This window comes from Boleophthalmus pectinirostris, unplaced genomic scaffold (genome assembly GCF_026225935.1).
Source record: "Boleophthalmus pectinirostris isolate CB_2022bp ecotype Guang Dong unplaced genomic scaffold, ASM2622593v1 HiC_scaffold_5, whole genome shotgun sequence".
Taxonomy (NCBI): Eukaryota; Metazoa; Chordata; class Actinopteri; order Gobiiformes; family Gobiidae; genus Boleophthalmus; species Boleophthalmus pectinirostris.
The window spans coordinates 11,013,680-11,085,768 of record NW_026571404.1 but is presented as its reverse complement, the minus strand read 5'-3'; the positions used below and the strand labels follow the sequence as shown (position 1 = coordinate 11,085,768).

At 39.3% G+C, this 72,089-nt stretch overlaps 2 protein-coding genes across 2 annotated transcripts; both read left to right on the top strand.

Moving 5' to 3' along the window:
- Window positions 1-11,127: 11,127 nt before the first annotated feature.
- Window positions 11,128-16,014, top strand: calm2a (calmodulin 2a (phosphorylase kinase, delta)). The gene is made up of 6 exons (XM_020935732.2): window positions 11,128-11,273; window positions 12,391-12,421; window positions 14,267-14,410; window positions 14,874-14,980; window positions 15,084-15,219; window positions 15,381-16,014. The coding sequence occupies exons 1-6, from the start codon at window positions 11,271-11,273 to the stop codon at window positions 15,407-15,409; spliced, it is 450 nt and encodes a 149-aa protein (XP_020791391.2). The 5' UTR covers window positions 11,128-11,270; the 3' UTR covers window positions 15,410-16,014.
- A 9,878-nt stretch (window positions 16,015-25,892) lies between these two features.
- Window positions 25,893-66,036, top strand: stpg4 (sperm-tail PG-rich repeat containing 4). Its single transcript, XM_020935830.2, has 7 exons — window positions 25,893-25,982; window positions 27,467-27,523; window positions 29,332-29,586; window positions 32,575-32,639; window positions 35,704-35,749; window positions 64,026-64,130; window positions 65,932-66,036. The coding sequence occupies exons 1-7, from the start codon at window positions 25,893-25,895 to the stop codon at window positions 66,034-66,036; spliced, it is 723 nt and encodes a 240-aa protein (XP_020791489.1).
- The last annotated feature ends 6,053 nt before the right edge of the window (window positions 66,037-72,089 follow it).

Sequence of the window (72,089 nt, the reverse complement as noted above, 5' to 3'; positions counted from 1 at the left end):
TTTCCCTTGATAAAATTCACCAAACATTCTCTTTATTCCGGCTTTAAATCCTTGATGTTGGGAAAACAGAATGTATGGCTCTTCAATGATTGGCCGGTGCCCGAACTTGCACTTCCAGAGTTTTTCCAAATCGTCTAGTGTATTCCAATTCCTGACCTTTTTGCTGGAGAGAAATGAAATTGAGTGTAGTCACTAGGTGGCGCCAGCCTGGCTACCTGTTACTGCTTGTTTCTTTTTCCACAGTGGCATTAAACTTATTTATCTCCATATAGAATGTTTCTGAAATTTAGTTTTAACTTTCTGTTTCTATGTAATCCAGGTAACAGGCCACCTCCAGAAAGTTAGACACTGTACCTTATCAGTAGTACAAGTTATAGTCTAATAATAGCAGTAATAGAGTGCGTAGTAGTAGTAACAGTTCTAGTTTTTAGCAGCATTATGTATGAAGTATTATGATGCGTGTTGGCAGTAAGAGGTCTCGTCCCCTGGAATAAAACAATGTGACATGTGCAGGTTGAGTCTGTGGGGGGATAGAAGCTAAGTGCACGCTTAACACTGTATCCATTTCATCACAACATGATTGAAAGAGGCAGAGAATAGCAGCCGCGCCAAATCCTCTTATCCGATTTGTGACCATTAATCATTTCTGCTTCATGATGTGATTTTAGACACGTCATTTCCCCTCAGCAGGTAGAGCAGTGTACACATGGGACGGCCTCAGACGTATGTACAAGCAGGATACTTGTACACTTAAGTACTATATGTATTTGAAGAACGTTACATGTGTACATTAAAAAGAAGAAAAATCGATTTACAGTAGTCGTAGTAGTAGCGATTGCATGGGCCCATGTTACACTATTTTCTGATCTGTTATAATGTTGTTTCCTCCTCAAAAAACATCCCTGGAGTTGAGTTTTGTTTCATTCACACACAAACCCTGAACACTTAGCCTGAGTTCTTCTGTCAAATATAAAATTACCCACCTTGTTCCAACTTGTGATATCATGTGGTAATACAGGAAGTACAGTTTGCAGTTCTACCTCTGATGAACTAATTTGCAGTTTATATGACACCGACTGGGACACCTGCTTGTCCTGATATTGTATTAATGTTATAAGCTCTGATGTGAGGCAAGGCGAGTTTATTTGTAGAGCACAATTTGTACAGAAAGTTATTCAAAGTGCTTAACAGAATAAGAAATACATTACAATCTGAATAAAAACAAATCAAAACATAAATAATCATTATAAAATTTTAAAGAGAGAGATATATTATTGTTAAGTCCCTCAGAATTAAGTTGCTTTTCTTTCATGGACCTGTTTAGCTTTAACCACACTCTTATTTTACCAATAATGTATAAATTAGTTCCACTACTGACTTTATATCCAGTATCTTTTAGTATCTTGGTATCTGGTCTATGTATGCTGTCAGATGATCCAGACTATGTTGCATGAAATTGGGTCTTGTGAGCTTTAAGCCATGTTATAATGTTGTTACCTCCTCAAAAACATCCCTGGAGTTGTGTTTTGTTTCATTCACACATGTTTGAGTAATCCTGCATTATTAGTCTTTCTCTCCAAAGCTTAAAAAGACTCTTTTTGGCCTTGTCACGAAGCGGTAGTTTTCAAGTTAACAGCTCCTTTTACCTTTAGTTCAGTAGACGGTAGACGAATTCCACGGCTGAAATGATCCAAATGATTCTAGTGAAGGTTTATGGAGTTTAAAAGCACGGTGGAGCACGTCCTGAATGACCACATAACATCACAGGAGCGTGCACATGTTCCCTCATTTCAAAGTTTTTTTTTTTCTTTCCAAAATTAGGTCCACATTTTTTTAAATCATCAATTTGCATCAGATTTTATCAGAATTTCTCCCAATTTGGTCGTCAATTACACCTGACCTATTAACCAGCAGCAGTAATGTAGAGGTCATAGTGCAAAGGTACCATGAATCATCCCTTTAAATGTGGTATAAAAATAAAAATAACTTGAATTAGAGTTTCATTTTGAGAAAAATCTTAAAAATGAGGAAGCATAGTGGATGTGGGAACAGAGGGCTGACCCCGACATCACAAGTTGGAGCAGAGTGAGAGAAGAATTCAGCTTAAATATGCAGCATTTGTGTGTTAAACATGTGAATGAAACAAAACACAACTCCAGTTATCTTTTTAATGAGAAAACATTATAACAGATTAAAAAATTGCTTAATATGGCCTCTTTAATATTTATTATTGCAGCCAAAAAGTCCCAGCATCCCATTACTTCATATCTAATACATTTGATTAAATCTACTGTAAATGTTTGCAGTGTCTGTACTTTCACTTCTCGCGCTCATGTACTTTACGGTCACCAGCATTTTTAGCCCTTTATTGCGACGCCATAAAACGTTTACAAGAGCAACTTTGTCCAGAGATGCACCTAGACTTTTGTTCTTTCTCTTACTCCTGTTGGAAACGCATTACTGGCAATAAAGCATTCTCCGGGGGGGGGCTGTCCGGAGCAGAAGCAGCAGAAATTGCCTGTGCAACGTCATAAAAAATAGATAGACACAGACTAGCCCTCCTCCCCTCTCCTGTCGGATTTGCATACAGGCTAATCTTACATCCACAAGGCAGACTAACAACTAGCAGCTGTGGGCCCCCTGGTACATTAGACAACACTCTGACATAATGTAATCTAAAGGGCTTTTTCTTTTCTCTTTGTACAAATAGAGGCATGACGCATGGACAATGGGTATTCTGTCCCATGAAAGGGGATCTGCTCCATTGGCACAAAACCAGCAGGTGCCTTACAAAGCTTCATTCATAAATAATGGCGTCCATGGCCTACAGTTACACAGGTAAACAGCGTCTCATATTTGGCAACCGATAAAGTCCTGCTAATGCTGACTCCGAGCACAAATTACAAACAATTTTAGGCTTCGAAGCTGATTTCTGTGACTGTTGAACTGCAATGGTCGTGTTGATACTAGAAAACATATTAGGGTTTGTTGAAAATATAGTAATAGCTAAAGCTGAGTGGATCTGTACTAAATTAGAGTATACTTTTACTTTAAAATCATTCTGGATTCTTACTCATGAATCCTGATGATTGATTAAGCAACTAATATTTGGGCATGGCAAAAGCTGTCAAAAATAATTTGTATCTCTATGTATCTGAACCGAAACTGCACCCACAAGCCTGCACCTGCAAGAGGAGTTCGTACAAGAACAAGAATTTATGCAAAAAAAAAGTACTAGGAAACAATGCGTTTGTAGATTAAACTTGTGAAACATTTTTTTCCCCCATATAAATACCAAACAATACCAAACTTTCTTTTCTATATTTAAACACTTCCACCTTGTGATGTCATGTGGTAATACAGGAAGAGTTTTAAAACTCCATACACCTTCACTATAGAATCATATGGATAATTTCAGTCCTGGAATTACCAATCTCTTCTGAACCAAAGGTAACAGGAAAACTACATGACATCACAAGGTGGAACAGAGTATTTTGAGCTTTGGATATGCAGACAGAATAATGCAAGATTACTTAAACAGGTGTGAATGAAATAAAATACAACTCCAGGTCTGTTTTTGAGGAGGTAACAACATTATAACATGACTTAAAGCTCACAAGAATCCATTTAGTGAAATACTGTTGCACATTACTGTTTCTGTTACTGAATTATTAGGGATGTAACAATAACCAAAATATCGTTATATCATATTGTCAAAAGTCTCGAAATAATATCGTGGGCTGTCACAATATACTGAATCACAAGTTTCTTTGCGTAAATGCATGGTTTTATAGTAGCAACAGTTTATAAACATCAGGAACTACATATCCCATGATTCATTTCACTGCAGAAAACATGAAGAAATATGTTTTTTACTTGATTTCTTGGGATTATGACTGTAATAATTCACACCAAAATCTTCTTAAGGTATTTTAAAAGCTAAAAAGTGTCCCATCTACAATTATAGTAGCCTCTTCAAAATATCGCAATAAATATCGTCCCGAGAGATGCATATCGTGATAATACTGTGAGATTTGGATATCCTTACATCCCTATGAATTATGCTATACTGTTTGGGTTTCACACTCTATATAAGTGCATTAGTAGTAGTCTAATGAGGTTCATTTGGTCTTCCGATAATTTATGTTATGTTACAGACCAAGAGTTTGTTTTCATACACTAGCGGTTTTCCTAAGAGTTATGTTACTGTGACATGTGCGATCAGCTGATTTATACAGGTTTTGGTGCTGTCTTCCTACCTACAGAGGAAAACCGTTGCTGGATTAAAGAGGCAATTGAAACGTAGCGGGTGATAAACTGGGACGAGGGGGCTTTTTTACTCTCACACACCTGGGATACTGTCCTGAGGAAGTCGGACTGTAGATGGCGCTGTCGTCAAGCCTCCACTGGTAGGAAGACAGCGCCAAAACCTGTATAAATCAGCTGACCGGACACGTTACAGCAACATCATGTGACCACTCTGAGGAAAACTGTAGTGAGCAGTCGAAACTGTCAGATGAAAACAAACTCTTTGTCTGAAAAAATAACCAAATAACATGCATTAGTAGAAGTTTCTATAAATACTCTTAGTAGTAGTAATAAAGCCCCATTAGAACCTACAGACAAACTTACTTTACATGCCCTTGAAATGTTAATAAAACAACTTTTTTTGCGATGTGACAGCACTTTTCATGTAACCTACCAACACTGGATCCCAATCTATCACCAAACACTACCTGCTCTCCTCTCCCAGCCAGAACCCAGCTTGAGGCAATCAGCAGGAGTGGTGTCCAGGACAATGGGGGGAGGTGGGTGAGCACTAGTGAAGATGAAAGAGTGACTTCAACCATTGCGTTTTTGTACCGAAGCACAGTAACCTTTGACCTTCGGTATAGAAATGAGAAAGAGCGGTTTGTTTCTGGGTTGGGTTTAGATGCCGATAAGAATTCATTATGTGCCGTAGTTACATATTCACAGGGGGAGATAAGATGGCCGCCAACACACAAGGAAACCGGGAGTTACCGTGTACACATTTACCCAGCAATGAATGTTGTTTGTGCATCATATTAGATTGAAATTGATATTATGTTTGAATTGGATGGAAACAATTGCGAGAGTATGTTCAAATACCCTCTTAATTGCAAAAAAATTCTAATATATTGATTTAACTTGGTTGATTTTGCTCAAGATGACATACTTTATCAATCGAATTCAACACATCAAGGCTTTATATGGTAAAAAATAAATTAGATTTATAGAATTAAGATGTTATGTGATTGGCAATTTATATCAACAGAATACTCTACAACTCTTCATCTACGAATCTCTATAGTATTCTCTTACAAGCAAAAATAAGTTTGAATTCTTTATTAGTTTTGATTTGGCTCGTTTTTTTGTTTTTGTTTTTAATTCCAGATGCTCTACTTTTACCAATCAATTCAACATATTGGCTTATTACGGTCAAATATGAGCTCGTCTGACAGAATTAAAAGATGTTAAGTCATTGCGAGTTTACTCCAGTGGTTTATATTTGGCAATTTACAAGCCAAATAAAGCCATCTTTATTGCTTGGGCTTGATTTGACTCCAGATACCTTAGCAATAAACATATCAATATATCCAGATTTTGTATGGTCAATTGTACAGAATTAAAATATGTTTAATACAAGCTAAAAAAATAAAAAAATAGCCAGGCTGGTGCCACCTAGTGCCTCCACTCAATTTCATTTCTCTCCAGCAACTAGGCCAGGAATCGGAATAAACTTGATGGTTTGCAAGAACCCCGGAAGTTGTAGACCACGCACCAACCAATCAGTGAAGAGCCGTGAAGCCATGACGTCAAACTCAAACGCCTGTCTGTGTCCCTTTTGTGGAACAGCACAACAGTGAACAAAGCGGTCGAGATGGATGTAGACGAAGACATACATTCTGTGTTGGCAACAATTCCCGAGATCGAGGATTTAAAGCCAGAAGAAAGAGAATGTTTGGTGAATTTTATCAAGGGGAAAGACATTATTGCCCTTCTTCCTACGGGATTTGACGCATTACACACGTCACGACCAAATAGCAGCGATTGGTTAAATTAGAAAAGTATCCGCCTACCGTCAAGCGAACAAATCCTAATGCTGCGAGGTCAGACAGTTTCCACGAAGTAAAACCGGCTGATGAATCAAGCTAGTACAAAACATAAGCAATACAACAATTTTACATGTCAAAACCAAGCGATAGAAGGTGCAAAACACAACAAACGGTCGGTGTATACACATTTATACTTTTATAAGGTTAATTTAGTGTTTAGGGTTAACAAAATTATTAAGAATGCTGTATCTTATTTTAAAATAGGCATGGTGGTTACAATGCAAAATCTGTTAGAATTACTTGAATTATTTTGTATTATTTTGTAATTCTCATGCAAAACTGGTGAGGTAAAATTCTTTCTAGCAGATGAATTTTAATGCATTTTAATTCAGAACACAGTGGTATCTGTATTAGATCAATATTGCGATATCTTGCCATCAGATCAAAACAATAAACACTCACATTTTTTGCAGGGTAAATCTAAAATAAACTAAAACACCAGAACAGTTCCTGACGGGTTTGGGTGTCATTATAATACATCGATTGGTAAACCCAGTCACTATAGCAGCGGAACAAAATGGAAATAGATATCTTGTAGTATGAATGACTTATAGATTTGTTTTAAAGGCCAACCCGAGAGGACACAATGAGAGGAATCTATGAAGCATTTGGCAGCACATTGACCAAATAAATAAAAATGAGCAGGCTTTTATGATTTACAATACAATTTATTCTAACGTTAGGCCAACAAAGACACACATAGAGACGACAATGACTCTTTACGATGTCAGCAGCAGGTAGATCAGTGCAGAAAGGCAATGCATATCTAATCTGACCTTAAGTTGTTTAACCCTGGGCTATTTCCTGGTTTTCTTATAGTGCCCTGGTCAGAAGATAACCACATGGGGGTGGGTGTGGGTTATTGATTAGTGACAGAAAAAGCGTCCAGAGCAATAAAATCAGAATGTAAATCCTATTGGTTTACTGAAGCGACCACAGAAAAGGCAGAAATCAGTAGTTTAAAGGGAGTTGTTCAATTATAAATCAATGGTGGAAGAAGTGCCTTTTATCTAAATGTGAATTAAATGTGCACTGTGGTGATGGAGAGTTCACTTCCTGCTCGTCTCCACGGTGATGTTATTGCTGTTCGTACAATATTCCGCAATGACGCTTGTTTATCTCGTATAATTTATTTTATTGCAGATGCTTTTATTGCTCCAAAATCCTCTTACGGTGAACGGGATCGCCTCCCCACAGATCAGACCTGTTTCTAGGTGGAGGTCACTGCTCATTTCTGCCTTACTGTGGAATATTCCAGCTAATAAGTAATGTTTTTTTGAAGGTTTCCAATGTATTCTTATTGGTTTACATCCAAGTGAATGTTAATAGTCATTGTATTTATTGATTACAGTAATTTTGCCTATATTTCATTAGCATTTGGAATACAGAGTTAGAGAAATAATATGTCCTTATTGACGATATTTAAGTTTATAATAGTAGCAACTAGGGATGTAACAATAACCAAAATATCATGATATCGTATCGTCAAAGTTCTCACAATAATATCGTGGACCATCACAATATATCGAATTGCAAGTTTCTTTGCTTAAATGAAGAGTTATGGTGCAGCAATAGCTTAAAAAAAAGAAGAGTGAACTACATAGACCATGATCCTTTGCTCCATTTTAGTGCAGACTACAAGAAGAAATAACAGTTCTAAGCACTTTTAAGTCTTAGTTCTTTGGATTAAGTCTTGTCAAGTCTTGTTAAGAGGAAAAAGTAACATATAACGTATCGCAATAAATATCGTACCATAAGATGTATGTTGTGAAAATATCATATAGAGAGATTTGGATATTGTTACATCCCTATTCATGAACCTCGCCACCATATCATGAGCTTTCTCTCAATATCACAATAAATATCGTACAGTGAGGTTCATACCGTGACAATATCGTATCGTGAGACTTGGATATCATTACGCCCCTAGTAATAACAATATATAAGTTTACTATGTCTGTACAGTATGTGTGTGTATGGGATTTTTAATCTACAATTGATTTTGAGTGGTTCTTCTTTTGTATATTGGTTCATTTTTTATTTTGAGTTTGTGCAAAGAGAGAAACAATAATCATACACATACTACATTACATTACAAACAACAACAACAACAACAACAACAGAAAAGCACATTTATCGAAAAGGAGTGGGAAGAAGAAAAAAAGTTATATAAACTCACCCCTGTTCATGTCATCGTTTCAAAAAATGATGTGGTTTTCTTATGTACATTGATCAAGAAACTTTACAAATAATTTAATATTTGCTGCATTACAACCAACAATACACAAAGCTGATAAGTGAAGTTAACAGAATAATCATCAATTACAATAACAAGACTATAAAGGCCTGTGACATAACAGTTGTGATAATGCAATGACTTATGACTGGACATCAAACTATCTTCATTTTTGTGAGCCTGTGTCTCCCTCTGGACGATTAACTTTCAGGTTTTATAGGCCGTTAAGTCATGTCACCCTCTTCCTGATACGCCTCTTATCCATATTAGAGCCAACCTGCTGCGACCTTTGACCCTGGAGATCTCCTTGGAGACCGCAGGATCATTCGGGGGCATGTCATCAAGCATGCAAACAGCTGATGGTGCATATTGGATGAACCAGGGCTATAGAAATAGTGCTACAAGAACAAAGCTGATGGTGAAATATTTATGACCCCACCACTAAACAGCCTGTCTTTGTTTATTGTTTAATGGCCACAATACAGAATATGTGCTTTGTCAGAACATTGTGCGAAAGTGTAGTTTATAATAGTTCAATTGAGATTGAATGTGATGTTGTGACCAGCATTCTGTGTTATTTTATAAATATCTCAAACGTAATTGCACAAATGTCATCTTTGGTCATTTAGACAAGATCATATTTCACGTAAAGGTGCACTGCAACCGAAATATTGTGATATTGTATCGTCAAAGTTCTCACAATAATATCGTGGACCATCACAATATATCGAATCACAAGTCTCTTTGCTTAAATTAAGAGTTATGGTGCAGCAATATCTTAAAAAAACAGAGGGAACTACACAGACTATGATCCTTTGCTCCATTTCAGTGCAGACTACAAGAAGAAATAACAGCACTTTTAAGTCTTGGTTCTTTGGATTAAGTCTTTTCGATATCGCAATAAATATCGTACCGTGAGGTTCATACCGTGACGATATCGTATTGTGAGACTGTGTAACTTTTCTGATGGAGGGTACGCCACTTGCTTGTCTCCATGGAGATGTAATTGCTTCCATTGTAACACGTATTTAATTACAGGTACATTTATTGCTTGAAAAAAACATGCATTCTTATGTTGCCTCTCCACAGATCAGATTAGTTTGTTGTGGATTTTGGAAGATTCGAGCCAAAGCAATAACATCTCCATTTGAGACAGCATGCAGCGGCCATAAAAGTTACATAGTGCAACTTTAACCAAAAACAATATTATGAGTCTAGTGACCTAATTTTGCCCCCATCTCTATCAAACATTATACTGTACTATGGAACCATCTGGTGTCTGAAAACAACCGAGCAGTGCAGAAAATTCTCAGCTGAATCATATTGATCGGAATATAGACATTTCCTTGTGTTTGCAAACAGCCGTGAGAGGAATACATTCACAATTCAGTGCGGCTTATCTCCTTCTTGTGACGGATTTATGCCTTTGTGCGTTCACCTTTGGCATTACATAATCTGGAGGGTGACAAAACGCAGGGTGAAAAACAGATTTGAATGAGAAGAATGTGGACCAGATTAGGTGGGTTAGAGAGAGAGAGGGAGGGAGAGAGAGAGAGAGGAGAAAAAAGCATAGTTTATTCTGAGGCTGCTCCGGGTATCACGTGGTACCGGCTGGCAGCATCCTCTTAGCAAACATACAAGCCCAGACCCATTTCTTAAATATACCGGTGATAAATGTTACTCCAGATCCCCTTTCTCATCAGAGTAAACGTTTAGATGAGTGAAAAAGACTTCTTCGGACTCAAATGAATTCATCTTGCCTCCTTTAACATAGTATTTCCGACTAGGAGGCCTTTCCCAGAAGGCCAGGCCGGAGACAGGTGGCCACTGGGAGATCAGTCAGGCATAAGCAATCAGGCTATGAGATATGAGTACTCTTAACAGCACTACAATAGGACTTGACAATCCATCTGTTAGCTATACCCTGGCAAAGACTCTGCATAGTGGATATATCGCATGCACATAGGGAGAAAGTATGCACACATGCAGCCATAAGTTGATCTATATATATCTGGATTAAGTATGATACGTCACATTGTGTAACACTTGGCCTGTGATGTGTATAAATGTTTGAAAGCGTCTTTTTTAACAACTACCATGACGTTGCATTTCCTGCTGCCCCAACTGTCACACTTTTACAGTTTGACCGCATACAACTTCGCACTATGTCAGACAGTCGTAACCTTGGAGCTGAAAAAGCATATCTATCAATATGCTAATGCGGGAAATGCAATAAAACAAGCAAGCTGCAGCAAATAGCAAAGGCTTCACTTCCTCAATGTGCACCAAATGGGCAAGTAAAGTTGATTTTTGCAAGCTAGTCTGGCATTAGGGTAATTACTAAGCAAAACTATCATGCAGGGTGTCCCAAACATGATGCCCATATGTATACAGTGTGCAACAAGCTTGTCTGTGGCACTGACTGGGATGTCTATGGACGAGATGCAGCGGCAGCGCAGACCATGGGAGTGACGCATTGCAGGTACGAACCGACCAATCACAGGCCGCGATTTCTTTCCGCTACGTCTTGTGCCGCACCACAGACTAGCAGAACGTATTCATGCGCTGCTGTTTAGTCCCTTGATAAATTCTCAAATGATTCAAATTACGATTATCTACGCGTGATCTCAATGCGGATATCGGTGTTGGGAACGTAACGAGGTTTTATGAAGCGGTTACGCGTTACTGTAAGGGCGTCCTGTGTGAAATGCGGTAAGGGAGGAAAAGGGAAGTTGGCGGAGTGATACGTGGGAGAGGCGGAGATTGGGTGAGCCGTTATATGCCAGTCCACAGCCTCCTCATCACTGATCCAGAGCCGCGCTTTGTCCCTCAGGCTCCGTACCTTTACTCCGCTCTTTCGGATTTCACCTTAAACCAGCTGATCCACCCGCATCAAAATGGTAAGAGAAACAGATTTACTCCTCGGACGATAGCCTTAACAGTCTCCAAACGTTTTAGGAAGTCGGCGCCGTGAGAAAAGGGGCAGTTTAATGTCGGGACAGTGTGACATCACCAGAGCCTTCTGCCGCTACGCCGTAAAATGGGGGCTGCTTGTTGCTAGGCAGCGCTGTTCTTCATAAATGTCGATTTATTTTTGTTATTACACTTTCCTAAAAGGCTTCGTACTGTCTTGCCATTGGCGTTTCAAGGGCCACATTGCTAATTATCAAATGAGCGAGCTTACATTATGCATGGACAGATCGCCTCTCTTCCTTTCGGGCGTTGAATGAACATTTCGGTCCGTTGTCAAAGCCTTAACCTTATAAACATTATCCAGTTTGTTATATTGGATTTAACGCTATACTTTTTAATCATATAAAGAATCTTATCGAAACCATTAATGCACGCTTATATTCGAATAATCTGTACATTTTCTGCTCATAGTTGTATTTTATTTCATTGAATTATTAATTTAAGGTTAATCTTTGCTATTTTTGATACTTATGCTGTAATATTAATATAAAGGTTGTCTGAATCCCTTGGTCAGGACGCAGGGCCGTGTGCGGCAGCATTTCCCAGATACGCCCCTGGGGCTTGTTTATCGTAATTCGTCGAGCTGCTTTTCGTTTATTCCGCCTGATGCGTTTTTGTCGTTGTTTTATGAGCCCTGAATATTAAATGGTGCGACCGAAAAGCCTAGAAGTCTGTCTCGGTCGCCCTGTCAAACGAACGGCCTCATGGCGCTAGCAGACCGCCTAGCCCTAGCTCCGTCTGCCTAGCAACCTTTACCGCCAATTTTAATTCATTCATTGTGTATGGGAGACCAGGCGTTGTCTTACCCGACATGATCTGCCAGTGAGTCATAACCCGCATTAAAGAAACGCGTTTATTTTTCCTTTAGGTGTTGACTGACATTTCCTTGAGCTAAAATGGTGCACATTTTATTATCTATTGTATTTGCATGGCTTTTAGTGTACATTGAATCGCCTGTGTCCCGCCTAGAAAAAGAGCCTGTAGTCCAGTACATGTATAAGCTTGTATTCTGCTTCTCTAATTGCTCCCTGTATTATTTTTCAGGCCGACCAGCTTACAGAGGAACAGATTGCCGGTAAGCCATGGCTGCATTGATCGCCTTTCTTCATATCCTACAAAGTGCCTTGTCATATGGAACCTAGCGTCTCTCTCCGTGGATTTACACTTTTACCTTTTAAGGCGTCCTACACTTCGGGTCATAAAACGGGAATGAATGAAACAGTCTGTGGCTGTGCTGGCCTGCCCGCTCCCTCTCCGCAGCCTAGAAGGACTCCTCATGGAAAATTTTGCATTTTAATGGTTGCTATGTCATAAATGATGTAATCTGGAAGTGTTTTGCTGTTGGCCGCTGTTGAGATAGTGTGTTCTTTGGCCTGGGTGTGTTCACTGCGGAAGGAATGCTTCACGCACAAATTGCAATAAGTAGAAGCCGAGACTGGGTTACGTAAATCTCCCAGTCTCTGAAAGGCCCTGCTGTCATATAGGCCCTCCACTATAGTGTGTGTGTATAGAGGAGCATTGTATGGTTAAGTGCCAAATGGCTTGGGTGATGCATTTCAATCTTACTAGTCAACACCAGGTTTCGTAACATTGGCTCCCCGCTTGTTTTTGCTCTAGTTTTGAAAATGCCAGTCTAGAGTGATTTCAGTGCAGCAGTACTCAGAGCTTTTTATTTTTTTTTTATTTTTATTGCACAAGGCTGACTCAGATGGCTAAGAAAACAGACTAGACAGACTACATAAACAGATTCTGGAGTGATTTCTTGAAAAGCAAGATGAGTGTCCAATAATCCATGGGTTTAAGAAACAATTATGAAGACATTTGAAACACTTTTGAATGAGTTAAAGCCCATAACATATTGTAGCATTTAATAGAACATGAGTAGCTGATGAATGGATGATTTCTAGAGCAAATGGGCAGACATTTAAAGAACTTTCACTTTTGGGTTGGCACTAAAAGCGTTTGCAGGGAGTTTAAGTTTAAATTAGAAACTTGGCGCATTTTGACATTAGATAATTATACATTTCTCTGTACTAAGATGAACCGCTACTTGTCCCACAATGAGGGTAAATCGTGTCATAAGTAAAACTTTTGCTTTTCTTCTGATTCGTCATTTTGTCGCGGTAACATTTGTGTGGCAGAGGTCGCTTTAACGGCCCCATCTCTCTAAAAAGGGGTGTCAGTCTGCGCTGTGCTTGACCCCACAAACTGGAGGGCAGGTTGGAGTTGTCATGACGTTGACAATCTGCTACATGCCACTGCTCGTTACCCCCCGGTCTCGTCTCCTGATGAGTACTGTGTCATAGTGCCCACCCCCTCCTCCCCTCTCCCTCCCTCCTTCCTTATTACGCCACCTCCTGTCTGCTTTGCTGTTTTGAGCAGAAATGCCACGAGTTGTAACTCTAAACACGCTGACATGTTGTTGGAGGCTCGGCGAGTTTGTATCCGAAACATGAGTGATGTTGAAATGCTGCTAGGACTTTGTGGTAAATGATTGACAGGTTTCAGAAAGAAGAGAGAAGTTATGAAAGATTGACAAGCATTTCATATGAGCCGTTTACGATTTTTGGCACTTAATCTTGTTTCTTAAAATTGGCAAAATGTAGATCTGAGGATTGTAATGAAAGTCTTATTGGTATGTCCAGCTACTTGAAGGTTAACTGGATTTTCTGCCACTCATGAATAAAAATGAGGACTTTTTTCAATCTTTTTGAATTGTGAAGTCCTCAAAATGGTGTCAGTGAAACTCATGAATATCCAAGAGGAAGAGGTGCATGCTGGATTTCCTAAAGTTAGTTTGGCATGTACCGTCTTGTTCTATTCTTGGAGGCACACGGAGCATATTTGAGATGCTTAAGTTGTTGTGGTAACAATAAAAGCTCTGTTCTTATGTTTGTATTTATTTTTTTCCCCATGGCAGAGTTCAAAGAGGCATTCTCGCTCTTTGACAAAGACGGAGATGGCACCATCACCACCAAAGAGCTGGGCACCGTGATGCGCTCGCTCGGACAGAACCCCACAGAGGCTGAGCTGCAGGACATGATCAACGAGGTGGACGCTGATGGTACGACATCAAACATTACGGTTTCTTACGATTGAGTTTTACATGGTACGTAATGTGAACTTTAATCCATCCACCACGATCAAAAAGCAGAAAGAAAAGTCTTTTGCTTCACTGCGAAAGAATAATGCTTCTTATTAATTACTTATTACTCTGAAATAAGTAATTGTAAAGTGGGAATCTGGGGAACTGAAAATGAAAGTCTTTTGGCATGGGTTATAGTAGTAAAACCTGTTCGCGGTGAAACCTAGATTGACTGGTTTTAAAGTTGCTAGTGAAGTCTCTTATTTCAAGTTCAAATGTATTGAAACTAATCAGATCTATTGAAAACCAAATGTAGGTCAGTCCGTATCCCAGATTTATATTCCGTCTTCAAGCAGTTTTAACACTTACTATTTTGCAGTGCTTGAATAAATGCTGCTACTTCAACGAAGAATCTTTTAAAATCTTTTCGTTTTCTCTGTAGGTAATGGAACGATAGACTTCCCAGAGTTTCTCACCATGATGGCGCGGAAGATGAAGGACACAGACAGCGAGGAGGAGATCAGAGAAGCATTCCGCGTTTTTGACAAGGTACAAAAAGCTAGACTCCGCTCTCCTTTTTATCCTTTTGTATGGTTTGAGTTTTCAAAGATTCCAGTTTTTCATCTTCTCCTCCGTTCCTCGCTCTCCTCAGGATGGAAATGGATACATCAGTGCTGCTGAGCTCCGCCACGTGATGACAAACCTGGGAGAGAAGTTGACCGATGAAGAGGTGGACGAAATGATCAGAGAAGCAGATATCGACGGTGATGGACAAGTCAACTATGAAGGTTTGTCACACTTGTTTTTATTAATGGAGGAAGGCATTATTCAGCTTGAACATTCACTGCTGATAGTAGCTTTGGTAGTTTGAAGAAAACCATAATCCTTTTTAACAAGTTTTGAAGTTTTGTTTCTAAAATCCCTCCTTTGTTTGTGTTTTACCCCACAGAGTTCGTACAAATGATGACGGCGAAGTGAAGGCCTTGTACAGATTTCGTATATAAATAATTTGCCTTTTTTCTTTGTGTAATTTATCTGTAAAATCTTAATAGCCCCTTCGTCCCTGCCCCCTCTGCTGTCCAAAGGAACTGCATGTAAACTGCATAGGCTCTTGTCCCCATGTCCCTTTTCTTTTGCTGTCATGGTGTTTTGGAGTGACGCGATGGTCGTACAACCCGAAGCCTGCGGAGGCCCCTGGGAGCCGGAGATTTTGGGATGTTCCTGTCTCGAGCTCGGGGCCCCTCCACGCACGGCGACATTGGAAACCTGTCAACACTGTTGGCATGGAAATGATGTAGAGGAGTTTGAAAACTCTGCATGGACTACGGACAAAGTATATATGGAAATCTCTCAGCATTGCACTACTGCAAAAAAATGACACGGGTGTATCTCCTAGGTACTCGTACAAACTCTTTTTGTATCTGCTGTTCTATATTACCAGAAACAACTAATCTTAAACATGCTTTTTAATGTTTTACTCACTACTTTTATTTTCTTTTTTAAATGGTCTCTGGCCATGCCTCAAATAATCCATTCCAAGTTGTATATTTTTGTTTTCCAATAAAATTTACAACCTACCCGGATTTGAAAATTGTCTTGTTTTCTCCTTGAGTTGTAATAATTCCCTTTTTGTATCGAGATGCTCCATTTTTGATAGGGCTGTTTTCTTCTGTTGCTTATAGCCTGCAGTAAAATGTTTACCGTTGATTTTTAAATTGACCCCTGTGACTTCCCCAATGCACTGAGGAGCATCAGCCAATGCCTCTTAATGTCCAACTCCAATCAGACCTGTCCATTAGTGGGACCAATGTGTGCTCTGGTCCACTCCTGGTGCTGGGCTGAACTCGGCTGACCTCGCTGTAAACGTGAAGTCTGCCGCTGCTTTAGCTCAGCACTGGCCCCAAATCTGACCACCTCTTAATCGTCTTATTATAAAAACATTTGGCATTTGCTCCCATCTTCACGAGGTGCAGGTGATCGAACGTACATCTGGTGTAAATAGAGCTTTTCCTGTTCATTTCTTTTTTAATTTCTGATCGAGTTTGTTACAGTAGCTTGCAGAGATACAAAGTTTGTTATTTTGATGAATGACAATAAAGCTCTATTGTGGATCTCAGCTGTGCACCGCCTCTTGTTTACGCTGTTTTTAAAGTAACAGAGGAAGATTTTGAGTTTAAATTCATAAACTTGATCTACTTGTGTCCCCAGAGATGAAGTAAACACTGAAATCAAGTCGAGCTTTTACAGATTTACAATTCTAATGCTGCTTTAGTTTGACAAAAACATCAGACTTGGCTATAATTTAGTGTTTTGGTTCTCAAGATGATTATATCCAAACCACCAAGCAGAATTGCCAGTTCCATTGCTGAAATCCAGTTGCTCTAAACCTAAAAAAAACACCTTTCTCTGATCTGAATGTTCTCTACCTAAACCTAAATCGTGAATCTGTGCTCAGTGAGTGAATTCTGGAGGTTCTAAGCTTTCACACAAGGCTTGTCCATGTACTGGGAATGAGAAAAACTTGGATGTGTGCTCCATGGAGTTTTCTTTTTTTTTTCTTTTCTCGCTAAAAATACTTCCTGTGCAGTCTGATGTCACCCGTGCTTGTCACCCAACACCATACTAACGTAACACATTCCGGGCGATTCAATAACATCTCCACGCTCTGGAAAAGTTACCATTAAACTAGAATGAGTACCAAACCACCGAGTCCAGAAGTACTGCAGTTTGTGAACCATTGCCCTACTAATGTATAAATAGAATCGAAAGGCAATATAGGCTACAGTACAGTAAGGGCTATTTAAAGTAGGGAAGTGAAATTACAGCAGCGTGTGGGTGTGAGCTGATTGAATTGCAGTTGTGGGAAGAACAGAGTGGCTCAGAAGGCCCAGTGGACGAACTGACTACGAATCCAGATTAATCACGACTGAATCAAAATCAGAAAGGCAAAATGAGCAGATCGCAAAGACTGCACTTAGACTAACAGACAGTGAAGATGAGCAAGCTTGTAGTGTTAAAACGGGCTGTGATAAAGTAAAAAGTGGCCAAAAAAGTCTGACGCACTCTGTTGGAATTATAATAAAAGTCCTTTAATGGTTACATGGGACAAACCAACGCATTTGGGCATATCACTAGAGAATTAGTTTAAATATCAATGGAGTTAGAGATAAAATACTGTAGTTAAAACTTCTACAGAAATGTTATTTTATTAGTTTGGCTGTCAAATGAACTGTACATAAGATTTTGATTTAAAATGACATAAACATGAACTAACTGAGGTAAACATGTTTAAATCAAATATATCTTTTACTGATCACAATTAAAATGCTAATGTATTTCTAATTACAAAAACATTGGACAAGTTTTTGTTTTAATATGGTGTGTTTTGATTTTCCAATCTGAATAAGGCAGGGTATCATTCAGAAGCTGCCGATACAATACATACCTTGATACAGTGAGCTTTTGATTCGATACGATATATTTAAGATCGATTTGATGTGATTCAGTAAAAAATAAAGGCTGAATCATGGCTGTGATACTAAAAGTCTTTGCTACACCACTTCTTGTGCAAAGTCAATATGAAACACAAACATTATAATCATCAAAACAGTGAAAATAAACAAGCTTCCTTCCTCTAAACAAGCAACAAACCTGTAGCTCTGTAACAAAAGGATTTAATAAAATATAGCAAAAAACACTCTTGGTGATATATCGGGCCAAGCAGCCAATGATATCGAAACTGTATCAGTACATTAAACGATACGGTATATTGATATTTTGATATTTTTGCACATCCCTAATTCTGAATGCTGGATAAGCCTCTAACGAGTCTATCATTTTTGTCTCATTTAAGTTTCAGAGCTGGAATCTAGTTGTTTACACCTAATATGACTCTTTAATCTGAATGGTCTCTAAATCCCAGCACGTACAGCCAATCATGAGTCAGTGCTAGTGCAGCCTCTGCAGTGTGCTGCTCATACGATCAGAATGAGAAAACCTTGTATGTGTCGTTTGTCTGCAGGTTAAGACTCTGGCCAGGTTCAGTTGTGACTGTAGTTTTAAAACTATAAGAGCACAGACTACACAATGTTTCTTAAATATATGAATGTGTTCTGAATAAAACGTAGGCCACATAGAACTTAAAGCAGGGTTCCCACGGTCATGGAAATCTTGGAAAAGTCATGGAAATTGAAAATGTCACTTTTAAGGCCTGAAAAAGTCATGGAATTTTGTAAATTCAATTAAAATTTGTCTGTTAAGTTATCATGAAGTTATTATGATTATTTCCAAACATATGTGCCTTTTGTTTGAAAGAGACGACAATAAATGACAACACTATTTTGAATGTTAAAAACTATAAAACCAAACCATAATGTGAGTAGAAAGGGTTAACATTTCATATTTAGCCCTAAAAGTAGGATAAATTCTACACATGCCATAAAGTCATGGGAAATTCACTTTAGGTCCTGAAAAAGTCATGGAAAAGTTGTCAGCGAAAGACTGGGAACCCTGTTAAAGATTCATTCTGTGACTAATCTAATGGAGGCTGCACAACCTGCTCTTTTAATTATAGCCTGGAATGTCAAGTATGGCCTTACACCCATCTCTCCTTTCTACAACTGCATTATCAAAATGGTTGTCACTATGGAAACAGATAATGTTATACTGTGGAACATTTCAGGCAAAGCAATAACATTTCCATAGAGCGGGTGGCGGAAGCTCCATCAGAAAAAACTACATAGTGTTTCTTCATTTTTTAACTAATTACAATGAGATTATGTGTTGAAAGAACACAAAGACACTTAGCTTTTCAGACAATAAGCACTAATTACTCATTCAAGATGCACAATATACATTTTATTTTTCATTAATCCACATTCATAGATGTATAATTATATATTCTTTGTCAAGTTTATGGCTACAGTTTAAGAAGTCCAGCTTTATATTAAAAATACAACACTGTGGTGATTATGCAAACATCGAGTGCACGTCTGCATAAAAAATGTAAATCGGAAGTAAATTATCCATTTGTGTGTGAGACTTGTTACTTAACTTGATTTTGTAATGCTCTAAATGTCTGCACATCCACAGGGGCTGCAGAATCTAATGCATGACTGGACGGCTAAGTTCACCCAGCAGACAAGTCACAACCTCAGAAAACCCCAGGGGAAAAAACAAAAAACAAACAAAACAAACAAACAAAAAATAATAATAAAAACTACAAAAATTCCAAATAATAGTCTTAAAGGAACTGTATGTAGCCTGGGCTCTTAACGCAAAAATACAAAACAAAAAAATACAATTACTACAACTGAACCTTGCCAATTTTTCTCATTCTCAGTACATGGACAAACCTTCAGAATTCACTCCATGAGCTACAGAGGCTGCACTAGCACTGACTCATGATTATCTGTAGGTGCTGCGGTTTAAGAAGTGCCCATTCAAACCCATTCCAACCAGATTCCAGCATTGAAACTCAAACGAGAGACAACAAAGAGAGACTTGTTTGAGGCTCATCCAGGATTCTGAGTGGATAATCATCCCGTGAACCAAAACACCACATTAAAACAAAAACTTGTTCATCATGTCCAATGATTTTCTAATTAGAAATAAATGAGCATTTTAACTGTCATCATTAAAAGCTGTATTTGATTTGAATGAGAGATTTATGTGAGGCTCTTTCTGTTGTCGGCTTAAATAATCATCTTGAAAACCAAAACATGAAATTATAACATAAATAAATGGATCATCACATCCAGTGTTTTTGCCACTAAAAATAAATCAGCATTACAGTTGTCATCAGTAAGAGCTGTATTTGATTTGAACATGTCACTTCATATCTAGGGACACGGTTAGGTCATGTATGGAACTTCAAATAATTAAATATGGTCCTTTTACATTAAAGGTCCTATATTACACAAAATTAAGCTCGCCAGAATGATGTTATCTCCTCAAAAATGTACACTACCGGTCAAAAGTTTTAGAACACCCTCATTTTTCTAGTTATTTATTGCAATTCAAGTCGTGCAAGTCCAATGGTACAAAGGTAAGAACTGAACAGCCAGAGGTTAAAAAAAAAAAAAGATATAAAACACAAGTCCAAGCTCTGCCAAAACTACCTCAGGAAAAAAAACCAAGATGATAAAACTTGAAAACATGGAGTGTCCAGCACAGTCTCCAGACTTAAACCCCATCGAGCTGGTTTGGGATGAACTGGACAGAAGAGTGAAAGCCAAACAAACTACAAGTGTCACATCCATCCAGCCATTTTCTTCCTCTTATCCGGGGCCGGGTCTAAGCAGGGACTCCCAGACTTCCTTCACCTCAGACACATTTATGGGAACTTCTGCAACAGACTTGGGAAGAACTTTCTGAAAAATATTAGATTTTTTTGATTTGATACAGGAAATAGAATCATAGCAAAGCATATCGGAGTGCCTCAGATCTCCTTTTTTCATCCAATATTTGATTTCTATTGTAAAACGAATGAGCCACGAGTGTGTTCAGCTCATAGACTGTACAAAAGAAGTGGACTAAGCGAGTGTGATGTCACCCATTGCGTTCAGCGACGCTCAAATGAGGCTCGCGATGTTAACGGTTACAAGAACGAATCTGGAGCCAGGCTCTATGTTGTGAATTGGATTTTTTTTTTTTTGATGGACAAAATAGGGAAAAAAAAATAAAAATCAGGATCATGTAGAGCAGGTTAATAGAAACATTTTAAGACCAAAATGACGAGGCTCATAGCAGCAATTACAGATAGAGGGTCCACACGATCCCAATTTAAGTCAATTGGAGCCAGAGTCAGAAGGAGCAAAAAGATCCTCCTGGCGAACTTCGTATTTGGCGGCTATATATATGGTCTATGGTTCAGCTGTTATATCTGCCAAAGCTGGACACTTTCATGAATCAAAAGTTTATTAAGTTTTGGTCAACAACAGTAAACAGTAAAAAAATGGAAAAGTGTGGCTGTCTAAAACGTTTGACCGGTTGTCTACCTGGAGTTGTATTTTTTTCATTTACACCTGTTTGAGTAACTCTTTATTATTACTTTGTCTACATCTCCAAAGCTCAAAATGCTCTGTTCCAACTTACGATGCCATGAAGATGTAGTTTTCAAGTTTTTAAGTAGATCCCTTTTACCTTTAGCTCAGTAGAAATCCACACTTCCAGGACTGAAATGATCCAAATGAAGATCAAATGAAGCAGTGGAGCAATTCCTGTATTACTACATGACATAACAAGCCTAAATCTGCAGGGTTTGTGTGTTAAACATGTGTGAAAGAAACAGAACACAACTCCAGGAAACAACATTATAACACAGATCAGAAGATAATCTAACATGGGTCCTTTAACATTCTTCCTTACAATGCCTGTGGATTGACTTCAGTTCAGTAGAGAGAAGTCATAGGAACACTACCCACAGCATTTTTTAGGTGTGAATCGATGACACAAGTGGCTCTCTTCTTGTCAAAACCAATTATCACAGAACTAAAAAGAACTCTCACGGCCGCTGGAAGTGTCATGGCAGCCTGCTTATAAAAAACCTGTTAATTACGCAGAATGTGAAGCTCAAGCTGCATTCTGTCTTTGGTTTAGTCTTTGTCCAAGCCTTGTCCACTTTGTTAAAACACCATTCACCCTTCAGCAGACAGCTCCTGCTCTTGTGCTTTTCAGTGCTCGCTCTCCTCATTCATAACACAAACATTTTACTGTAGTTTTGTTTTGTTTTGTTTTGTTTTTTAAATCAGAGATGACCAAATTTCTCAACACTGATCACAAATTATGATGATGTAGACCCATGACTAAACACAATTACAGTTTGTGTATTTCAATGTGTGTAAAGCAATCAGTTTTTTATATATAATTGTTGTGCTGCTACTCGCAAAACAATAATCTTTTCAAATGTTATTTTCTTTCTCTGTTGGTAATTAAATTATATAGGAAATGAAATGACCAAATGTTTAAACAGAAAACAAATGCAAAACAAATGGAGCTCAACAGACCTTTTTCACAGTGGCCAGAAGTGCCGTGATGTAGGGTTAATGTCACTTCCGGTTAATGATTTTCTATGACAAAATATCCATGAAAATGTCTCGCGTATTTTCCACCAGCTTCATAAATCTGCCCCATCACCAAATCTTCAACCAACAAGGTCGACAAAGGACAAATTCTGCCCATGAAGAATTTATCCACAACTATCAACATAAGAAAGATGAAAACTTAAGGGCGAATCATGAATAAAACATAAGTAATAAGTAATTCATTAATAAGCAACTTGTTAACTCAGACTGATTCTAGAATTAAAATGAAAAAGATATTATGATAGACAGAGAGATTTGTGCAGTTCGAATGCTACAGATGTTCACATATTACATTTTTAGCATTAGAACTGCACAAATCTCTCTGCCTATGTGAATATCAACATCATTAAATTGATTTTTAATTTTAATTGTAGAATCAGTCTGAGATCACAAGTTACTTATGTTTTATTCATGACCATAACATTAGTTCTGCTCAGGAGTAGTTCACTAATGTGTCGTCGTTGTTCCCCTTTACATTTTTGTCTTTTTTACCTTGACAGTAAATTCAATAAATTCTTCATGGACAGAATATGTCCTTTGTGGACCTTGTTGGATGAAGATTTGGTGATGGGGCAGATTTATGAAGCTGATGGAAAAGACATTTCCACAGAGATTTTGCCATAGAAAAGCATCAACCAGAAGTGAAGTTTACGCTACATCATGACACTTCTGGGCGTTGTGAAAAAAGTCTATGGCGACTGCCTGCTCTGGTTTCGGAAGTAAATTTTCCATTCTTTTTTCCAAAATATTGGGAGTTCAAAGGCATAGTGGAGGCCAACCAGCTATGTACTAACTAATATCCATAACGCCAATATTTTACATGTAAAAAAAACCCTAAATATTCTGCAAATTTCTTTGATAACTTTGTATTTCACAAACAGATTTTAAATAAAATGGTAGGTCTTGTGGTCATTTTATATCACATAGTTGATTACCCCTGAGCAAGCTTTCAGACATTTCATATAATAATTTTTTGGGAAGTCTATGGGAAAGATGAAACATAGACTAGAACCACTCAAAACTAGGTGCATATATTCTATACTGTCTCCTGATAAGAGCTACTTATTTCAAATATGCTTGCAGAGATCCTCTTTTTTGCAGTGTAAACAGTTGCGCGTCTCCAAGCAACTGGTCTGTGCGCTCGGCTCCCAGAGAGATTTTCAGCTGAAGTGACGTGCTCATCTCTGGAGACCTGGGCTAAAAGTGTTTGTGGATAACACAACACTGAGGGACTTCAGGGGACAGTAAGGAGCCTTCAGATAGAGACTCCAATCACATCGAGTGAAACAAGAGACAATGGAGATACTGTACATGATTTGAAATGAAAAATTACATACTGGCAATGTTTTTCAACCATTTAAACATTGGACTTTTATACAGTTTGTGATCAAGATTACTATTCCAATAAGGTAGTTTTGGCTTGGTCTCAATGGTTCATGTTTCTGCTAAAATAGGCTGAAGTATGTCCATCATGGCCATATTTGTTTTGGTTCATTTGGACGCTTCATCTTCGTGCTGCTCTGTGATTGGTCTGAAGCACTCGTTAACTGAGCAATTACAACAGCAGGAGCCCTGACAAATGGGTGCTTGGGAATTCTCAAGTATCATGAGAATTTATCTTGCTGGAAGGGTTAGAGCAATATATTATAGAAACTGTATTTTGTATTACTATTTTGAGTAAAGTTGACTGACAGAAGTTCAGATGAAGTGGAGATTTGAAGGTTTGTGGTTCGAATTCTGCATCTCACATACACATTTTTGACTGAGTGGTCAAATCCACTGGCCCACAGGTTTTGGGGGTGATTCCAGCTCCCACAGATGACGAATACTCTTGATGAATACTGTTGTTGTGTCCTTGAGCACACCAAGGACACAAGTAAAGAGCCAACATTTGAGTAAAGTATAGGTTCAGTTCAGGTTCTCAATATAGTGAATCCAATTTACATGGTAATTAGTCACACTTATATAACACTGTCTGCCTTCAAGGCGCTCAGGGTGCTTTATTGAAAAAGGAAACACTCACACACACACTAGTGTACACTGGGGGTGAGGCAGGTTAAGTGTCTTTCTCAAGAACACAACAACAATATTCATCAGCAGTATTTGCTTAGTGCCTAGTATCTCCGTTCAATTTCATTTCCCTCCAGCGACTAGGCAGGAATCGAAATACTTGATGGTTTGCAAGAATCCCGGAAGTTATAGACCATGCAACGGCCAATCAGCGAAGAGCTCTGAAGCCATGACTAGTCCATTTTTGTGATAAAGCACAACGGTAAACAAAGCGGTCGAGATGGATGTAGACGAAGTCATTCTGTGTTTGCAACAATTCCCGAGATCGAGGATTTAAAGTCGGAACAAAGAGAATGTTTGGTGAATTTTATCAAGAGCAAAGACGTTATTTCCCTTTTCCTACAGGATTTGGCATATTACGTCATGACCAAATAGCAGCGATTGGTTAAATAAAAATATTACCCTAGAGCGAATTAATCCTAATGTTGCGAGGTCAGACGGTTTCCACGAAGTGAAACAAGCTGGTAAATCAGGCTAAGATGAAGTACCCAAATGAACCAAAACAAACATGGCAATGCAGACGGACATAAGTCTATTTTAGCAGAAACATGGACTATTTTGTTTTGGAAAAATGTCCAGAAGGTAAGTGCTTTGTGAATGTATGGACAGGAAAGATATCCCTGATTTTCATTGAAGTGGCTTGATTTCTTGGCTTGCTCCGTTGTTGTAACCGTGGACTGTTTAAAGAATTGAACTAAGACAATGCGACATCACCCATCTCGTTCAGCTCTAGTCAAATGAAGCTCAGGGGGCTAGCAGTTGTAGAGGAGAATTTGGAGCCGAGTTCTATATTGGGAATAGGAATTTATGCATGGCGAAATGGCGAAATATCTGCAGCAGTTACAGAGAGAAGGTTGACAATGTTTCAACGTGAAGTCACTTGGAAACACTCAATAGAGGCGGAAGTGCCCCCATGTTCACTTCCTAAACGTGGCAGGAAGCGGGTTAGCTATGTCTATTTATATAAACAGTCTATGTGCCAGACTAACAAACAGATCTCAGCTCAGTCCACATATCAATCTGTGGCTGGTATTGCTCAGCCTTTAAAAACTGTAGTAGAATTTCAGTAGTTTTTCTTGGTTTCCCTGTGTATTTCTCATGTTACAGGTGCAACAAAGCTGGAGCCCTCCTCTGTTTCTTACTCAGTCAAGCCGGTCTATATTTAGCCCCACCACCACCACCACTGCTGCCGAGGCCTGGGCTTGTTGAAAAATTGATCGATAGCGAGTTGCTGCTATAGAAACAGCGGTTGGTTTAACAGTGGTTCAGGTGACACTGGATCCCGCAGCCCGGTGATAACAAGGCACATGGCCACCACAGCAAAGGGCCCATGGAAAAACAGCACAATGTCCAAACAAGAGAGCGTTATGTCCAGAGGCGCGAGTGCAGCAGATAAGGTAAGTAACAGTGTGGGGCTTCATCAGGACTCAGGGATGACACTTAATGGGAACTGAATCAACGCATTCCTGGCATTGTAAAGTTTCTTGGACAGCTGCAGTGGAGTCAGAGGGCAACAACAGGTCAAGACTAAGGCAAAAAAAAGTTTAAGTTATAAGAAAGACAGAGGCAATTTTGGATAACCAACCAAACGGGCAATTGAAATACACTGAAATTATATTTTTATTAAACCATTATTATTTAAAGGTGTATTTATCTGGATGAGGGCCATCACCTACTCGTTTCTTGAATGTCCCTCAGTATGGCTTTACAATAGACTGTATATATAATTGAACATAGTTAACCCACTAGCCCAGACATGTCAAACTCAGGCCCGGGGGTCAAATTTGGCTGCGATATAATTATAATTGGCCCGCGAGATCATATCAAATATGTATTAGAGCTGGCCCGATAGAGAGACATTGTTTATTTAAGATTTTGCTATTATTTTACATTATGCTTTTTCTGGATTCAATGTTTAAGCAAAAACCATAAACTATTCTATAAACATTTATTTTAATCACAAAAGGTTTAACATTACATATCTCGAAAGAAGAGAAAACACGCAGATGTTGTTGAAAATCTTCAATAAATATTTAGTTTGGCCCACGACTTAGTCCCAGTTTTTAATTTTGGCCCTCTGTGAATTTGAGTTTGACACCCCTGCACTAGCTGCTGTGTTACAGATAGGAAGTGAGCATGGGGGCGCTTTCGGCTCCATTGACTCTGGCTCCAGTTCACTTTACATTGAAAATTTGTCAGCCCTCACTCTGTAACTGCTGCCTGGAGCCTTGTCATTTTGGTCATAAAATGTTCATATTAACCCACTCTACATGATCCTGGTGTTTTTATTTTGCTATTTTGTTGTGTCTTGTAAATAAATTCCCATTCCTAATATGAAACTCAGCTCCAAATTTGCTCTAATATAACACACACTGGGAGTTGTGTTTTGTTTCATTCACACATGTTTGAGTAATCCTGGTTTATTAGTCTGTCGGCATCTCCAAAGCTCAAATGCTCTGTTCTTTTGATGTCATGCAGGGATAGTTTTCAAGTTAAAAGCCCCATTTTACCTTTTGTTCAATAGAGACAAGGCAATTTTAAGGCTGAAATCGTAATTCATAATTCTAGTGAAGGTATATGGATCTTAAAAACATCACCAGACATGACGTCAGCCTAAATATGCAAAACTTGTGTGTTAAACTTGTGTGAATGAAACAAAACACAACTCCAGGTATGTTTTTGATGAAGCAATAACATTATAACAGAGAAGTTTAGGCTCTTTTACACTTCATTTTTGCATATGTTCTTGTTAAAACCTGCACAGGCCTGAACAACCAGAAGGAAACCTGTTTACGTGACATTTTGATAATCTGATAACTTCAGAAATCGATCAGAATTTTGGTCAGCATATAAACATATCCTCTGTCTCCTTTATCTCCAGGCTGACCACAGACTGGACGAGTGTGGCAGAGGGAGCTGGTGGCTGGGGACATTAAAAGTAGGTGTGACTCTGAACTAAAAGCTCTTATCCGGTCCCTGTGGCACTGACTGACCAGTTGGCTCTGATACAGCGCCCTGTTTGGACGTGGTTATCTAATACCACCTGCAGGTTGGACAGTGCAGACTGATGTGTTATGTATAAATAATGCAGACAGAGAGGGGTCATAAGACAATGTACTTCAGTGCCAATCCAAGCAGAGTTCATTTAGACAACCAATTCTGGAGCATTTTAAGGTTCTATATTACACAAAATTGATTCTTGTGAGCTTTAAGTCATGTTATAATCCTTTTATCTCCTCAAAAACATGTCTGGATTTGTGTTTTGTTTCATTCCCACATGTTTGAGTGATCCTTTGTTATTAGTCTGTTTACTTCAATAAAGCTCAAAATGCTCTGTTCCACCTTGTGATGTTATGGAGCTGTAGTTTTCAAGTTAACAGCTTTACCTTTTACCTTTTGTTCAGTAGAGAGTGACAGTTTAAAGGGACAGTCCAGAATTTTTGACATAGGACCTCATTTCCTAGTGAGCCAGAGTGTTGGAGACGTGTGGAGACACTTTTTGAAATATTCCATCCAGTCCTTGTATTTGCAGACGTCGCTGGTGCTAGGCTAGTGCATGTCAATGGCCATAGTTATCCTGCCACTAAAAACAGTCTTACCCACTCCACAAAACACCCGAAGCAAATCTATGGGTAATGTTGGCGGTTTGAACAAAATATGCAAAAGTGGCACTGCATCTTCACTTTTTATCCTGCATTTAGACAAGCGTTTTCTGGAGGAAATCTGCGTGCATACTGTGACTCAAAAGTGTGTGGAATTTGATTGGATATGCATGTTAGGCGGCTAGGTGGTGCTGTAACACACTATCACATCGCGTACGTGTCTTGGGCAGTGTAGACGGAAACGCTACGGTGGAGTGTATTCAACTTTTCCACTCTTGGAGGGTGGTTTCAGATTTTTGTGTTTTTAAGCCCCAAAAACGCCATCACAGTCTAAACGAAAGGCACTTCTGATAAAATATTTTGTAGTTTTTGACCGTTAGCGTTCTTGTGCAAACAGGCCCTGTTATTACACCAAAATATCGATGTAAATGTCTGTGTTGATAGAATAATGTTTGAAATAAAACTAACCTTGCATTGCATGAATCGTCGCATGTTGAGGGATTATTTTCTTTAAGCTTTCTATCAGGAAGTACAACTCGCTGCTGCTGCTCAGACATAAATCCTTCAAATGCAAGTTAGTTTTATTTCAAATATTATTCTATCAGCACAGACATTTACAGCGACAGTCTGGTGTAATAATAGATTTACTTCAGGTGTTTTGTGGAGTGGGTAAGACTGTGTTTTTAGCGGCAGGATAACTATGGCCATTGACATGCACTAGCCTAGCACCAGCGACCTCTGTAAATACAAGGACTGGATGGAATATTTAAAAAAGTGTCTCCACACGTCTCCAACACTCACTAGGCTCACTAGGAAATGAGGCCCTATGTCCAAAATTCTGGACTGTCCCTTTAAATATACAGTGGAACACTTCCTGTATTATCACATGACATCACAAGGTGGAACAGACTGTTTTCTGTTTGAGAGAAGAACTCAGCCTAAATGTGGAGGTATGGTTTTGATGAGGAAGCAACATTATAACATAGATCAGAAAACAACATAATAATAAGGGTGCTTTTTGATGCTTTATCTTATATATTTTTGTCAATTGTTTATATGTTTTATACTAAATCCCTTTTCCCCCCTCACCTGGCAGTGCAGTACACACTTTTCTGATTTCATACATACCCCTGTGTTATCCCAGGACACCCCTTTGCCCGGCCTCTACCCCATCAGAGACTTCATCGAGGAAAATGAGCTGAACCCGGTGCAGAGGACCTATGGGTTTAAAGGCCTGGGGAGGAAAGGCCCGACTCTGCCTGAACAGAGAGGAGATCTGCTGCTTCCTGGAGCCTACAACTACATCGACTCCACACAAGAGGCTTTAAAACGAAATGTTACATACTCATTTAAAAACTGCCCCCGACCCGAAAATGTCACCCTCGGAGTCAGAGACAAGGTAAGGACAAAAACTATGACAAATTATGATAGTATTTCAAATCACAAAGACTTAAAGCTGCTCCATGGAGATGTTATTGTTTTGTTTGTTTCACCCTGTGGTATTAAAGAGCCCATATTACGCTGTTTTATGATCTGTGTCCTCATCGAAAACACACCTGGAGCTATGTTTTGTTTCATTCACACATGTTTAACACACAAACACTGAACACCGAGTTCTTCTCTCAAATGGAAAACATCCAACTTGTGATGTCATGTGGTGATACAGGAAGTCAGAGGTGGGACCAAGTCGTTGTTTTGCAAGTCTCAAGTCTTTGACCTCAAGTCCAAGTCAAGTCCGAAGTCAAATACAGGCAAGTCCAAGTCGAGTCTCGAGTCACTGGCCCATAAGTCCAAGTCAAGTCCAAGTCGTCTGCTTTGAACTTCAAGCCATTTCAAGAATTTAAACCAAAGTACCAAATATAGCTTAGATTTTTGCAATTTATATGAATTATAAACTAAATTATACTTAAAAAAAAAAAAATCCTAGTAAATTTATATGTGAGTATTTATAGAGTAAAAGAGTTGTAGAAATGTCTTGACAAGATCTTAGTGTGAATCATTACGGTCAGAACAGAACGAATTCAGATTTACAAGTGCCTCTCAAGTCTTCTCAAGTCACAGTCCTCAAGTCCGAGTCAAGTCCCAAGTCACTGACCTTCATCTCCAAATCAAGTCCCAAATCTTAGTCCAAGGCAAGTCTCAAGTCCTAAAAATAGTGACTCAAGTCTGACTCGAATCCAAGTCACGACTTGCAAGTCCCCACCTCTGCCGGAAGTGCTCCACTGCGTTTTTAAACTCCATACATCTTCACTAGAATCATTTGGAAAACTTCAGCCCTGGAATTGCCAATCTCTACTAAACAAAAGGTAAAAGGTGGTTGTTAACTTGAAAACTACCAATTCATGACATCACAAGGTGTATACAGAGCATTTTGAGCTTTGGAGATGTAGACAGACTAATAAAAAAAGGGTTACTCAAATATATGTTTTTGAAGAAACATTATAACATGGGTTTTAAGATCACAATAATAACATTTTGCGATAGGACTTTTAAATATATCTCCATGGAAACAAGTTACAGGTATGATCTGTGTCAAAGAGGGTTATTGGACCTGACTTAGTCCTGGTTTAGTTCTGGTTTTGTCCTGGTTTATTGCAGCTCTTATAGGATGCTGTCAATCTGCAGTAGAAAGTCAATCAGAGGTTTATTAGACCTGGTTTAGTCCTGGTTTAGTCTGGGTTTAGTCCTGATTTAGCCCTAGTTTTTGCTCTCATGATATTCTCTGCAATGGTCGACCAAAATCTACCAAAAAGTACACTCATCTTTATACTAGTAGTCCTGATATAAATTTTATAATGCCTGACTGCTGCCTACTGCACAAGAAACATCTAAATTATGGAGAAAGCCTCACTGAAAGGGTTGCATAGAGATAATTGCAGAGATCCTTGGCTCTCGTCTCAGTAATGGCTTCTCAGAAAAGATGTGTTTTTATCTCTGACAAATAACCAGATATATGCAAGCTCAAATGCATTTACATGATTCAGTAATAAAAATTCCAAATCAAATTCAGGTGCTTTTAAAAAAGAACTAGTTTGATCCCAAATGCGCCTTGATTAGTTATTTTTTATTTATCAGAATAGTGTTAAAAAGACAACTGAATCAGGTGGAATAAATAATAGTTTAATGTACTTGACCCTGGTGAGTGGAAATGTCTAAATTCAGTGGTGGTGATGAAGAGGAGGAGCTGGAGAGGCTGCAGAGGCTGATGATTCTGCTGCTGGGGGAGGAGGAGATGGAGAAAGGAAGGCGGTAGTTGAAAAGACACTGAAGGAGGGGAGAGAAAGAGCATTTGTATGACAAGGTTGAGAAATGATTGGTTTAAAGGGACAGTCTGGAATTTTGGACATAGTGAGCCAGAGTATTGGAGACGTGTGGAGACACTTTTTTAAATATTCCATCCAGTCCTTGTATTTGCAGAGGTCGCTGATGCTAGGCTAGTGCATGTCAATGGCCATAGTTATCCTGCCACTAAAAACAGTCTTACCTACTCCACAAAACACCCGACGCAAATCTATTATTACACCAGACTGTCAATGTAAATGTCTGTGTTGATAGAATAATGTTTGAAATAAAATTAACCTTGTATCGCATGAATCGTTGCCTGTTGAGGGACTATTTTCTCATATATCAGTCCGCTGCTGCCAAGCTTTCTATCAGGAAGTACAACTCACTGCTGCTCATAAATCCTTCAAATGCAAGGTTGGTTTTACTTCTAAAATTATTCCATCAACACAGACGTTTACATCGACAGTCTGGTGTAATAATAGATTTGCTTTGGGTGTTTTGTGGAGTGGGTAAGACTGTTTTTAGTGGCAGGATAACTATGGCCATTGACATGCACTAGCCTAGCACCAGCAACCTCTGCAAATACAAGGACTGGATGGAATATTTTAAAAAGTGTCTCCACACTTCTCCAACACTCTGGCTCACTAGGAAATGAGGTCCTATGTCCAAAATTCCAGACTGCCCCTTGAAATAATATTAACTAACAGTATAAAGCGATAATAATGATGATATAAAATCAGATTTTCCTGATTAAAAAAAACAGAACTAGTTTATTTTAAACTGTCTGCAGCAGTCCAAAGTTATTCCTCACTTACCTTATGTGTTCCAAGCATAGTAATGAGTTTCTAAGATAACAACAACTAGCATGCTCTTTATACACTGGTCTTGTTTTCATCCTAAGAGCTGTTTTTGCAATATGATTTTACAATGTACCTGTACTGAGCCAAAACAGATTTTACTTAATTACATGAAAAGGGGACAGGCGCTTTAATATAAAATAAACAGCCAACTAAGGTACAACAGTCTTCTTTGGATCATTTACATTTCATCTTCAGTTAATCTCTGTATAAACTCTATTTTTGTCTCTTATTTTATTTTCCAGAATCTACAGACTTCTCCTTGCCACTATGATGTTGGAGCCAAACCAGTGGAGAAGACCCCATGCAAGTAAGAATTCTCTGATCCAAGTAGTGTAGTCATCATCATGTTTATCCCTCACTCCTCTCCCCCAGAGCTGGGTATTTTTAAGAAGTTGCAGATACGATACATATGTCAATACAGTGAGCTTTCGATTCAGTATGTGAAATTGATTCGATACGGTTCAATAAAAAATAAAGACTAAATCATGGCTGTGGTACTAAACGTCTTTGTTAAACCACATCTTGTGCAAAGTTCATATAAAACACACCCATTTTAATCATCAAAACAGTGAAAAAGTTCAAGTTTTCTGCCTCTAAACAAGCAACAAAACTGTAGCGCTGTAACAAAATAATTTGGTAAAATACAGCATGGAGAAAAATCCCTGCACACTGTCTTACTTGCAAATTCTGAGATTTATTAGGACAAACCGTGCAACGTTTTCAGCACTAGGTCTAGGTTTGCCCGATGAAGGTCTAGTGCCAAAACATTGAACTGTTTGTCCTAATAAACCTCAGAATTTGCAAGTAAGACAGTGTGCAGGGATTTTTCTCCATGCTGTATTTAACCAAATTATTTTGTTACAGCGCTACAGTAGTGCTGAAAACGTTGCACGGTTTGTCCTAATAAATCTCACAAAATGCAAGTAAGACGGTATGCGGGATTTTTCTCAATGTTCTTGGGCTGCTCCCTCTCCTCCATCTCACCCATCTCAAGTAACTGATGTGCGAAGTTCTAATTTTTTTATATCATCTGGTAAAATATACCAAAAAATACTCTTGGCGATATTTCGATACAGCAGACCACCATATCGATACTGTATCATCACATTAAATGATACAATATAATGATTTTTCGATATTTTGCACACCCCACTCCATCGTACGCCATCTGAAAGTGAAAAATACAGAAGGAATCATCACCATACCGAAAATTAGGGCTGTAGACCTTTAGTCAGACAGTCGATTAATCAGGCACTGGTGTCTCAGTCGACCATTTCAATTATAAGGGCTTAGAAACATAGACTGTATATATAAATGGACAAATAGGAGCATGGATCTGCTTGTAGTTCCATCTTCTACAGCCCCAGTTCACTTTGCATTGAAAAATTATCACCCCTCTCTTCGTAACTGCTTTAGGATCCTCATCATTTTGGTCTTAAAATGTTCTTATTAACCCCCTCTTCATGATTCGGGTGGATTTATTTCACTATTTTGTTCACAAATCATGAAGTGAACATCAATAACAGACCAATGAGCTGCTGTTTTTTGCTGAGGTCGCTCCCGGTAGCTTTAGTTACAGGTTTGATTGACAACAGCCTCGCTCCGGATTGATATTCGCGGTTGGAATTCCAAATATGAAACTCGGGTCCAAGTTCCCCGAAAAACTGCAAGCCTCGACAAACTTCATTTGACTGAAACCGAACTCTGGGGTCACGTTACACTCCCTCCCTTACAGGTCCACTTCTTTATACAGTCTGTGTGAGTGACAGGGATAGCTTTATTTGACAAATGTGTTTATGAAGGTTTTGCGTCTGCGTCACAAAAACACATGATCTGGTGTTTATGCTGTCATATTGGAGGTCAAACTATCCATCAGGACCAACGTGTAGTATTTGTTTGCGATAAAATTTGAATTGAATAATAATGGTTTTGACCTGTGTTGCTACTGGATGTTCTGGCTGGAGTCAGTCTGCTAAAAAAGAAGGTCATAGTATCTTTCTATCTGATCCCGGCTGATAAAGATCGCAGACAGAGGTGGATAGCCGACATAAAAAGAGAGGAATGGGAGCCCACTGAGTACAGTCGTCTGTGCAGTTAACATTTCATTTCTGGTGAGGGACCATCTCCACACAAACCAAGAAGGGATTTACAGTTCTGTATTTTCTGGGCTATTAGGCGCTCTGGATTATAAGACGCACTGTCATTAAATGGTCTATTTTCAAACTTTTTTCACAAATAAACCGTAATTTAAAGGAAACACAACAGTGTGATGGGTCAGTAGGACTTTGTTTGGCACGTTCACGGTGACTCTGGGCTTTGTTCAGTTGTGGCGTGTAGGGAGGGTGCTGTCTGGGACCAACGGATTGTCAGCGAGTTCGTAGTGACTCAGTTGTTCAGTTGTGTCTAGAAGCGGCACATTGCACTCGCTTTTTCGGTTGGTTCCTCCGTTCCGTTCCTCGTCGACGTGGAGTGATGAGTGTGTCTGCGGGTGTTTTTCGCCGTGTAGTCGCTGTCTGCTCCGTGTGTGTTTGCGTGCGCTGCGGGTGGTGCGGCTTTGTAGTTTACTGAAGTCGTGCTGGGACACCGAGTGGATTCGTGTATAGGGCGCTCTAGGTTGCGGGGCGCGTGGTCGTTTTTTGATGGGGTTAGAGGCTTAAGAACGTGCCTAATAGCCTGGAAAATATGGTAAATGAAATGATACATACCAAAAGAATTTTTTTCTTGTAGGTATGAAGAATGATAACCCACTTTCACCAGATTACGTCCCATCATTATTCACGTACACCCCATCACCAGTGAAAGACAAAGCAAAATGTTCGTTTATTTCCTATTAAAGAAGATCTAACATGAAAAAACAGATACTGGAGTTTAGGCACAGAGCGAGCGTTGATTAAACTAACAAAGCGGTCCATCGGAATTAGATCGGGATCTATTCCACAACCCAGGAGGAAAACTTTGGCTTTATACTTTAATAATGACAGTTCATCTAACGAGTTTGCATTTTCGGACAGTTTGAAGTCATTTGCGCCGTTTAAAGTCGCCATGATTATATTGTACACCATCCAGATCAACCCCAATCTTGACCTCCAGTATGGCCACCAAAACATGAAATCACGTGACTGCCACATCTCACGCAAATCCTCAATATAAATGCGTTTTTTCTGCATCAACTATTCGTATTTACATGACCTCCCATACTGCTGTAGTCATGTAAATGCAGTTTGGGTCAGATACATAGAGATACTTAATGGTTTTGAAAGCTTTCTCTGTTTTTATTGAGCAGGCCATGTCTTTAGTCGACCAATAATTCCTTTAGCAGCTCTACTGAAACTGCACGGTCCTATCAGTGCCTCTCTCTCCTCCCATTACAGGCATGTGATGTTTCGCTCGACCGTCCAGCGGGTCACCTTTCCTCCTGTAAGTATCTCATCTCCACCACGACCAACTTATTAAGACCGTTCAGTGTTTCCATTCCAGACAAAAAGACTTGAGCACAATAGACTTTCAATAGACTTTGGTTACAACAAGCTCCTCAGCCTCCTCCGGTCGGAACCTGTTTTTACCAAGCCCAACTTAAGATATTCATTTCTATAATGTTGTAGCTTGTAGGTTTCTATTTCAGTATATTTTTGTAAAGCTCAAAATCAAAACAACAATCTCCTCGCAGGGCTTAAATATGCATTGCGTAACTTTTATGGTGGAGGGTCCGTCAATTGCTTTTCTTCGTGGAGATGTTAATGCTTTGTCTGGAATGTTCCCATCTTCTTTTTATCTTCATGGAGACCAAACCAGACCAATTTACATGTTAAATCTGCGGAGAGGCGACCCCATTCACAGTCTAAACGCCTTTTTTGTAGGTGTTTTTGAGGTCTAAAACCACGTGTAGTTTAATAATCGTAAGGTAGAGCTGTTTAAATCCAATGCAGTCCAATCCAGCTTTATTTCTTATAAACAAGGCAGTTTTCAAAGTGATTCACATTGCAATATAAAACATTTTACAGTAAAAAAAAAATAAAAATCTGCAGTACTATGTTTCAACCATGAGGAAACTAATAGAATCAATAAATAAACTAATAATAATAATAATAAAATCAATGAACAAAAATAATAAAACCAATACATAGAAGCAGTACTAAAAAAAATAGATAAAACAATAAAATAAATAAATAAATAAATAAAAGACACAGAGGACCACACAATTCATGCGGTGTTTAAAGCCAGAGAGTCAAAGACGTTCCAGAGTTTGGGGCCAGCCACAGAGAAGACCCTGTCCCCACTGGTTTTAAATCTTGTTTTAGGCACCACAAGCTGGAACTAAAGTCATACTGCGGAACATTTCAGGCAGAGCAATGATATCTCCATAGAAGCAGGTGACGGGCTCCCAACCAAAAACTTACGTAGTGCACTTTGAGCAGCTCTTGAGGTCAAAATAAGACAGCTGTGTAGTAGCTGCATGTAATTAGAAACATTTTATTGTCAGATAATCAGGAAGTGCTACTTAGCATGCTAGTCAAAACTACACTCTGGTCTCTGAGAGTTGCGAAAAGCTCCTTTAACAAAATAGTTGATTTAACCAGCAACAGAAAGTTACAAAATTAAACAGTGAAACGGGCATTGGTTAATAACAGACAAGCAGATTAACCAGTGGGTCCGGTCAAGTGGTAACGGAGGGAAACGGGCAGATTTTTTACATTCAAATAGCTCTTATTCAGAAACTAGAGGGACTATTGAAATAAGTAAAGTATCAGAATGTAGGAAAGAGTTAACACTCCAACAGGGTAAAGTTAAACCTGTGATATTCTTTCAAGTTGTTGACAAAAAATTAAAAACTCATGTCAGTAACGGAGGGAATGAAATATGCAGCACTTTTTGGGCAATAAATACAAACAGTGATAACTAGTGGTTCTCACTTACATATCCTTAACAAACTGGTTTGAATATTTGCTTCATATAGTTTTCTACCATATGGTACAAGATTAGGTTGAAAAACCTCTTACTTTTTGAGTAATGAGATTTTTTATTAAGAAAAGTCATGGTAACGGAGGGAAAAGTAACGGAGGGAAAACTGTGCAAACAAGTAGAAGGTGCAGGATTTTGCATTATTTTTCAGCTTTTTTCTTCCAAATACTTTAATATTACTTCAAAATGAAAGGAAACTATTTCTATAAAATATGTCAGTCCTTCCAAGCAAATTTTTATCATTTTAAATAATAAAAAAAAAAAAAATCATGTACCTTCATCAACAGTTCAAAGATCGAATAACACAAGATATGATGAAATACATCCATTTATTTACATGATTTGCAGGTCTTTGAAATTTGGGAAATAATTTTTGTTCCATGTTTCATACATGGTCTGTTTAAAACATATGTAACTTTAGAACCAAAAATGGTACAGAAAAAAGGTAAACAGTTTCATAAACTAGAGTACATATGTATCTGTTCAATACATTTTTATATCAGATGCATTAACTTGAATTTTTGGCCTTGCTGTTTACTTCTACTTGAACGGGCCCCAATATTCACAGGAATCAAAGCAAATGGATTCTCCCACAGCCCTTTTCTTGGCATGTTGTTCCTTTTTTATGTCAGAAGTTGCAACAGTCGTGAGTTATTGGTAGAAATTTTAGATTCAGATAAATGAGAGAGAGATGTGAACGCATAGTTGGAAAAAAACAACAACAAAAAAACAATCATACATTTATTTCGTAGGGGGCTAATAAAGGAGGAAACGCTGTCAATCTGCTCCTTCCACCACATTCATACTGGCAAGGCTAAGGACACAATGCCACATCCTGATCCGAACGAGAATCGATCCTCTGACCTTCCGGTTGGACCACTGCTCTACCCACTGACACTGTCACACATTGGCACTTAGAGGGAGGGCAAAGAGAGATTTATATGAATTCCTACAAGGGTAATTGAGTGGGAGTCAAGGGTAACAGGCTGTGATGACTGATAATAATGACATAACATTTGTATTACGTTTTTTTATGACTCTCAAGGACAGACTAAACATGAGTAATACAAGAACAATTAGGTAAAACAGTATTTAGTAAACGTATCAATCCAGTAATAAAGCCACAAATACACTGTTCCTGGTTTAATTTTTTTCCTCATCCTTCTTGGAGACACACTGGGCTGAACGTAGCAGTACATCTACATCTGTTTTATTTATTTTTATGCCTGAAACATGACTCAAAATTAATCACTTTTGGACATGTTGAGGTTAGTCGCAAAATTAATTTAAAAAGTTATAACTTTTTCCCCCTAGAATCACATCATTTTATTTTATTTTATTTTATTTTAATTAAAACCATCAATTTGACTTTTAGCATTGATAACGTTTAACAAAATTTACAAAACACCTCAGATTAAAACAACCCGACACTTAAAGGTGCTTCAGACTTCTGTTGTCTCATTTAGAAACTGTGTGTAGGTGGAAAAATTTTATGTAGGTCACTTTCCGCTTTAATTTTGTGATCTATCAAAAGAGAACTTCCTCTGGAAATGACTGTTCAGGTCCAAAAGTCTGAAGTTTATGGTGTTAAAGCTTTTAGAGATGAAACAGGAGATCAGAGAGAAGAGAAGAGGGAAAGTTTGTGAAAATTCTAGTTCCTACATACATTTTGAGTAAGAATTCAGTGTAACATTTTCTAAATGACACCCCAGGACAGGCCAAAGCACAAATAATACAAGAAGAAAGATCGGGTAAAAGGGGCTATTTAGTATTTGTCCACTTATCCGATAGCCTGATTCATCAGCCGGTTTCACTTTGTAGAAACCGTCTGACCTCGCAGCATTAGGATTCGTTCGCTCAACAGTAGGCGGGTACTTTTTCATTTAACCAATTGCTGCTATTTGGTCATGCCATATGTAATGCACCAAATCCTGTAGGAAGAAGGGCAATAACGTCTTGATAAAATTCACCAAACATTCTCTTTGTTCCGGCTTTAAATCGTCGATCTTGGGATCTTTGTCTACGTCCATCTCGACTACTTTGTTTACTGTTGTGCTGGGATCCAGACAGGTGCTTGAGTTTGACGTCATGGCTTCACAGCTCTTCACTGATTGACCGGTGCGCGGTCTACAACTTCCGGGTTACTTGCAAACCGTCTAGTGCAGGGGTGTCCAAACTTTTTTCATCAAGGGCCACATATCTAAACACAGACGAAGAAGAGGGCCGATCGAGGGCCGTAGACTGGTGCTCAATACAGCGAATAATTGAAATATGTGCATGTTAATGCGTTAGAATGAGCCATCAGTCTTTATTCAGGCTAAGGTCCTTAAAACCACACACTAAATATTAGATATTAGCTTTATCAATGTAGATTAAAAAAAAAAAAAAAACTGCAGTAAAAAAGTTAATTGATGCAAGGTAATTTGGGCCAATTCACCTGGAAGCCTGAGGGCCAAGAAAAATTTGTCTGAGGGCTGTATTTGGCCCACTGGCCATAGTTTGGGCCTGCCTGGTCTAGTGTATTCCGATTCCTGACCTAGTCGCTGGAGAGAAATGAAACTGAACGGAGGCACTAGGTGGCGTCAACTTGGCTACTAATCCGAAGATTGGCAGTTCTGACCTACAAGTTGGTGGTGCAATTCCAGCTCCCACAGATTAATGCTGCTATTGTTTCTTTGGGCAAAACACCTCCCCCACCTGGCCCTCAGTGTCTGGTGTATGAAGGTGTGTGAATGTGTGTGAATGTGTGATTGGTTTCTTGATGTAAATTGCCTTGAAGATCGAAACGTTCCATGTAAAAATGTGACTATTTACCATTAAAAATAATATTTACTTATCCGAAAGCATCGAGCCTGCAATAAAACTCAAAATGCAGTGTTCTTGGTTGAATTTATTCCTCATCCTTCTTAGAGACACACTGGACTGGACATAGCGGTACATCTACATCTGCTCTATGTATTTTTATGCCTGAAACATGACTCATGATTAGTCACTTTTGGATGTGGTGAGTGGCTACTACTGTTCCGTGGGGCTCTGCTGGTGTTACCTAATGCAGAGGAGCAGGAGCTGGAGCATGTGTGGAGGGAGAAAGCGATCCCGTCTGCTCACCGCTTATGGCTCTGCAGTCCACTGTGGTTCAGGTTGCAGCAGTGCGGCAGTCCGTGAATCCACTGTCCATGAGACACTACTGTAGCACTGTAAAACCATATATAGAGCGAGGCTGGTCTCAATATAGGGCTTATCAAGACCGGGACTAAACAGGCAGGGACAGAGAGATAAATTATACTTGTAATACCTGCCAAATGCCAAATGCCCAGGACAAGCATTTAGGCTAAATATAATCTAGGAAAAGACAGAAATAATATGAACTTTCTTCTTTTTTGTGTAATTTGCTGCTGCAGATTTTTTATTTTTTAAATTTATTTTATTATTTATTTATTTATGTATTTATTTTATTATTATTAATAATTTTATTTATTTATTTATTTTTTTATTATTTTTTATATTTTATTTTACTTTCATATATCGTCACCTTCCTAAAATAATCGTCTAAGTCATTTTTAAGTTTTTCAGGAAACACAAAAAACTTACTAAAAACTTGAAATTATGGCATTCAGTGATGATTTCATTCAGAAAGTATGTAACAAAGGTTGATTCTTAGTAAGAACACTTTTTTTTATGTAACTAAAAATAAATAAATGATGGATGGATTTAGATTTGGATTTTAGATTTGGATTTTAGATTTGGATTTTAGATTTGGATTTAGATTTGGATGGACAATAGGCAGAAACACTAACAAACCAAACAATCTTTTTCCATTTTTTGTTGTTTTGTTTTGTTTTTTACACATCTACTACTACACATCTATGGAGTGTTTATAGGCCATATCATAGTAAAAATGAACACTTTGGGATGAGCCCTGAATCAGTGAAATAAGTTGACTGAATGAATCTTCCATCTTGAAGCGCTGTGTGAAAATTGCCAAAGCACATTTTATTTTGACTTGGGCAAAATAAATCATCATAAAGTCACACTCTTGACATAGGCATTCATCATAAATTGGTATTATCACATAATTTACTCAACTGAGGGTGTTGGCAGTTTTACCATAGGTGGCCAGCAGGGGGAGGAGAGTATTAAGACAAAAAAGTCAATTTTGGCAAAAAATGACTTAGGTGATTATTTTAGGAAGGTGTCGATATGGTGCATTTAGTGTAATCATTCAATAAGGAATACAACATATCACTGTGTCTCTGTCATTACAATAGTTTGAATTCCATTTGTTTTCCATTTGACTGGTTGACCATAAAAAAATACTCCCCCAGTATCATCATTGTTATTACTATTACTAATCTGCATAAATAAACTCAACTTTACAACATATAAACCATCACCACTCTAGAGCCACATCAGCTGTTTGACATTATAATGTGTTTAATGCAGCTTTGCGCAACGAAACTTTAAATCACATGGCTAATTTGCATAAACTAAGCAGAGAAAAGGAAAAAATAAATAAATAAATGCTCTTGTGCGCTGATGCAGTTCAGCTTCTGTGGAACTTAAGGACATGACTCAGTGGAATATGAGTGTTCTTTCTGTGACAGAGGGATGTTGATGGTGAAAGTGAGTCTGTTTAATGTCGCAATGTCTTCAAAGATCGCAGATTTATCACAGATGCGGGCGAGAACGGGAATGAAAATTACAATTCTTTGCGGGAGTGATGTGTTGTTGTCCCAACAACACATAAAAACAGCTTTTATAATAAGGCAACTCACGTACAGAAACAGTAAAGTTAGAGATTAAAAATAATATTAACGCGATTAAAAAACATAATGTGCTAAATATGACTAATTAATTAATTTAGTTAATAATTATAATAATTTGACACCCCTACGAATTACAAGTTCCTTTCCTTAAACATATGGGTGTAACAATAACCAGATTATCATGATATTGTTTATTTATTTTATTTATTTAGAGACAGGGACAGCGCACAATTTTCACATTAACCTTAACAGGAGAGATGCATTGTACCAGGTTGAAGCACCAGTGCTAATTTCCATCTGTCGTCCCTCGGCAGGTTCATTGATTGATTGTATTTAACTGACCTTGGCTATCAACTGTTCTTCCTGGAGACCTGTGTAGGATGTTTTGGGTTGATGGGGGAAACCGGAGCACCCAGAGGAAACCCATCCAGACACGGGGAGAAACATGCAAATTCCACACAGAAAGGCCGTCAAAGTTCTCACAATAATATCGTGGACCATCACAATATATCGAATTACAAGTCTCTTTGCTTAAATTAAGAGTGCAGCATATGGTGCAGCAATAGCTTAAAAAAAGATAGAGGGAACTACATAGACCATGATCCTTTGCTCCATTTCAGTGCAAACTACAAGAAGAAATAACAGTTCTAAGCACTTTTAAGTCTTAGTTCTTTGGATTTTGTCTTGTCAAGGCATTTTAAGAGGAAAAGGTAGCATTTAACTTTGTTCACCTCCACAAAATATCGCAATAAATATCATACCGTGAGATGTATATCGTGAAAATATCGTATCGAGAGACTTGGATATTGTTACATCCCTAATCGTGAGCCTCCCCACCATATTGTGAGCATTCCCACGAGGTTCATACCGTGATGATATCGTATCGTTACACCCCTACTTAAATGCATTTTTTATAGTAGCAACAGCGAATAAACATTGGGAACTACATATCCCATGATTCATTTCAGCGCAGAAAACATGAAGTAATATGTTTTTTACTTGAGTTCTTGGGATAATGATGGAAATAATTCACACCAAAATCTTGTCAAAGTACTTTAAAAGCAAAAAAACATCCAATCAGCCTCTCCAAAAATCACAATAAATATATATATAGTGATAATATCGTACCAAGAGATCTGAATATCGTTACATCTCTACAAATTAGTGATTAGTATTTGAGCTACATGATCACTTGTCTAGACAGCATTGCATGGCGTGAAATGGGGTGAAGAGTGGGGAGAGACATTCAGGAAATGCTACTCGATCCAACAACAGGCAGGTAATGCTCCAGGTGTGCTGCAACCCAACTCCTACCTGCGCCATTAAATATTAAACAGGTAAAAGCCAAAGCAACTACCAAGAAAAACAAACAAACAAAACACTACAGTACAGGGCAGAGGGCGGGGACACGAGACAGGTGCAAACTGAACATTTCTGAGCTCTGAGCTTCGAAACACAGATCGAAACGGGAATGTTTGAAGTGAAATATGATGAGGGAGAAACATTATAACAAATATCTAAGTCAATTCAGCATAAAAAAAAATGGGAATATAATATAACTAGGTCTACTAAATCAAGTCATGCCGTTATAATAGACCATACAGTGTGTTTCATTAATAGACTAGACTAAGTATAATATTATATTCATTAATAGACTAGACTATGGTACATACAGATATACAGAAATTGTTGTGTTTATAGATTGGTAATCTGTGCTTTTTGATCACTAGAGCAAATAAGTGACATCTATACACAAAATGATGTATTATATTAATGAAATATCTTGTCCCACTATAACAGGGGTCACCAAACTTTTTTCTCGCTCCTGATCGTGATGGGGGCTGGGGTCGGGTCGGTCGTATAACAGAATTGTATGACCCTGACGGTGCAGATTATATTCTTTGAAAACCTCCACACTTTCTTATGTCAGGCAAACCGCACGGTAGAGATGCGCGGATGGGCTATTTTTTCATCCGCAACCGCGACACAAAACTCATCATCCACCCGCTGTCCATTTGCACCGAAGGTTTTCAAAACCGCACCCGCCCGCCATCCGCCGATTGATTTTAGATTTTAGAACAATCATACAGCAAACAAACTAAGGAGCCTCGATAAAAATGCAAACTATAGCTCATTCATTCCAAAATTCGCTCAGCGTGTATGTTCGCATTCTTAATTGTCAGAGTCGGCGTCAGAGCACATCTACTGGAGGGGCATGGGTCACCAGCAGGGGGGGCACTGCCATTTGAGAAATATTTTAACGCGGTGGAGTCATACACAGCAGACATGCTATCAAACACGTTTTTCTTTAACAGTATTAGGCTAATTATGTGTTGTTATTATAATCATTATTATATTAAGATTATTATTATTATTAGCTGCAATAGTTGTTGAGGCTGTGTGGTAGACGATACGCACACAAGACAATAATAAAAGGTTGAGGTTTATTAAAAAACAATAAGTCCTGCCACTGGTTGTAAACATTAAACAACAGCCTCTCGTCAAAAACACCTCTGAACTAGAAATAGCCACGCATCGGACAGCACCAGGGCTGTAGTGAACGTGGTACGCGAGTCGCCGTCCAGTCCTGTCCTGTCCTATAGAGACCTGAGACTTGAGGGACCGGGACTAAACCAGGACTAAACCAGGACCGAGTCCGGGCGGCGACAGTCCCGGGTCCCGGCGGCGGGTCTGTCAGTGTGTCTTTGACTCTGTTCTCACCATTTCCTGTGTGGAGCTTTAGGCTAAAGTAGCAGCTGCCGCTAATCGTGGAGCTGCTACGAGTTGACGCAGCAGGTTGACGTGACGTGAGTGACAGGACAGTTGTCCAATCACACGACACTAAATAAACAGAGACTGTGATGTCATTGATGTCACAGTAAAGTTTGTGCCCTCGGCCCGAAGTGAAATGCGCCAATCAAAATCATTTTAAAATAGTAATAATAACGGCCTGTTGGGGGGTGGGGCACCAGTGGCCGCTAGGGGGGGCACGGCCCTCAAATGCCCCACCTTGCCGCCGACACAGTTAATTGTCCGTAACAACCCCAAACTTACCTGGTTTTCTTGCGCAGCTAATTAACTGACAACGTTTTCCGACTAGGCTATTTTTGAACCTTCTTGCCTTCGTGTTGGATGTTGTTACATTCTGAACATTCTGCCATTGCCCGATGTTATTTCAAAGTCATAGCCTCACTCCATCGGTCTTTCTTTAAGTTTTAAATACCCCGAGTGGCAGTCTACGCTATAATGTCTGCGTGTTTTAAAATATATCTGATATTCGAAACAAATAAAAAAATGCATAACTAAATAAATATGGCCCTATAGCCACTTACGTGTTGGCAAACAGCTGAAATAAATTAGAAATAATAAAATAAACTGCATATAATATGTGCCTCGTAAACCTTAGGCATCAATAACCCGACACAACCTTAACCTTCAGAACATAAAAACGAGGTCAAATGGGCTAATTAAGGATATGACGTACACTTCATACTACAAGCATAGACAATGAGACTCGTCTTTATAGATGTAGGTAACAATACTAACAATAACTTTTTTTTTTTTTTTTTTTTTAGTAGTTAAACCGCCACCCGCCCGAATTTAATTAAAATATAATTTTTCGTCACGTCATCCGCCCGACCCGCGGATTAACCGCGGATACCGCGGTTGTAACCGCAATCCGCGCATCTCTAGCCGCACGGTCCTTACATTGAAATAAAATAGACATGGGTCGTCCACTGTTCTTTGAAAACTCGGCACTCTCTGTCAACTTTTTGTAAATTAACACGACACATTTTGCTGTTGTGACGGAGCGCCCGTGTTGCCCCGTCATAGCCCGACATGTGATCGTGGACTTGACCACTGTGGTTTATTAGGGGTGTTATTTTGTTTTTTAAGCTATTTCATTGAATTTATGACAACCATATGAGGGGTTCTTTAAGTTATTTTTATTATGTTTATTTCCAAGTTGATTTGTGTTCATCAGTACAGTTTTGCTCATGTTAATTCCTTTAAAACCCCATTTTTCGTTACTTGGTTAGCCCAGGGGGAGGGGCTAAGGGGTATAAAAGGAGGGAGCTCCAGTCATTTGGGCTGTTTTCTTTTGGCCTGACTGCGTGGGTGCTGGCTTTTGTAAGTGTGATTACTGTAAATATTGTTGTAAATACTTCTTTTTATTGGACTCTACCACCTTCATTTTTTTCCACTGTAAATATTCCACTCTGCACTTTGAGCTGTGGTGTGAATAAAAACCCCACTTAAGTCAAGTTTTTTGTCAACTGAGCCATCATTTCTTTGCATTTATTTCGGACAAACCCTTGACAGCTGTCTTTAACTGCACTACAGAACTTTGCATGTGTGTTGACTGTCACTGTTTGATCTCGAGTTTGTCAGGTGACGAAAATTCGGCAGCAAATGTAAATACGTCATATAATTATTTAAATATAAATATAAATAATTCATATAAATATAATTTTTTATTGAAAATCAACAAAACACAAGATGCAGACGTGTTATTATTTGCCAAAAATAGGCCATGACAACTTTTGAGGATTGCCTTATAGGGCCAGTTCAAGTGGTGGGAGCAGAGGTCAAAGGGGCGTGTAGGGCCAGAGTTTGATGACCCCTGCACTATAATCTTAGTATAAACCTACGGGAAACTCTGCCATGTACCAGGAGTAGCACCTGTCAGAGGTGAATAGAGGAGTCTAGCATTGTACTCAAGTAAGAGTAATGTTACTTAAAATAATATTAATCAAGTAGAATCTATTTATATAGTAAGATATATTTATTTGTTTAATGTTTATATTGGTGCGAATGTGAGAATGTCTATATTATTCATTTTTACTGCTACAGATTTGCTTGAAGTTTCATTGTATTTTGTACAATGACAGTAAATATAAATCTTGAAGTACAAAGCTGTGGCCCTAGAAATTACTCAAGTAAGAGTAAAAAAAATATTTGGGAAGAGTAACTTAATGAATAAATGTTGTGACTGTGACTGTGAGTTGATGTATTAAAAGGACAAAACATGAAATATTACACAAAAAAAACACAAAATGAGAAAAACTAAATCATATCTGAAAGAACAAAAAATGCAACTTATTTCATATTGTCAACATAAAGCTTTTATCACTTGTAGACTTGTAGACCAAGACTTTTACTCAAGTAAGACACCACGAAAAATAAAATCTATCCAAGTTAAGATGACTTGAATTAAGAAAATTATATAATGATTTGAGTAAATTTCACTTGACAAATAAAATTATCTGCCAATAGAACAAGACTTTTTGTGCTTAAAATATGAAAATACAACTTCCTACACTTAAAACAAGAAAAACAACAACTCTTTGCTCTTAAAATAAAAAATGAAATAAAAAAAACACACTTATTTTATTGGTAGAATCTACTCAAATAAAGTCAAAATGTTCTTAATTTAAGTCATTTTAACTAACCTAGATATTACTTTCTGCAGTGTACTTCAATAAAAAATGTTTCTAGGATTAAAAGTTTGCTGCTAGAAAAAATACAAATGTAACTGAGTAAATGTAACTGAGTAGTACCCACCTCTGGCACCTACCCCCCAGTTTGAGAAGCGGCGGTGGGCTTACAGACTGGACATGTGAGCCCGGCCAGCAGCTGCGGACTGTTGACGGAGAAGCAAAGGCGCTAAGAAATCCTGTGGGAGTTGTGATCGTGTTTTTGTGCCCATCGGCCTGTCAGTGCAGCTCTTACCACACGATCATTGTCAAAGGTTAAGCAGCTAAAAACATGTGGCAGCCCGCAGTCACTGTCCAAGGAGTCTGAGCGCGATTCCCAAGACAAATTAGCGCGACAAATAGACACTGCCTTATCTTGTCATACATTAGCACCAGCTGTCCCAGGGTAATTCATATTGATGGGGTGGTGGACCTGTGTCTACTAACACTATCAACCACAACTCACTGTATTGTTAATGATAAAGGTCCTAAACCACGCAGAATTGACTTTTTTTTTTTTTTAGCTTTTTGTGTTATAATGTTGTTACCTCATCGAAAATGTTCCTGAAGTTGTGTTTTGAATCTGTGTATCATTCATTCATTTGTTTTTCCAAAATAAAACCAAAAATAAGAAAATGAAAAAAGTATTATTAAAACTATTTTCTTCATTATTTGTCTCCAAAACCAAAATGAAAAAAACAAAACAAAAGACAAATGAATAATGGAAAAACAAAAAACGTTTTCGTGACTTGAACGCTGGACTTTTGCGACGCATACGGACTGAACCAGGACTAAAACAGGACTAAACCAGGTCTAAACCAGGTCTGAACCAGGACTGAACCAGAACTGAACCAGGATTGAACCAGAACTAATCCCAGGACTGATCCCATTACTCATCCCAGGACTGAACCAGGTTTAAACCATAACTAAACCAGGATTAAACTGGTCTCAGTCCTGGTCTCAGTCCCGATCTTAGTCCTGGTCTGGTCCCAGTGTCAGTCCTGGTCTCAGTCCTGGCCTGGTCTTGGTCTGGTCCCAGTCTCAGTCCCAGTCTCAGTCCAGGTCTGGTCCTGATTTGGATCCGGTCTGGTCCTGGTCTCAGTCCTGGTTTCAGTCCTGGTCTGGTCCCAGTCCTGATCTCAGGCCGGGTCCGGTCACGGTCTCAGTCCTGGTCTCAGGCCGGGTCTGGTCCTGGTCTGGTCCTGGTCTGGTCCTGGTCTCAGTCCTAGTCTCAGGCCGGGTCTGGTCCCGGTCTCAGTCCTGATCTCAGTCCTGATCTCAGTCCCGGTCTGGTCCCGGTCTTAGTCCTGATCACCCGACAGGCTGTGAGGGCGCACCTCCAGGCCTGTCCAGACACAGTCCTAGTTCAGTCCTGGTTTAGTCCTGGTTTAGACCTTGTTTACACCTGGTTTAGACTTTTAGATGTTTTAGTTTTGGTTCAATCCTGGTCTCAATCCTGATCACCTGATGGTCTACCTAGGTGCACCTCCGAGCCAGTCCCGACACTCAGTCCTGGTTCAGTCCTGGTTCAGTCCTGGTTAAGTCGATGCAGCCGGAAGTGCCCCCATGAACACTTCCCTTTAGGCCCGTGGTGTCTAACAGGTTATCTACAGTATGTCCATTTATGTACAGACTACGGTTTCAACATGAGTAAATACCACATAATTTCCATATAGTTACACTTTTAGTTACTTCCACCCTATTACCAGGTTATTACTTCCATAGTATTTACAAAGAAGAGGATCTGTGTTCAAACTAAAACTGACCTCCCCAGTACCATCCATACCATTTCACCAGCACAGATTTAGTTCTTGTGGGATTTCAGTCTTCTTTCTTCTTTATCAATATTCAGTGAGGAGCTATAAAAAGTGCGTGACTCAGAGTATGTCTTCCTCAAAGAATTATGTGATCACACAATTAAAATAGAAAGTGCAAGGGCATACTGTTCTGAACCTCTCCTTATTGAATCTCCAGACAACTTGTGTCTTACCAAACAATTATTTTAGTTTAAATAGACAAATCCTTTATAACTATGGTGATTTGTAACAGGCAAGATAATGTAGATGGACTTTAAAGATGTGATCAGTGGCAAAAATATTACGCCAGTTGTATAGACTATTTGGACGTAACGCACAGTGACTATTGATATTTTACAATGACATCCTGCTGGGGGTGTTCTACATGTATCTCAACTGGTGAAATGTTCAGCAGTTACCATGGTAAAACTGAAAAAAATGTATAGCACACTCAGATGGCCAATGTCCAAAAGCTTTTTTTTTTTTCATTTTTAAACATGTTTTGGCAAAAAGAGCCTTCGTCGGATATTTTTCTTGCTTTGGACCATAGTAACAGCGGTTACCATGGTGACGTAATATGTATTAACAGAAAAAAAGATTTAAGATAGTTTGAAACCCCAGAAAAAAATATAAAATGGATTTAAGCAACACATTTTCCGCGCCTGCGATCAATATGAGCATTTGGTCCAGTTCTGGTCTGGTTCTGGTCTCAGTCCCTCTCTGGTCCTGGACTGGTTCTGGTCTCAGTCCTGATCTCAGTCCCGGTCTGGTCCCGGTCTCAGTTCTGATCTCAGTCCCAATCTGGTCATGGTCTCAGTCCCGGTTTGGTCCCGGTCTGGTCCCGGTCTGGTCCTGATCTCAGTCTTGGTCTGGTCCTGGTCTGGTCCCAGTCTCAGTCCCGGTCTGGTCCCAGTCTGGTCCCGGTCTGGTCCTGATCTCAGTCTCGGTCTGGTCCTGGACTGGTTCTAGTCTCAGTCCTGGTCTCAGTCCCGGTCTGGTCCTGGTCTCAGTCCTGGTCTGGTCCCGGTCTCAGTCCTGGTCTGGTCCCGGTCTCAGTTCTGGTCTCAGTCCCAGTCTGGTCATGGTCTCAGTCCCGGTCTGGTCCCGATCTCAATCTTGGTCTGGTCATGGTCTCAGTCCCAGCCTGATAACGGTCTGGTCCCGGTCTGATCCCGATCTTAGTCCTGTCTGGTCCCGGTCTCAGTCCTGGTCTCAGTCCTGGTCTGGTCATGGTCTCAGTCCCGGTCTGGCCCCAGTCTCAGTCCTGGTCTTGTCCCGGTCTGATTGCAGTCTCAGTTCTGGTCTCAGTCCTGGTCTTGTCCCGGTCAGATCCCTGAAGCTGTAAACAAAACGCACTGTAGCCACGGACGACCCACTGTCGCTCGCACAAACACACTCTTATTTATACACTGTGGGCAAGTGTGTGAAGTGTTTTGCCCAAGGACACAAAGCTGTACAGTGGTCTGAGCGTGAATCAATGTGCCGACTTCTCAGTGGGCAGTGGGTGAGCGCTCTAATCATTGAGTCACCGTGGCCCCACATCAGTACACAGTATTCTCAATTTGAGCATTCCTGTTCCTTTTTATATGTGATTAACTAAAAAACTGTGATCTGTAATGTTACATGTGAGAGTATTTAACAGCACACATCATGTCACCTTTTGTAATTCCAAATAAATCAGCTTTTTTTGGTCAGATTGCGTTAAAAAAAAAAAATAGCTCTTGAGTAACAGAGCTTCTAACAGAGCAGTGTCTCTAGTTAGCTTCAGGAAATGTTGACACTTATTATATCTTTAACAAATGTAATCTTGTTGCTCATCTGAAGTTATGACAAATATAGAGTGACCAGATTTTCAAAATAAAAAACTGGGAGGCTAAATTGAGAAAGGAGTGCGTAATTTATGAAAATTGCACTCGGCCCATGTGAGTCAGGCCCCATCCACACTACTATTATTATTATTATTCAAGTCGTTTTTGTTGTGGATGCAGTGTTCGTTCACTCTAATCCGATGGAAAACGGCTCCAGAGACAGAACGATTTTGTGTTGCCAGCTTCCACAAATTCACCTGAGTATAGATCTGATCTGAAACTGTGTGGACACCTGAAAACGCTGATACTCTGACGTAGGTCTATGCGCCACGAAGTAATTCACCGCCAAAACGCTAAGAGGCTAGAATATATGTCCATTCTTATATATATGGTCTGTGTGTACGACCTGCAGATGTGTAATCTCTGAAAAGTTTAACATGAACCATCTCCAATGTGATAGAAACACAGAACAGTCTCACCATCAACAGAACACCCCTCTGTCACAGAAAGAACACTTATAATCCACTGAGTCGTGTCCTTTAGTCCAACAGAAGCTGACTACATCAGCGCACAATAGCGAGCTGTTTTTTGAGTGCTCAGTTTATGCAAATGAGCCATGCAGTTTTAAGTTTCATTTCTGTAAAATGTAAACAAATATGCTCAAAGCTGTGTGGATAGGGAAGGATTGGACACAGAAACGACGTGTGTGGATGCAGATCATTTGCGACATGGTGATACGGTGATAGGTTTCAGTGTAAACTTTGCCTCAGTTTAGTCACATTTTCTTTGTGTTTTGATGATTTTGGTGTATTTTACCTAAACAAATAACAGTTTTTGCCTCTCTTTACTGTTGGCAGGGATCAAATTGGTCAAAAATAGGAACATTTCTTGTATAAAACTGAGATAAATCAATGGTTTTGGACAAATCTACTGGGACATGGGACACAGGGCTCAAAACTGGGACTGTCCTCGATAAATAGGGAAGTCTGGTCACCCTAGACAAATATGACACCAGGAAGGGCATCTGATATTAAACGTATACACCAAATCAACTCCCAAACCACTGGTCTCATGGTTTGGGAGCGTTTCTGCTAAAAACAAGAACTCCCTGAATCAGTTGGTTAAATGGGCAAGTGAGATGACTGGCCATCCTCAGAGCCGCCTTGACTCCCTGTACAAGACAGGTACAGAGGATGTCCCAAAGTATTTTAAAAGACGTGCAACATCCACTAAATTCAGAGTTTTAGCTGCTTGGTCAGAGGCTTTTAGTCCCAAGATCTTGAACGAATCGTTTTAAAAGGAGCTTTGTTCCGGCTGCTATCGTACTTATGAATAAATTGTAATCTATTTATCTAAAAATTGTGTGTTTTTTAAAAATATATATTTAATATTTGTTGTGATTTTATCCAATTTAACTAATTGTTTTTGGAACAAACCATTCTGCACTGGAGCTCTGTAACACATTATTTTGTAATTGTGTTTTTATACATGTTTATTGTACATAATGTGGATGAATGAAATGTGAAATGTGGGACCAGCCTCTCAAATCTGCAAAACAAATTTACCCATCGGTACGAATAAAGCAACCTAACCTAACCTAAATAAAATACAGATACATTATAAAACAGATGCTTTATAGTGGCCAAATATGCATAACTCAATAACGATTTTGCATTAGAATATTAATAAAAATCGTAAACATCCTATACATAACATATCAAAACTGGGCCTAAAGTGGGACTAAACATGAACTAGACCAGGACTAGAACAGGATCAAACCAGAAAAAGTGTGAACGCAGCAATCACACGTTCAAAAACACAACAAAAACAGCCTCGAATTTGTTCCCCTGATTTGATTAAACGCTGCCCTCCCTGGACTGTGAAGTGCCCTAGATTTTGTGTTCATTTTTTGTTCTATGGAGTGCACGTGCCGTTTGGAGAGAACAAAGTGTCCGCTGAGGTTCAAGCCTGTTTGAGTTATAATCCTGATATTCTCGAGTGAATGAACATCCGTCTGTGTTTGAGGCAGCCCACACACCTGCTGTCTCCCCTCCCCCCAGAGGAACTGCGAATCCAAATTCAATTACACTTTTGTCCAAGAGGATTTATAAATATTTAGAGTTTAATGGTGTGTTCTAGTGCTTTGTGCTGTTGTGTCTCGAAGCAATACACTTTATCTAGCATGTTGCTGTATGAAAGGCTGAGAGGAGAGAAATTTGTGGTCTGCATTTGATCCCCTCCTTCAGTTCTGCTGGTGCAACCTGTCAGGGGCAGTGGGCAGTTGCAGCACACTGCTCTAGATCTTGAGCTATTTGTGGGTTTCAGTTTCCTGTGTAAAGGTGAGAAGTTTCATTGTTGTAAATTGTTTATGGCAACGGTGCAAATGTTTATCACGCTGAAACAAAAATCACAAAATATGTTTTCTCAATACATTAAAGGCGCACCATGCAATTTTTCCATCTGTTTATTTCCATGAGATGCCTGGAATGTTCCGCACTGTGGCATAAACATATCTATCTCACTTAGACTACGTTTACACTGAAATGTATCACCGTATCAGAAACGATCTGCATCCACACACGTCATTTCTGCGTCCGCAATCCTTCCCTATCCACACAGCTTTGAGCATATTTGTTTATGTTTTACAGAAACTAAACTTAAAACCACATGGCTCATTTGCATAAACTAAGCACTCAAAAAACAGCTCGCTATTGTGCACTGATGTGGTTCAGCTTCTGTTGGACTAAAGGACAAGACTCAGTGGAATATGAGTGTTCTTTCTGTGACAGAGAGGTGTTCTGCTGATGGTGAGTCTGTTCTCTGCTTCTATCGAGTTGGAGATGATTCATGTTAAACTTTTCAGAGATTATGCATCTGCAGGTCAAACACATAGACTGTATATATGAATGGACATATATTCTAGCCTCTTAGCATTTGGTGTTGAATTACTTCGTGGCGCACAGACCTACATCAGTGTATCAGCGTTTTCAGGCATCCACACAGTGTCAGATCAGATTTGTACTGAGATGAATTTGTGGGAGCTGGCGGCACCAGATCGTTCCGTCTTTGGAGCCGTTTTCAATCGGATTAGTGTGGACGAACACTGCATCAAAAATGCGTAGTGTGGACGGGGCCTTATATTTTTGTTGCTAAAAATACATTGCATTCATAGTATAAGCAATATTGTCTCTCCACAGATCTTACATGTAACTTGGCCTTTTGGTGTCAACTGCTTTTCTCCATATATAGATTCTATTTGCTTCATTATTTGTCTCCAAAATCAAAATGAAAAAAATTGATAACGTTTTGTTTTTTTAGTTTTTGATTTTCGTCTCAGTCCTGGTCTGGTCCTGGTTTGGTCCCGGTCTCTGTCCCGGTTTCTGTCCCGGTCTCTGTCCTGGTTTGGTCCTGGTCTCAGTCCCGGTCTCTGTCCTGGTCTCAGTCCCAGTCTGGTCCCGGTCTCAGTCCTGGTCTCAGTCCTGGTCTGGTCCTGGTCTCAGTCCCGGTCTCTGTCCTGGTCTCTGTCCCAGTCTGGTCCCGGTCTCAGTCCTGGTCTCAGTCCTGGTCTCAGTCCCGGTCTGGTCCAGGTCTGGTCCCGGTCTCAGTCGCGGTGTAGTGCCGGTTTACTCCCGGTCTCAATCCTGGTCTCTGTCCTGGTTTGGTCCTGATCTCAGTCCCGCTCTCTGTCCTGGTCTCAGTCCCGGTCTCTGTCCTGGTCTCTGTCCCAGTCTGGTCGCGGTCTCAGTCCTGGTCTCAGTCCCGGTCTGGTCCAGGTCTGGTCCCGGTCTCAGTCGCAGTGTAGTGCCGGTTACTCCCGTTCTCAATCTGGTCTCTGTCCTGGTTTGGTCCTGGTCTCAGTCCCGGTCTGGTCCTGATCTGGTCCCGGTCTCAGTCGCGGTCTGTTCCCGGTTTGGTCCCGATCTCAATCCTGGTCTCTGTCCTTGTCTAGTCCTGGTCTCAATCTTGATCACCCGACAGTCTATGCAGGCGCACCTCCGGATCCGTCTCGACACTCAGTCCTGGTTTAGTCCTGTTTTAGTCCTGTTTTAGTCCTGGTTTGGTCCTGGTTCAGTCCTGGTCCAGACCTGGTTCAGTCCTGACATCAGACTGAATATAATGAACATAGACTGCAATGAGTTAAACACTGACCAAATAAAAACACATGAAATATGAAACATGAATGACATCTCCATGGAGACAAGCATGTGGCGGGCCCTCTACCAGAAAAGTTACATAGTGCAGCTTTAAATGAAGTAAGCAATGAACAATTTAAACCTACTCAAATGCAGATATTATCACGAATATGCTTGTTTTGATTAAATTTCATGCTACTATTACCTAACTTATTAACCTAGACATTATCATTATTGCGTTAACATCAAATCTCTTGCGTAGTCTGCGGTTAAGAATAAATCGTATAAAATATTGTGGTTTCTCACGTAACTGCTGACACTTCTCAAACTCGTGCTCAGTTCTGACATCTTACATTGAGCTGCGCTGAGAAACCAGGCCAGGTGCTTTATTCAGACTCTCCACACTTGGTTCTAGTTATTCACAGTTTGAACAATGGCATCCAAAATGGAATCGTGCCTCCACATACACCTGCATTAACACCTCCGCTGGTCGCTCGTATGGGCTTTGGACTGAGCCGTGGATCAGATGGCTGTAACAGTAGCACCGGGGCAGCTGGGATGGGACCAGACACCCTCCTCGCTCTACACTGCAAAATGTGAAGATCTACTCTTTGTGCAGAAATACTTCAACAGGAAATAGATTAACTTTGACACTTTTTGTTGGTTTCACATCGGATATTAAATCTATATAACAAATTTAGTGTCTTTACAAAACCCAATATGTTAAAAATATATACAGAGCTCAACATTTCCCTGCATACAGTAATTGGGATTATAACTGTAATTTATTATTATTTTTAATCATTTGGGATGAGATCTAGGCTTTGTTCAAATGAATTCAGAATATTAATCTTGATTTTGAGATGATTAGATTTAATTACTTATGTATGTATGGCTTTTAGATGTTTCTTACTCGTTACTAAATAAATTAATTCAAACACACATAAAAAATCCATTCACCCATTTTCTTCCGCTTTATCCGGGGCCGGGTCGCAGAGGAAGCAGTCTAAGCAGGGACTCCCAGACTTCCCTTTCCATGCACACTTCCTCCAGCTCTTCCTGGAGAAAGAGCTGGAGTTGGCCTGTCAAGACCGCGAGATACTTGAACTCCTCCACTTGAAGCAGGGACTCTCCACCCACCTGGAGAGTTCAAGCCACCTTTTTCCGGTCGAGGACCATGGCCTCGGACTTGGAGGACCTGATCTTCATCCCAGTCGCTTCACACTCGGCTGCAAACTGCCCCAGTGCACATTGTACATCCTGGCCTGATGAAGCCAACAGGACAACATCATCTGTGAACAGCAGAGACGAAATCCTGTGGTCCTCAAACCTGACCCCCTCTGGCCCCTGACTGCGCCTAGAAATTCTGTCCATAAATACAATGAACAGAACCGGTGACAAAGGGCAGCTCTGGTGGAGTCCAACATGCACCGGGAACAGGTCTTACTTCAGAGTCGGCGTCAGAGCACATCTACTGGAGGGGCATGGGTCACCAGCAGGGGGGGCACTGCCATTTGAGAAATATTTTAACGCGGTGGAGTCATACACAGCAGACATGCTATCAAACACGTTATTATATTAAGATTATTATTATTAGCTACAATAGTTGTTGAGGCTGTGTGGTAGAGGATAGGCACACAAGACAATAATAAAAGGTTGAGGTTTATTAAAAAACAATAAGGCCACTGGTTGTAAACATTAAACAACAACCTCTCGTCAAAAACACCCCTAGGGGGGGCACGGCCCTCAAATGCCCCCCCTTGCCGCCGACACCGTCTTACTTACTGCCGGCAATGAACACAGCTCCTGCTCCGGTCATACAGGGACCGGACAGCTCTTATAGCAAAGGGCCCCGGACCCCAGAGCACCCCCCACAGGACACCACGAGGGACATGGTCGAATGTCTTCTCCAGATCCACAAAGGACATGTGGACTGGTTCGGCAAACTCCCATGTAACCTCAAGCACCCGATGGAGAGTGTAGAGCTGGTCTAACATAAAAAATATTAAATTAAATATAAAATATACTTACTTTATTTACTTACTAAAAGACAATAAAGCAGATAATAAAACCTTTCACTCATATGGACAGCTAAACAGAACTGTTTTGAGCCTGGATTTCAACAGCGTCAGAGTAGAGGCCTGTCTCACATGTTCAGGAACAAAATAGGTTTTTGCTGCATAAAATGGATATGCTGATTCTCCATGTTTAGCTGGGCGCCAGCAGGAGGCACGGACTGAACCAGGACTAAATTAGGACTAAATTAGGACTATAATGTGATTAAACCAGGACTACATCAGGAATAAACCAGAACTATAACATGATTAAACCAGGACTACGTCAGGACTAAACCAGGACTATACCAGGACTATAACATGATTAAATCAGGAAACCAGGACTATAAAATGATTAAATCAGGACTACGTCAGGATTAACACAGGACTAAATCAAGAGGCTGGTCCTTGAGGTCTGTGGAGTGGTTTAGTTGGTTGAAGTGGCAATAAGATAAGATAAGATACTTTGGTGCTAGACGATGGACAGACTTTAGATCTGCTTTACTCTTTTGGACATTAATGATTTGTCTTTAAACACAAAGTCATGTAGTCAGACCCTTGTTTTCTTTTTTTGGAGTGTACAGTCTGAGGAACAGGCCAGTCTATTTTTGCACATGGCACTGTGCTGCTGCTGCTGCTGCTGCTTCTACAGTCTGAATGTGTGTTAGTGGGTAAGGAGAAGTGAAAGGCGCTTAGATCAAAGCGCTCGAGCAGTGGTTCTCAAACTGTGGTTCATGTTACATTGTTGGTACTCAGCGCCTTTAAGCGTATAAGTTCCTCTGCAGTTAAAGATCTATACTTTTTTCCACATTTTGATCCAGTTTTGTGTAAAATCATGATTAGAATTACTGCAATGATGTCGTCCATGGGCTTTAGAATGATAAAACATTATGACAGTAGCCAAAGATTTTGTTGAAAATCGTGAAAAAGTCCTCACACACGAACCTGAAACCCATAGAACTTGTTTAGATGCTGCTCAAAAGCCAAATCTTTTTCTTATAGCTCTGAAAACTTTGAAACGTGCTGGAGTACAGTGCACCTCATATGACACTGACGGTTTGATTCCAGTTCCAACAAGCCTCCCTGTGTCCTTAGGCAAAACACTTCAACCTAATTGCTGATGTATGAATGTAGTGTGTGGGTGAAGTCAGAGAGACTTTAAATAACACACTATATTTTACATTACAAGCCAAGACTAAGACCTTATTAAATTTTTTTGCTAGAATATACTGAAAAAAATGTCAAAAGAATGAGTAGACAAGTTAAATAATGGCTCAAATAGACTTTAAGTGAAATTACAGAGTTACAGTTTAGATTTTATGTTCTGTAATGTTCATAAAATGTCAGCTAAATTAAATAAAGTGGATTTTGTATAAATATATTTGTATGAGAATGAAACCAAACACAAACTCACTCACTTCACTGAGCCTGAGGATTATATACGGCTTACTTATAATGGGAGTGGCGTCAAATTAGTTTTACAGAGGCAACAAAATTAAATGATTTGGTTAAATTTATAAAAGCATTGTTATAAACCTACTTTGCAGTGACATCAGTTGGGAGTGACAGCACATCAAGAGCGACCCTTCAGTCGATTCTTTTAAAGGGACAGTTCAGAATTTTGGACATAGGACCTCATTTCCTAGTGAGCCAGAGTGTTGGAGACGTGTGGAGACACTTTTTTAAATATTCCATCCAGTCCTTGTATTTGCAGAGGTCGCTGGTGCTAGGCTAGTGCATGTCAATGGCCATAGTTATCCTGCCACTAAAAACAGTCTTACCCACTCCACAAAACACCCAAAACAAATCTATTATTACATCAGACTGTCAATGTAAATGTCTGTGTTGATAGAACAATGTGTGAAGTAAAACCAATCTTGCATTTGAAGGATTTATGTCTGAGCAGCAGCCAGTTGTACTTCCTGATAGAAAACTCAGCAGCGGCGGACTGATATATGAGAAAATAGTCCCTCAACATGCGACGATTCATGCGATGCAAGGTTAGTTTTATTTCAAACATTATTCTATCGACACAGACATTTACATCGACAGTCTGGTGTAATAATAGATTTGCTTTGAGCCTTTTGTGGAGTGGGTAAGACTGTTTTTAGTGGCAGGATAACTATGGCCATTGAGTGTTATTTTAGGTGTGAGAGAAAAATTATCTCACCTGTTGTAGTTACAGCTAAGACAGAGGGTCCACTGTCTATTCCGGGAGCCTGCTTATGTTCCCACAGCCCTATGTTCTCTCATTTCTAAGTATTTTTTTTTTTTCTTTTTATCATCAATTTGAGTCAGATTTTATCTCCATTCCTCTCAATTTGGTCATCACACTCAACCTACTATCCAGCAGCAGATCACTTATGTAGAGGTTATGGTGCAAAGGACTGAAATGACTCTGAATCGTCCCTTTAAATGTGGTATAAAAAATAAAAATGACTCGTATTAGAGTTTAATTCTGAGAAATGAGGGAACACAGAGCTGTGAGAACATAGAACTGACCCACCTATCCTGATATCCCTTTGTTATGACATGTGTCTATTTAGACGTGCAGTTATTACCACACTTTAGTATTGCTATTCCGACATGTCCTTTTTTTTCCACAGCTGTCAGTTAAGACATTTTCCCACTGTCTGATATCCATATTTGGCCCAAATATTCTCTGATCAAGAGCTTTGCAACGGCCCAAGAATCTTATGATATACTGAATGGGAGCGTAGTATAAGTATAACACTGAAACAAAACAAAAACAATATCTAGCTAAGTTAAAATTACTTAAATTAAGAATATTTTACTACTATTTTACTATTTTGAGTAGATTCAGCTTGACAAGAAAAATGATCTACCAAAGGAATAAGATAACATTCGATTTTGTTTCTTATTTTAAGTTGTTTTACTTATTTTAAGTGTAGCAAGATGAACAAAAAGCAGATAATTTTACTTGTCAAAGGTAATGTACTCAAATCATGATCAAACTTTGTTAATTCAAATCACTTTAACTTGACAGATTTAGCTTTTTGCCGTGGATAAGTCAAGGGTGTCAAACTCAAATTCACAGAGGACCAAAATTAAAAACTGGGACTAAGTCTAAATATGAACTAAATATGAAAAATTTCAATAACATCTGCATGTTTTCTCTTCATGTAATGCTAAACCTTTTTCTTATTAAAATAAATGTTTAATAATAGTTTTGCTTGAACATCGAATCCAGAACAAGCAAAATATAAAATAATAACAAACTTGTAAATAAATAATGTCTCTATAGTCTATCTGTAGCCGGCGGGCCAGCTCCAATACATACTTGATATGATCTTGCGGGCCAAATATAATTATATTGAGGGCCAAATTTGAGTCTGACATGTCTGGAATAAGATGTCACATTAATATTATTCATGTCGGAAAAGCGGAATGTTTGAAAAATAGTAAAGTGCCGCTACTCCGACAATGAAAAAGAAAACATGTCGAAGTTATGGGACGCTTGAAATGAATGTTTTTGCCGCTACTCCGACAATCAGACGTCAATGCCTAAATAAGAGAGTTATTTCTGGTCAGATTGTGTTAAAATAAAGCTCAGATTAAAGTCTAATATCGCCTCCGACAGAGCAGAGCCTACAGTTTGCTTCACACCCTGAGGGAATGTTAACACCAAAGGTTAGATTGTTATAAATATAAAAAGGGTAGAAGCACCGCAGCACTACTTATGATTCTAATACAGCGATGATATAGATTACACGTAAAAACCACAACATAAGCAGCCTCTTACAGACATTAAACATATGTCACAGACCTACAGTGTGGACTCCAAAATAGCACTAGCGCTGTATGTTTCCAGTGCATCTTTCACATAGCGGGTTTTAACAATAGGTTTTGAGACCATATGTCCGGAGATGAAAGAATCAATCCCTTTGGTAATGGCACAATGTACATGTGGTGGTGTAATCCCTATTGAATGCTCTGGGTTTGGAATAACAAACACATGAGGTCTAGCGTTTTATTGGAGTGGTTAAAATGGCTGCTTTGATCAATACTGTTGCATGCACAATGAGGCCGATGACTATTTAAAATGCACCAAACAAAAGGGGACTGAAATGTGACTCTGGGCAGAACAAACAAAGCAGCTACTAAGCAACAGCGCTGCCTGGTAAAAGAGAGCTGGAAATGTTTGCTAAGAGTTTAGGACGCTGCTTTTCAATGAGGCCGGGCTGGAAAATGAATAAGTTATAACTACATGAATTGTTTAAATGATTTGGACTGAGAGCATTTCTTGTTGTTTTTATGTTTTATTTACGTATTTATTTTAGATATGTTTTAGTTTGCTGGATTCTTTGCTGGTTTATTTGCTCTGAGAGATGAAAATGGTTGAATATTGTTGAAATAAGAAAAATACTAGGTCCTATATTTCACAAAATTGACTCTTGTGAGCTTTAACCCTTCTACAGGCATGTTTTTGTACATCTCAACTTTTCTTTTTTGCATAACTTTGGCTATATTGCATCAAATAGCACCAAAATTGGCCAGTTTGTGTATTTTGTGATGTATTTTTAATTTCTGTGTTTTATTTCAAGATCACATTAATTGAACAGTCTATAATCAAAATAATCATGTCCTTCGGTACATTTTTGTCCCATTGACTTCCATTCAAAATAACTTTGCCAGCGTATTTTTACTTTTTGATTTATTTTTCATTCTTTGATGTTGAAAACCCTTCAAAATGTTTAGTTTTAGTGTCTTTTTGAATCTTCCATTACCAGATTATATCAATAGAAAGACGTTTATATTTGATGTGTATGATTAGGGCAGGAGTAAATGAAGACAATGATATAAAAATGTTGAACACAAATCTGTACCGCTTTAAAATATTGTGGTATTCTTTTTCGATTTTTGTCATTAAATTAAAATGATTTGAAAAATATAGAAATAATCCATCTCTTTCTTTTTTTTCATGCACAAAAAATTGAGACTTTTGCTGTCAAAAATGCCATTTAAAGGGTTAAAATTTTAAAATATTATATAATATTTGGTATGTATGATGAGAGCAAAAGTAAATAAAGTTGGGCAATAATCTGTACTGCATAAAAATATTGTGTGTTTTTGTTTTGGTGTATATTTTTGTCACAAAGAACCACAGGTGTAACTATTTTTAAAGGGGTGCACAAGGGTTAAGTTACATTTTAATGTTGTTAACTCCTCAAAAACATATCTGGATTTGTGTTTTCTTTCATTCACACATGTTTGAATTAGTCTGTCCACATCTCCAAAGCTCAAAATGCTCTTTTCCACCTTGTGATGTCATGAAGTGATAAATTTCATTTTAATAGATATCTTTTGTTTAGTAGAAATGAGGAATTCCAAGGCTGAAATGATCCAATTCTATGATTCTAGCAAAGGTGGAAAGTAATGAATTACATTTACTCATGTATGAGTAATTTGTAATTTTTGTAGTTTTTGAAATAGGTAATTTTACTTTTACTTTTACATTTTGACCCGAGTATTTTACTTCATTATATTGGAACCCACCTCGTTACTGAGTAAAATTAGACTGATATAAACAGTCTGCCTAAAATGAAATTAAATTGCCCAGGCTTGTAGAGGCACATGACATCACTGTACAAAACCGTCAGTCTGTCTTGGATCAACTTGGATGATGCTGGTGCTGAGTCAGAGATCGGGGTCGTCATGGATGATATTCAAGAAGGTGCATTGAATAATTCTTGAGATAGAGAGAAAGCGAAGGAAACCCTTGGCCAAACCACGGACAGCTACAGTATTTGCGTTCAAATGCAAAATAGGGAATAACATAATAATGCAATGCAAAATGCTGGACAGAGCTGTCACCATTTATTTTATTTATTTATTTATTTGATTGGGACAGAGCATGTTAATGAACAGACACGACATGAATGTAAACACACCGGATTGTAGCCTAAGGTTACTTTCCATCCATTGTCCCAAAGAGCTGGGGTCACAGGGGGACAAACTATAAAATATTGCACACTCCACTCATTACACAGTTCCCATTATTGCACAGTTCCCAAATTCACAATTGTTGTTGTTGTTAATTTGTTTGAAGAGCTCAGTGTTAGTAAGTGTTAAACTCAGTTGTCTTTAAAATGTACAAACTTTGCACTGTATCACCTAAACGCTGATTAAAACAACTTGTGCTGGATTACATTTATGACTCATCCTTTTTTACATCAAATAATTGAAAGTAACTAAGTACTTTTACTCAAATTACATTTTGAATGAAGTACTTTTTTACTTTTACTCAAGTAGATTTTTAGATGGTTACTTTTACTTTTACCTGAATAGAAATTAAGCAAAGTAATGATACTTTTATTTTTCAATTTTTCTGTACTTTTTCCCATCTCTGGGTCCTAGTGAATGTGTATGGAGTTTGAAATCATCGTGGAGCACTTCCTGTATTATCACATGAAATCACAAGGTGGAGCATGAATGTTTTTTTGTTTTTTTGAGAGAGAACTCAGAAACAACATGATTACACAGATCAGTAAACACAGTCATTTAGGACCTTTAAATCAATTCATCAGGACACTGAGCCAACAGGAAGCATTGAAAGTGTGTGTGGACATACTAATAAGCTAGCATGCAAATCACAGCCCTACCATAATGAGTTTTGACCTGAGAATCAACGAGCTAATCCATCAATCGATAACAAATCTCTGCTCCTGTCACCCTGCAGAAGGCCGGACCCTCCCCGTGTGAGTACAGCCCAGAGACCAGCCCAGGAACCATCATCACCTCCAGCTTCAAGTCCACAGTACCACGCCTGCACTACGTCCACCCGGTGAGTACTACGGATATCACTTCAGCACAACAGATCAATGCAGAGTGTACTATAATACTATAATGTATTGTGGAGTGTAACTTTAGATGGCTTTGTAGTAAGCCTCTTTGAAAGCAGGCAGAAGTAGAGTAGAAGCAGAGTGAGGAACTGAAGTCTGACGGCCTGTTTACACGAGAGCGCTTGACGAAACATTTTATCGGAAGAGCCTTTTGTTTAGACAGTGACGGTGTTTTTGGGGCTTAAACCTCACGCTCTCCTAGGGGTCTCACCTGGCAAGAATTTATTAGAAAAAACATTTTTGGGTCTGATTGACACGCCTCAAGAGAGCGGGAAGGAAAAAAAAGTGTCTTTCAGTCTATGTGTCTATGTGAGGAGAGCATGAGGGTTAAAAATGCAAAAATCTGAAACCACCTTGCAGATCGGAAAAGTTGATAAGATGACGGTCTGAACAGAAGACGCAAAAGTCTTCACTTTTTATTCCACGTTTAGACGAGCGTTTTCGGGAAGAAATCTGACCAGAGTTTTGTGTCTTGGGCAGGGTAGACGGAAACACTAAGGCAGAGCCAAACCCCCCCCACACACGCACACACACACACACACACACACACACACACAAAACACCCCCTCAGACACACACACACACACACACACACACACACACACACACAGACACACAAAAACACCCCCTCAGACACACACACACACCCCCTCAGACACACACACACACACACACACACACAGACACACACACACACACACACACACACAGCACACACACACACACACACACACACACACACACACACACACACACACACACCCCTCAGACACACACACACACACACACACACACACACACACACACACACACACACAGACACAAAAAAACACCCCCTCAGACACACACACACACACACAAAAACACCCCCTCAGACACACGCTCACACACACACACACACACACGCACACACACACACACACACACACACACACAAAACACCCCCTCAGACACACACACACACAAAAACACCCCCTCAGACACACGCACACACACACACACACACACACACACACACACACACAACACACACACACATTATTTGTCTTTTGTCTTTTATTATTGCCATATAAAATTCCAAATCTCAATTTATTTGAGGATCTTTTCATCCAATCTCTTCCACTTATCTGGGGCCGAGTTGTGGGGACAGCAGTCTAAGCAGGGACTCCCACGCTTCCCTCTCCCCAGACACTTCCTCTAGCTCCTCTGATGGGACCCCAAGGTGTTCTTAACCACTGCTCCTCTCGACATGGACCAGTGGCTCTACTCCGAGCTCCTCCTGTATGCCCGAGCTCCTCACCCTCTCTCTAAGGGAGCGCTCAGTCACCCTGTGGAGGAAACTCATTTTGACCACTTGTCTCCACGATCTTGTCCTTTCTGTCATTAAACTCATGACCACAGGATATTTTTGTGTATTTATTTATGAATTCATGTCCACAGCTTGACTTCTTACAGTCAATTGTGTGTTAATGTCCACATGGGAGAGTGCGACATGCTGCTGTTACACAGATGCAGAGGCTTAAGCTTTGGTGGCTTCAAAGAAATGCAATTAAAACCATGTGATGTAACCAGCTTAACATGCTGTGTAGAATTAAATATACATGTATGGGCGAGCTATTGTTTAAAACCTTATATATCAGTATTTATTGTAATTCAAATTGCTATAGGGCCTCTTCAAGCAATACATTGTAAATCATTGCATTAAAGTTATTGTAATTTTGTATTTTCTCTTGTTTATTTCAGAAAACCCCAGGGCCAGGAGCCTATGAGCCTTTCTGGAATCTTGGCGACCGAGTGAACACAAACATGGACCCTTCCTTCAGCTTCTTCTTTCGTAACCTGCCGTAACCTCGTCCCAAAAGCACTTCACACCCCGTCTGCATTACGCACGCACCATTTACTCCTTTGTTACTTCAGAACACGCCGCATAACTTTTTTACAGCTATGAAAGAGTCTGGAATATTCTAACTGGATGAACAAACTTTGAATAATAAATCATTAATCATCAAGGTGCCTGGTATGCTTAGAAAAAGACTGACTTGCAGAAAAATATTTATAAGTTGCTCCTCTATGTCTACATGGAGATGCTACCTTATGACTTTGTCTAGAATGTTCCACAGTATGGCATTAAACATATCAATCTCCATAAAAGCAAGCAAAATAGAAGAATCCATGTTTTTCAAGGTATTTTGGCCATTAAAACAAAACTTTAAAGCAAAATACATGAGTGATGAGTGATCAAAATGGGGACTAAATGCAGAACTAAACATAAAACTAAACCAAATCTCAAGATTAAACCAACAAATGTGGCACATCCAGTTAAGTTTGCAACAATCACTGCTTCAAGAATATGGTTTAATTACAAATATTTTTAAAGGGCCCATCTCATGCAAAATAACTCTGCAATCTTCTGCACATGTACAATCACAATTTTAGGGTTTGAAACATCCATTACACAATAGTTATGAAATCTTACTGATTTCTTGGAGGCGTCACAGACCAGGGACTATGAAAGACCTCGTCCGTCCTGAGAAAGCACAGGCTCCGCCCTCCAAACGTGACGTAGGCTCTGAGTGAGCCGCCCTTCCTCCGCCATCTCAGGGAGGGAGGGGGAGACAGGCGTGCACCCTGACAGCGGTAGAAATAAGCTTTAATTCATCATGGCGATACAGCTTGTTCAGCCGCATGTGTTGGACCCAGAATCGGACGAGGACTTTGAGGTGCACGAAGCTCAAGCACCGCGTCGACATCAGTTGAACATTACTGATTGGTAAAGTGATAAACTGATTGCAGTGTATAACAATTAGCTTATGCTGTCGCTTTTGTTTAGGTGTTCTTGTGGGAATTGTCAGCGGTGTGGAGGCGGGGCGGAGGCGGTGGAGCGGCGGAAGGGGGGTGGGTGCGAAGAGCTTTCTGCTACGTCAAACGCATCATAGGTGTATCTGCCGCATCATCGTTGTAGCAGCTTTAGTTTGTTGTCACGTGGGAGGGTGGCACAAATACGCTGCAATTTGTCAAAAAAAAACACAGAATCACTCTAAAAAACATTTCAATTTCATATACAAGGCCCACACATCACTCTTAGAAGGTAGAAAGCTCTGAAAAGTTGATTTTGCATGAGATGGGCCCTTTAAATATACAGTAATATCTTGAGTTTATCATCAGTTTAATAGTGAATGGTTTACGGAGTGGGTCCCTGGAGTCTCTTGTTACTTAACAAAGAGCTTATGTGTCCATCAGCAGGGCTTGTGTGGTCTGTCAGCACCTTAATGCTCCACATTTGCTCTGTTCAAATGGCTTTACAGGAGCTGGCCCGGCAACGCAAACATCTTATCTGGAACAAAGAGGTGACGCACTCAGCTACATGCTCCCGTGTTCCCAGTACTGGATTTTCTCCTCTCCCCCTTTCTCTTCCTCTTCCCCCTACTCTTTCTCTCCTCCCTTTAGAGTCCCGCTCTCTCACATCCCTTCTTTCTTGCTTGGTGTTGCATATTTGGTACATTTTTTTAACTAATTTAAAACTATTATAGGTTAATTTTACGTTACTGACACAAAATGTAACTTTTTTTTCCAAAAGTATACAAGTTGCAATGAAAAGTGTATAATAATATGAGCAGGTTTGCAACTCCACAGATCTGGCAACCTGGTCGTTTCCATGGAAATGTTGTTAATTTGGCTATAATGACTGAAGTATGGTTTTAACTTCTATTTCCTCCAAAAAGTTACATACTTCTACATAATAACTTTTGCTTATTTCAGTGCTCCCTCTTAAGTGATAATAGATTGCAGGAAGCTATAATGAACAAACAAGAAACAAAAACAATGGAATAGTATTTATTAGGGGTGTAACGATATCCAAGTCTCTGATACGATATTGTCATGATATGCATCTCTCGGTACGATATTTATTGCGATATTTTGTGGACGCTTACCAAACTGTGAATATGCTGCTTTTTTCCTCTTAAAATGCCTTGACAAGACAAAATCCAAAGAACTAAGACTTAAAAGTGCTTAAAACTGTTATTTCTTCTTGTAGTCTGCATTGAAATGGAGCAAAGGATCATGGTCTATGTAGTTAACTCTGTCTTTTTTTTTTAGCTGTTGCTGCACCATAACTCTTAATTTAAGCAAAGAGACTTGTAATTCGATATATTTTGATGGTCCACGATATTATTGAGAGAACGATATTTCGGTTATTGCTACATCCCTAGTATTTATATATATATGTATTTATATATCTGTAACTGAATAAAAGTTACATTTACTTACACATTTAAGATGTTAAATATTTATTTTAATGGATCAATATTATTAAAGACGCCCATATTTTCTGATTTATGTTAATGATATTTCCTCATCACAAACATATCTGGAGTTGTGTTTTGTTTCATTCACACGTTTAAACACAAACCCTGCATATTTAGTTCTTCTTAGTTCTTCTCTCAAACAGAAATCACTCTGTTCCACCTCGTGATGTCATGTGGTGATACATGAAGTGCTCCACTGTGTTTCTAAACTCCGTACACCTTACCGAGAATCATTTGGATGATTTCAGACCTGGAATTGCCAATCTCTACTAAACAAAAGTTAAAAGATGGCTCTTTACTTGAAAACTACCACTTGGATGACATCACAAGGTGGTACAGAACATTTTGAGCTTTGAACATGTGGACAGACTAATAATAAAGGGTTACGCAGATATGTATGGATGTTTTTGAGGAGCTAACAACATTTTAACATGGCTTAAAGCTCACAAGAGTGAATTTTGCATCATAAAGGCCCTTTAATAAACCCTTACTTAGACCCATTTAGTCTCTCGATATACCAAACGTCTCCGGTCTGCTCCATACGTTTACCGCGGTCGTCCGCATGCGCGCGGCTCAGAGTGGCATCCTGTGCTCTCTGATAACATGCATTACAGCGTTAAGGCCAAGGCAACGCTCAACAATAAAATGCCTATTCTTATCACTACCTACGATGCATTCTTGGCTTTCACTGAAACCTGATGTGGGAGCGGTGGGAGCAGCGGTGATACGGATCAGAGGAATTAAAGCTGGTGTAGATTACATAGTGCGCTACAATGGACCCTTTTAGACACTGCTGACTTGTGCTTTATGCCCGGTGTGTTTAATTCAATGATAAAAATAAAATAGAACCTAACTTGGAGATGCAGAGGAATGTAACCCACTGGCTCTCAAGTAATCATGGTGCACTGTGTTTACATCTGTAATGTTATAAATGCTAATTTGAACTTCACAACAGCACATGAGATTAAAGGTCATGCTATAGTGTACAAAACTGACTCTCGTGAGCTTTAAGCCATGTTACAGTGTTGTTACTTCATCGAAAACATAACTGTAGTAGGGTTTTGTTTCATTCACACATGTTTGAGTATTATTAGTCTGTCTGCATCCCTAAATAATGTTGTGTCCTCATGGACCAGTGGACTCTCTTGGTCACTGCATCCAACAGATCAGTGTGTGGATGCAAAACAACTTTCTCCAGCTAAACTCTGACAAGGCAGAAGTCATAGTGTTTGGTCCACAGAAACAAAGGGACAGTGTCAGCAGTCACCTCCAGTCTCTCTCTCTAAAACCTTCAAATCAGGCAAGAAATCTAGGGGTAATAATGGACTCAGACTTGAACTTTAACAGCCACATCAAATCAATAACATCCGCAGCCTTTTACCATCTAAAAAACATAGCAAAAATCAAAGGTTTTCTGTCTAAAGCAGACTTGGAGAAACTTATCAATGCGTTTGTCTCCAGTAGGTTAGATACTGTAATGGTCTGCTCACTGGTCTCTCCAAACGAGCTGTGAGATGCTGCAGAACATCCAGAACGCTGCAGCTCGGGTCCTTACTCGAACTAGGAAGTACGAGCACATAAGTCCTGTGCTCAGGTCTCTGCACTGGCTTCCTGTGCCTCAGAGAATAGACTTTAAAGCAGCTCTGCTTGTGTACAAGTCTCTCTCCATGGCCGAGCACCAAAGTCCATCTGTGACATGTTAGTGTCATATGAACCATCTCGCACTCTGAGGACCTCAGGGACCGGCCTCCTGCTGGTGCCCAGAGTCACGACTAAACAAGGGGAGTCAGCGTTTCAGGTTCATGCAGCTAAAACCTGGAACAGTCTGAACATGTGAGACAGACTCTTCTGTGACGCTGTTTAAATCCAGACTCAAAACATTTCTGTTTAACTGTGCATATAACTGAAAGGTTTTCATTCCGCACTCTTCTCTCCAATTTATGTCTCTCTTTTTTAATTTTAATCTTCATGATTATTTATGTTTTGATTTGTTTTTATTATGATTTTAATGTATTTCTTATTCTGTAAAGCACTTTGAATTACTTTGTGTACGAATTGTGCCATACAAATAAACTTGCCTTGCCTTGCCTTGCCTCATTACAAACCTGGAGTTGAGGCTACATTTACACATAGCCTGGATGCCGAGAAACAAATATTACCCTCCCTCCATTTTCCAAAATAACGTCGCATAACCTGCATAAATACACCATTAAGCATCAAGGTTTGAATCAGTTGCCACCTGTAGAAGTCTACGAGCGGCAACTGATTCAAACCTGTAGCATTTATTTCATTACAGTTGTAAGTATTACTAAAAAATACCTTGAAAAACGTGCATTACTGCGAAGGCTCGCCTCTCCACAGATCTGTCAGAGCCGTCATTCGTCTCTGGTCATGGATATGAAACATCAGCTGTGTGTGCAAATGCAAACACATGAAAAGTGTTTGCACCAGAAGAAATGTGACTGGTGTTCTGATGCTCCATCATCATCACCAGAGCAAAAGGTAAACATTGGTCACAGACTGTACACGTAAACGCCAAACTGTAGTTTTCCAGAATCTCCACTCTAGCTGGAGTTTTTTAGAAAGATTTGTGTTTTCAGAGGCGAATTCGCTGTTTGCGTTTAAAAGATGAGTACAAATGAAGGAAATTTATTTTTAAAAATACCAGTGTACGTGCAAACAGGGCCTGAGTTTTGCTTCATTCGCATGTTTTACACACAAATCCTGCATATTTTGGCTGAGTTCTTCTCTCAAATAGGTAATGCAGGTTCTCCACTGTGTTTTATCAAACTCCATACACCTTCACTAGGATCATTTGGTTAATTTCAGCTCTGGAATTTCCTATTTCTACTGAACTAAAAGGTAAAAGGTAAAATGTAGCTGTTAATTTGGTGAAGCATTTTGAGTTTTAGAGATACAGAGATACACTACCAGTCCAAAGTTTTAAAACACCACACTTTTTCCAGTTTTTTACTGTTTACTGTTGATCAAAACAACCTTTGGCAGATATAACAGCTGAACACACTCGTGGCTCATTCTTTCTACAACAGAAATCAAATATTCTTCAGAAAGTTCTTCCCAAATTTGTTGCAGAAGTTCCCATAAATGTGTGACACTTGTAGGTTATTTGTCTTTCACTCTTCTGTCCAGTTCATCCCAAACCAGCTCGATGAGGTTTAAGTCTGGACACTGTGCTGGACACTCCATGTTTTCAAGTTTACCATCTTGTTCTTTTTTCCTGAGGTAGTTTTGGCAGAGCTTGGACTCTTGTTTTGTATCTTTTATCTTTTTTTTTAACCTTTGGCTGTTCAATTCTTACCTTTGCACCATTTTAAGCTCTTCACTGGACTTGCACGACTTCAATTGCAATAAATAACTGGAAAAATGAGGGTGTTCTAAAACTTTTGACCAGTAGTGTACATAGAGTCTGTCCATATATCTTTCATCCTAACATGATTTCTCTGTATATCTCATAATAGCAGAAACACTGACGTCAAAAGAAGCCACCTGTTTTTGACCAAATCATTGCAAATCAAATATCCACGTCAGCTCATAACGTCACGCTGGTTTATAACGTGTGAAGCTACAGTGATC

Coding starts and splice junctions, on each gene's coding strand:
- calm2a (XM_020935732.2), top strand. Junction 12,422..14,266: donor TACAGAGGAACAGATTGCCG/GTAAGCCATGGC, acceptor TCCCCATGGCAG/AGTTCAAAGAGGCATTCTCG. Junction 14,411..14,873: donor CAACGAGGTGGACGCTGATG/GTACGACATCAA, acceptor TTTTCTCTGTAG/GTAATGGAACGATAGACTTC.
- stpg4 (XM_020935830.2), top strand. CDS start 25,893: ATGGCCACCACAGCAAAGGGCCCATGGAAAAACAGCACAATGTCCAAA. Junction 25,983..27,466: donor GCGCGAGTGCAGCAGATAAG/GTAAGTAACAGT, acceptor CTTTATCTCCAG/GCTGACCACAGACTGGACGA. Junction 35,750..64,025: donor AGCGGGTCACCTTTCCTCCT/GTAAGTATCTCA, acceptor GTCACCCTGCAG/AAGGCCGGACCCTCCCCGTG.